At 35.0% G+C, this 72,089-nt stretch overlaps 1 protein-coding gene across 1 annotated transcript; it reads left to right on the top strand.

The window, feature by feature from the left end:
• The first annotated feature begins 48,973 nt into the window (after positions 1–48,973).
• On the top strand, positions 48,974–53,469 carry LOC107901598 (signal recognition particle receptor subunit alpha homolog). Its single transcript, XM_016827663.2, has 10 exons — positions 48,974–49,225; positions 49,696–50,684; positions 51,276–51,360; positions 51,453–51,548; positions 51,654–51,806; positions 51,903–52,010; positions 52,173–52,292; positions 52,440–52,565; positions 52,658–52,741; positions 53,216–53,469. The coding sequence occupies exons 2-10, from the start codon at positions 49,717–49,719 to the stop codon at positions 53,339–53,341; spliced, it is 1,866 nt and encodes a 621-aa protein (XP_016683152.2). The 5' UTR covers positions 48,974–49,225; positions 49,696–49,716; the 3' UTR covers positions 53,342–53,469.
• The last annotated feature ends 18,620 nt before the right edge of the window (positions 53,470–72,089 follow it).

The raw sequence follows: 72,089 nt of genomic DNA, 5'->3' as shown, positions 1-72,089 counted from the left end.
TTTACAATCTTTAACACTTCAAATACATACCCATAACTACAAAATGCTTCCAGGTACAGAAGTGTTAACTTTGGTTTATAGACTCCATTTCAAAGCCATGTATTCTGTAGTTAATACCAAGGCTTTACTCCAAAGCCCAAAAGGAGAAACCCTCTTAATAGAGACAGACACCACAAGATCTCATACTACAATCCCCAGAACAATACAATGGCATGAGATAAACCTTCCTGATAAGTGGAAACTTGAAGGTGCTACAGACCCTGTGGCACCAACCCCCATAAGAAACACTTCATTAAGTGAAATTTCTCAGCACCAAGATGGCACAGTTGAATTAAAATTCAATAGGCCACAAAGAATGCCTCCAAGACACACCTTCGAAATAGGAAGTACCAGCACAGCTTTTAGGAGGTTAAATATAGAAGAAGAGTCAAATCCAGAAACACAAACAGTAGATTTTAGGACAGCCAGAGCCTCTGTCTCTTCTATCCCAACAACATTTAGGACCAATTTACAAGGAATAAATAATTCCTCAAATATAGCTCAACCTATCTATGCCAGACAAGAAGAGAGTCCCCAAAATTCACCTAACATGTCACCAACTTATTCATCAATGACTAATAATGCAAGACAAAGAGAAAATTCAGAAATATTTGTTTTAGAAAAATTGTTTGAAATAAATAAAGAATGGTGTAGAAAGCACTTCTATTCCAACAAAAATAAGCAAAAAAGAGAAGATTACTTTAAAAATTATAATGATAAAAAAGAAAATATTCTTCAAGAATATTATAGATTTATGAATACTCATAAAGTCCATATAAAATTCTTTGAATGGTTTGAAGAATATTATTTAGGATCTGTTAATACAATAAGATATAATACTAGATGACAAACTAATAAAGGAGAAGTTGAATCTCGACATCCCCCTTTAATGGAGGTTCAATATCTTCATAAGAATCCTGGAATAAAAGCAAACCCTTTAAGAATAAGAGCTCCCGATGCAGGAGAACAAATCTCATCAAAGGATATCAAAATAATAGTAGAACAAAACAATTATACAAATATTAATCTTCATACAATAGGAAAACAATTAGATTATATTGAAAATTTGGTAGAAAGTCAACCAATCAAGAGAGAACCAGTAAAAGAGATAACCGAAAAAAGTTCCAAAGAACCAATATTCACACCTTATGAGATTCCAAAAGCTTTCCAAAAATCCCAAAATGATTTCCTAACAGAAATCCAAAATAGACCTAATGCTTTAGAAAACCATAAGTCTGAATTAATCGCCCCTGATACCCCAATACAAACCCAATATTCAGTAAATACATTACACCAATCCTCCCAATCTGACTCGGATCAGTCAGATGAACAACAAATTAACAAGATGGCTTGGAAAGAACCAAAAAGATTATATTATCCAAAAATCACTGCACCTGATCTTAACATAGAAGAAAAACATGTTTTTCAAAATAAATACAATGCTAATACAATCTATGAATGGAATATAGATGGAATGTCCGAATATAATATTCTTAGTTTATTACAACAAATGACAATGGTTTCAAATGTTTATAAAACCCAAAATCAAAATGGATTAGTCAATGACCATGCTATAGCTAATCTTTTAGTTGCTGGATTTACTGGTCAATTAAAAGGATGGTGGGATCATGCACTGACTAAAACCCAATAGGAAGAAATTTTAAAAGCAATAAAAAAAGATGACCAAGATAGAATTATTTTAGACGAACAAGGAAGAGAAATCCAAGATGCAGTTAAAATGAAAGCATGAAAAATGAGTTTTCTTGTAGGAAATTGTGAAAGAATTGTAACTAATGTGTTGAATCATGAGTTTGATTGGTGCAAGATTTTGTTATATATTATTAGGTTATCTTTCCTGTATAATTAATTAATTAATTAATCTCTCATTATATATTTAATCAAGAATTTGAATGGGAAATTTGAATGGAATTAATTTAAAAATCAATATATTATTAGGTGCAAATTTGAGGATTTGGATGAAAGATGCAAAATTTGTTGATGGAGTAACTCAAACAAATAGAATTTCAAGATATGCTAATGGTCTCCTACATGCTCTTAAACATGTTCAGCATGTTACCAACTCATTTCACAAAAAATTGGCATATGAAAACGAGTCCAAAATCTCAAGCATAAAGTCTCTTATACATTAACATAAATTTCACTGCAGCAAAAAAATGATGAACCAGACATTAGCTAAAAAACTTATACATGCACATCAATAAAATCCTAATTGCCTTTAAACCTAGTGCTTGCCCATTGCAACTCCTGAGCCTAATCCATAATCAGAAGGCAAGGGATCAATACCACCAGTTTCACCCCAATCTTCAACACCATAAAAACCAGCAGCTTTCCCTTTATTACCTCCATCAAAGCTCTCAAACTCATTACTAAAAGAACTCAGCTTCCATAAACATTCAAATCACCAAAAGACAACATATCATTCCCCATGTTAAACTGCAAAGGAGAATCACCTCAATACTTCCTTTTAATCCATTAACTCAATGCTAAAACTAAACCATGGAATCAATTATAATGCAAAGGACTAAAAGAATTAACAATTTATTCCAGTAAATAAGACCCACGGCATTCAGAACATCATAAACTACAAAAACATCTACATACCCTGAGTTTCTTATGCGTTACAACTAGAAGAGGAGGAATAAGTGAATACAGATCACACAATGGTCTTGTAAGTGCTAAAAAAGTTGGGTGCTCAATAGCCCTGCAAAAAAGTATGATATCCTTGAAATAACTAAACAAATAATATTGCTTAACATCCATTCTCAAACATTAAGCACATCAGGATAAACTGCATTTGAAATTCAATTAGCATAACTCAAACATCCATATCATTCATTAGAAGAAGCCTAGGAGGAATTGCAATGGAATACACTATTTCCTAGTATGCTTAACATAAAAGAATCTACTGTCTCCATGAAAAAAAAAAGGATTATTTAGTGCACCACTAGTGAAGCTAAAGTCTCCACATGGGACGCTACTAATCTGCTACATACTTATTAAGTACACGATTACTATCCTATATGCAAGCCAAACAACTGAGACAACCACAAAAGACTCAAAGAAAAGTAGGCGAAAGAAGGTGAAAGACATGGGTGGTAAAGGAAGCTCCAGGCGGTCCAGAACCACCCAGGAGTCGGATACTCTGTCTGAGGCAGGGTCCCTAATCAGTTGTGATTCAGAGTTTGTAGAAGGGGAGGGTAATTGAAATGGAGAAATTCCTAACTTTCTTTTTCTCTGTATGTAAACATATTGGTTGCTAGACCATCTTTTTGCTTTAGTGGAAATCAAGAAGAGTGTCGTGAAACTAGTAGGCAAGAAGGAAACAACGAAGCAAGATAGTATAAGGAAGCAGTTGAAGGTAAAAGCTATTATAATTGAGAGAAGAGCTAAAACATGCACTGTTTATCAAGTGTATTCACAACTTATCATATAAGAAAAAATACCAAATATTCTTCTTTTTCCCTCCATTTTCTCTTCTTATCTGGCCTCTAAAATTGGAATCAAAGCTATAACAATTCCACTCAAAAAAGGGCAAACACTAGAAACACAAAATCCAAATCCTAGTAATATAAACTGTCACCAAGAATTTACTGGTATTTCATTAGTGCCTTTTTCATGCATTTTTAAATGAACCCAAAGCATCCCTTCAGAAAAAAAGATTCACTCTCTCAAGGCAGTGGATCAAAAACTCAGAAATCAAAAGGAAGAAACAAAAGAAGCCTGTTGTAGAAATACCGATATCATTGTAATTCAGCAAAAATAAGCAAGATTTATAATCATGTACTTAATAAATGAATCGGGTCAATCGCATCTACTAACTGAAGCTTTAAAGGTAGAAATGTTGAGATTTTTATAGTGAAAATAGCAAGAAAATTAAAAGGGAAAGCTTCCCTTTAGTGAAGAAGTGGGGGTCGAGTGGTGTAGGGAAGAAGAGTATGAGTTTTCATCCTTTTTCCAATTTCTGGAAAATCCAGCAAAAACCACCAATTTCAAAAAAACTTGAAGCTTTTGGGTGACTCACCGACAGATCTATGGAGCAGAGAGATGGAGAAGGAAAATGAAGCTGAGAGACAGAGATGGCGAGGCAGAGATAAGGAGGAGAGGCGAAAGCTTTGAGGAATGAAAAATGTCTGCTGCTTAGAAGAGAATGGAAAATGTCTGCTTAGAGAAGAATGGAAAATGTCTTACCAATTTTGAAGCCGTAAGACATTTTTCGGAGGAATGGGTTTGATTTTACCCTGTTTTGGAAAATGTTTTAGTAAAGGATTTCATTTTCCCCCAAACAAACACCGGAAATGGTGTAAAATGTTTTCCAGAAACCATTTTACAGCAAACAAACGCACCCTTACTTTCATAAATAATTCTTTTACAGTCCCTGTGGGTACGATAACTTGACATTTACTTGTCACTTTATTACTTATGGCGATTGTGTAAACTTGCACATTTTCGTCGTTCCAATGCTAAACCTTTAAGCCAAGCTAATCAATCCCACTTTATATCATCAACCTTCCTAGGGTTTAGTTCTGGGCCATTCTAGATGCAATATCTCCTATTAATTTATTAAACTTTATTTTTTTTGTTCTTAGTTAAGCTTTAGTTTTAGTTTTTAATTTCTTTTCAATTGTAATTCTTTCAATTTCAATCTTAGTTTAGTTTTATTTTATTTTATATTTTGAATCTTGAAACCCTTGAATGATATGTTTATTATTGAAATTGGTAAAGAAAAAATAACAGAAACAAAATATAAAATAAAATAAAACTAAACTAAGATTGAAATTGAAAGAATTATAATTGAAAAGAAATTAAAAACTAAAACTAAAGCTTAACTAAGAACAAAAAAATAAACTTTGAATGATGAACTAACCTAGCTAATTAAGTTCTTAGAGCTAACATTTATAGTGTTTGGGTTAGATGACCAAATTAGGTTAATTACAAGCTGCTGAACATGTTTATTTTGACTGTGTGAACAAAAAACACCCTTGGCTATCAGATAGGACTCATTGGACCAATGTCGTGACACCCTATAGTTTGTGTCCCAACATTAAAGGTCGTATGCTCCCCCTTCTGGCTCGAAGTTGGACGTCACGATGTGCGCTTGTTGATGTTGCAAAATCGATGCCTGTGTGCTCTCTCTATGGCTCAAAGTTGATGTCACAATGTTGGCTTATGGATTTCCCAACATCGATTGTCGTAGCTCACCTCTTGGAGTTGTGCTCAAAATTCTTCTAAGTGTTGAGGTTAGCTTCATAGTCACAACACTTCATTTGAATGTTACGACATTCGAGGTAGTCCACAGATTCATCAGCCTAAAATATAGTCTTGCACACTTAAATAATGAGTTAGTTCCTCCTTAGGTCCGGATTGGCTTTACAGGTCATAAAACAACACTAAAAGCTAATTTCGTTAAATTTAAATGCAAAGCTAACTAAGTCTAAAAACTTAATAAAAAGACATAAAGTTCCTTGAATACAAGCTCATTAAGTGTTGAAAAGAGTTTAATTTGCCACAACGAATTTTGATAGATCAAATTCCCTTACACTTAACTCTTTGCTTGCCCTCGAGCAAACAAAACAATCACATGCAAACAAAACAAAAAAGACGTCTCTTGAACATGTTTCATACAAATGGTTAGTTCGAAAACATAGAGACTAGGAAGGCTTACTAAAACATGTAATTATAACATGAAGGTAAAATAATCATAGTTTTTAAATTCAAACATGAGATTTCATAAAATTATATGGTTAACAAAAAAAAAGATAATTGAGCATATAATTTCATCCAAATAAACTACATGGTTATGGTATTTAAGTCATAAGAATTCAAGTACCTACAATTCACATACTCATCATAACTTTTATCCATAAATTAAGTTACCTAAGTCACATAGAGATTTTCGTCTTGTAACGTTCTGAGGCTTAAGGTTGACTTAGAATTGAAGAATTAGAAGCTTCAAAACAATTCAAGCATGAAAGTTGTTTGGCACATGATGTTGTTCTCGATGCACCTCCTAGTATAATTTTTAGCTCAACTTATTATATCCCTTTCTCTCACCTTCCTTTTTTTCTCCAAATGTGAAGACACGATATAATATTCATAAGTACAATTAGCTTAGCGAGTTTTGTGCAACATGAATGAAAACTTCCCTAAGTATTTTTTGTTTTTATGAATCACCTTATTTCACTCTTTTTCACTCACATTGTTTTTATCCCATTCTATGCTTGTATTTCTCTCGCTTTTCTTTTAACCCTCATAATTCTTTTATTCTCACATTATTTTTCATTTAGGCACTCTTTTTGCAAGAATCCTATACTTAATATATCATATTGTTTCTTATTTTTTTTTCACTTTAATTTTTTTCTGAAACCTTTATTATGTATCTACCTGAGCCTCAACATCTATGGATCGAAATCTAAATTCGTGCATCATAAAAATAGAACTAAGAAAAAGATAAGTAGATTTTTTTTTAGTTCAAGGTTTCATATTGAGGTTTATCAAAAAATGGATTAAGGCACAATTATGGGTACTAACATGCACATGTATAAGGTTAGCTTTTTAGGCTCTAGTTTTCACCAAACAATGCATTAGGTCATCCCTAGGCATATCAACATTCATGGATTCAATAATGTAAGTAATAAAATTATAACCACCTATAGTTAAAAAAAACCATTTATGTTTAACTATGCAATCATTTATCATTTGGTATATTCAATTTCTTTCATCTATTTTACAGTATAATAAAGTGAACTAACTAGTCTTAAATCTAAAAAACCTAAAATACTTTACTATCATGTCAAATTTACAAATTTCATACAATCACTTCCTATTAACATTCTCCTAACCAATCACTTGCATTATTGCAAGAAATCAGTTGTTGGTTAGGGATTTCTTTATTGATGGTTGAGATCCAACATTAGTTGTGTATTCTCGATAGCTTGAGTGAGCAGCACCGAATAAAGTCTATATAAGCAACCCTAATCTACAGCTTGTTTGAGCAGCTCAAAATATTACAACTTGTGTGAGCAAATCAAATTATTCTTTATTGACAGTTCAGATCCAACACATGTTGCGGATTCTCGATAGCTTGAGTGAGCAGCATCAAATAAAACTTGTATAAGTAAACTAGCTCTACAATTTGTGAAAGTAAATTAGTCTCGTGTATCCAAATTTAAAATGATATAATTTTTCAAACAGAAAACGAAGATTAAATGGTAATGGAATGATTGAATGTGAATTCCTTTGATGTCCTTTCGTATTGAACAAGGTTAAATAGTATGACGTAAAGTAATTTTGTTGTAAATGTATATGAATTTAAATATCATGATCTTGTTATGTGAGATAGTAAGCTACAAGTTTTCTTATGGAATGGTTTATGAATATATATTTAAATAAGGATGCCAAGGATATGTCATGTTGTGCCTTTGTGTTTCAATTACTTAAATTGTTATAATGACAAGGTAAGTTAAGTTAATTTATTATGAACTTGCTAAGCATTCAAAATGCTTACTTTGTTGTTTTCCATTTTTTTAGAGTGTCAATTTGTGAAACTCGTAGATCAGATCAAATTAAAGAACCACACTATTCCACCATCGTTTCGGTAGTCTTTTGACTCATTTCAATCTTGGTTTTGTGGCATGTATATAGGGCTAAAATATATGTTTTGGATAGTAATTTTGGATTGGTAATAATTATATGCAAGTATGAACTTGATGAAGGATTGCTAGATGTTCTGTGTATGATTTGGCATTGTGTTGGGACTTCATGAAAGCTACTTAAATGACATGTATGGGTATGAAATAGTAAGGTTTATTGATGTTATTGAATGATTGAAAGACATGGTTGAATAGGTTAAATAGGTATAAAATGAATTGATATACTCAAGTGCTTAATTAATGCATAATGATTTGGTTGATTTTGGAAATGGTAAAATAGATGTTTTAAGACATGTTTTGAGTTAGTTTTATGTGGGGTTTAAGTGTGCATTTATGCACCAATTGCGCTAATAGTTTGGCTTGGCATGAAAAAGGTGCCAAATGGCCTAAAGTTTACCAAAACAGAGTCCATGTCGAGACAAGAAACTCTCATCGTTTCAAAGTCGACCGTTAGTTTGTGATGTCCTAACATTGAGTGGCTGGACATCACAACATGAAAAACTATTTGGCGACATTATGACATCGGCCCTAGATTTTTAAAACTTTGCAATTTGGTTCTTATTTCATTTTGAGTCAATTTTAGAGCTTACGAAAGCTCGTACAAAGCTTGGAAAAGGTTTAAAATTGTTTTGATTGACTAAAGTAATTTAATTTAATGATATTTGACTTGAGTTGTCTACTAAAATATCTATAGTTGTTCCATTTTTTTACTATAGCATCCTGTAGCTCAATTTCAGCAATTAAGACAGACGAGGGATGTTACAGTGAAGCTACCCGGATCTTTCAGCTTAGGGGGTGCATTTATACTTATTTGTTGCCCTTTTTTTAGTTTCCTTTACCTAACCATTATTTCTTTTAAGAACTTTACATATTTCACAATTTTATCAATGAGTTTCAGTAAGGGTAGATTTACATTTAGGGACTTAAATAACTTCATGAAACTTACAAATTCAACCTCGTCCTTTTTCTTCTTGTCCTCGAGCCTTGGTGGGAATGGTATAAACTTACCACTTGAATTGGTACTCTCCTTCAGTTCAAGTTCTGTTATGTTTTCCTCTACCTTCCGAGTCTTATCATCGATTAGAAAGTCATCCATAGGATCATCTTCCACATATCCCTCTTTCAGAGCTAGAATACTCGGGTTATCTAAAATTGAACCCAAGCGGAGCATAATTTCTTCCACGTGTTCTTCCCATCTCTTCGAGGATTATTTTTAGTATTGCTAGGGATTAAATTGATAGATTTTTAAGTTAGAAATGAAAAATGATTAAATTGTAGAATAAATTGTAAATTTTGAGTAATAGGGACTAAATTGTAAAAATTCAAAATATAGGGTTTTAAGTGAAAATAATGAGTTAAATTTAGTCTAAAGTGGAATTTGCATAAAAATATAGAATTAAATGTGAAGAAATAAAGTTAGTCTCGATTTAAGGACTAAATTGAAAATTAGGCAAATATTGAGTAAAAATTAAAATATTCAATATGAAATTGAATTGTGTTGTATTGATGAATTTTAGTTGTTTTAATTCAGTAGCTCACATCGTACCAGAATCCTCAACCAAAAAGGGGAAAGATAAAGTTGACGTCGAATAGCTCGAAATTTCTAGTTTATATTTCTATAATCTGAAACTACTTATTAATTGTTGTATTTTTTATTTAATGCATATGGTAAGTGTTGAGGTGAGTACTTGACACTTTGACATTGAATTGAATTAAATTTGATTGAATGAATTGAATTGATATATATATTATGAATATATTGATTATTGATTTGAAATGAATATATCTATGTGTGAAAATATGATAATTGAATTTTGGTTGTATTTGGAAAGTGAAATTAAACCCTATTAATTGTATCGGGATGAGTCGGATATAGATGGCATGCCATAGGATTGGATGAGTTCAGGGACTTCTTCGACTTCGAGTCAATGAGACATTAGGTGTCAATTTACTACTTCGAATTATCTGATGAGGCACCGGGTGCCAAACTGGTGTGTTTGGTGGGATCCGTGTATCCGTTTGAGTCCGAGTTGTATTAATAGGGGTAAATAAATAATAAAGTTCTATAATTGATATTGTAATGGCATGGTATGAGGAATGGAAGTGATATAGTGAATTGAAAATAAAATGTGAAATATGTTGTAAATACATGGAATATATGAGTTATATACTCATGAATTGAATATGGAATGGATAATGCCATTGTTTGAATGAAATGTGAATTGAATTGTGAAAATCTATTTATATAAAAAGTATGAGAATTGGGATATTGTGAAACAAATGAATTATGATATGCTATCATGTATGAATTCAAAGAGTTGGCATATGGTAGTTGCGATGATTTTTAAGTATTATTATGTGTCCATATTTCAATTATACATTTGTAATCTATTGTCTCTAATTATTCGGATTATAGAACTACCACTGAGTTTTACTCAGCGTACGGTTTTATTTTTCGTATACAGGTTAGGTACTTAACTTTTGATTGTCGATTCAACATCCAACAACGATCCCGATCTCAAATGCGGTGATGTTTATCCCTTTGTGTCGGCATGTACCTAAGGTGTCTAAATAAAATTTATTTTGTGGATTAAATGTAAATGAGGTTATAAACTTAATATTGGTTTGGTATATACATATAAACATGTGTTTGTTTTTGAAGTTTTATTATGGCATGTTAAATTGACGTTTAAATATTCATAAACTAGGTAAAATGGATTAAATTAGGTATGTTTATAATTGGAATTTGAATGATGTTTTGATAATATAAATTGATGTTATAAATGTGGTACCAATGAGGGTACATTGGTTAGGCACCTATGATGATTATTTTAATATGTTTTGAATGTGTTTGATTGTGTTTTGAACCAGTTAAAAGAATGATTTTTGGATTGCTTAATGTCCAAGCATGCAGGGAATGGTAAACTTGTTATTTAGGGTACACTCTGGCCATATGGTCGTGTGAACCCTGTAGCTTTGAAAATTTTTAATATTTTCAAAAAATTCTCTGAGTTTTCGAATTAGTCCCGACTTGCTTCTAATGCGTATTTTGGGCCTCGAGGGCTCGAATAATGGATAGTATATATGAGTTTAATTAGTTCTGACCTGAATATTATATGATACGAAATGTTTGAAATTTATGTTTGTTTGATCTGTAAACTCTGGTAATGCTCCATAACTCGATTTTGGCGAGGGATACAGGTTGGGGGTGTTACATTTAGTGGTATCAAAGCTTTACAGGTTTAGCTAATTCTCGGAGTAAATCGAGCTCGGTATTGAGTCTAGAGGTACATGCTATAATTTAGTCGAATTGAGTTAGGATCTGGATGCTGATATATATATTTCTTTTTGTTTTATAGTTGAAAATGTCGGATGATTATAATGACGATGTTGATCAAGATATGTATACCGGAGATGATGTCTCTAATGAATTAGATGAAACCGAATCGGTAACACCAAGTGTTAATCCAGTTAGTACTCAACAACCAAATATTGATGAGGTAATAATGGAGAAAGAGACTATTCACAATTACTTAGAGCTATTACTGATGCTCTCCAGCGAGTGGCGAGAACCACATCCACTACTGCATCTACACCTACTTTTCGTCGAGCTCTGATTAAAGAATTGCATAAATATGGTGCAACAGAATTTTTAGGATTGAAAGAAGTTGGTCCTTCTGCAGCCGAAATTTGGATTGAATCTACTAAACGTGTCTTGCAACAACTTGAGTGCAACTAGCGTGAAAGTTTAATATGTGTTGTTTCTCTACTACAAGGAGAAGCATATACCTGGTGGTAGTTAGTGACATGTCATGTAACCGCAGATCAGGTAAATTGGGAATTCTTTCAAAAGCAATTTCAAAAGAAATATGTGGGTGAATTGTATATTGAAGACATAAAACAAGAGTTTGTGATGCTGAAACAAGGTGAAATGTCTGTGGTTGATTATGAACGAGAGTTCTCATGACTTAGTAGGTATGCTCTTGAATTTGTGCTGACTGAAATTGACAGTTGCAAGCGATTTCTGCATGGGTTACGCGATGAGTTACGAGTACAGTTAGTATCACATAAAATAACTAAGTTTGCAGATTTGGTGGAACAGGCAAGAATGGTAGAACGAGTTTTGGGTTTTGATAAAAAGACTGAGAATACTCATACTGTTGGAAATCTCTTGGAGCTACAAGTTCAAATCCACAACCAAAGAGATAAAAAGAATTTCGTGGTAGCTGGAGATCAAATTTTAAGTCAAATAGAATTGATAGAAATCGTGATAGACAGCCGACTATGTCTACGGGTAGTGTGCGAAGTCCATCCTTTGATACTGATATTCCGAATTGTGAGCATTGTGGGAAAAAGCACCATGGTGAATGTTGGAAGTTAACTCGAGGCTGTTTTCACTGTGGATCTATAGAATATTTTGTTAGAGATTGCCTGAAGAATGAGAATGCTACACCTGTTACTCCTCAGAGATCTATGCTTGCTTCTAGAGGTCGCAGTCAAGTCGAAGTGGTTTATTTTTGAGAGGCAATTCTAGAAAGGGAAATGATGTTGTTACTGAACAGTCAGAGGCTAGAACTCCAGCTCAAGCTTATGTTGTGCAGACTCGTGAGGATGGTGATGTTGATGATGTTGTAACAGGTATATTTTTATTACATTCAAAACCTGTTTATGCTTTGATAGATCCGAGATCTTCGCATTCATGTGTTAATACTAAATTGGTTGAGTCGGGAACATTAAAATCTAATACGTCTAGAGTATCGATAGTGGTGTCTAGTCCATTCGAACAATATGTGTTAATGGATCAAGTGTGTAGGAGATGTTCGTTAATGATACAGAATATAACCTTCCCTACTGATTTGTTGATAATGTCATTTGGTGATTTTGATGTGATTTTGGGTATGGACTGGCTTACGGAGCATAGGGTGATTCTGGATTGTTGTAAAAAGAAGTTTGTTGTTCAGAGTGAAAGCGGTGATAAGATTGAGGTGAATGGTATTCGAACAAGTGGTTCAACTCATATCATTTCAGCAATTCGAGCTAATAAACTTCTTAATCAAGGTTGTGAAGCTTTTCTAGCTTATGTTATCAATTCAAATTCTGTTGATAGTCAGTGCAGTAAAATTTAAAGTGTTTGTGATTATCTATTTTTGAAACAGGAATTAAAGTATTCGATCTTTTAGCTCATTATCGTCGTGGAGGAAAAATCGAACTACTTGGGGGGCTGGGGTATGTAAAATAGTACTCATTATGGAATTGATCAACAATATTGCCAAAGCTCATGGGGGCGTATCCGTATTTGGCAGAGTAGGTAAACGGACTCGTGAAGGAAATGATCTTTACATGGAAATGAAAGAATCTTGAGTAATTAATGAACAAAATCTTGCGGAATCAAAAGTGGCCTTAGTCTACGGTCAGATTAATGAACCGCCAGGAGCTCATATGAGAGTTGGATTGACTTCCCTAACTATGACGGAATATTTTCGAGATGTTAATAAACAACACGTACTTCTATTTATAGACAATATCTTCCGTTTTGTCAAATTCCTGATGTGTTTTCTAAGGAATTACTGAGATTACCACCAGATCGGGAGGTTGAGTTTGCAATTGAAGTGTTTCCTGGTACGGTTCCAGTGTCAATGCCCCCTATCGTATGTCACCTACGAAATTGAAAGAATTAAAAGTACAATTACAAGACTTATTGGATGGTGGTTTTATACGCCTTAGTGTATCACCTTGGGGAGCTTCAGTGCTTTTTGTCAAAAAGAAAGATGGTTCGATGTGGCTTTGTATTGATTATCGGCAATTAAATAAATTGACGATTAAGAATCGATACCTCTACCCTGTATTGATGACTTATTTGATCAGCTAAAAGGAGCTTCTGCCTTTTCAAAGATTGATTTGAGATCGGGTTACTATTAGTTAAAAGTGAAAGAAAGTGATGTATCAAAGACGACATTTCGTACACGGTATGGTCATTATGAATTTTTAGTGATGGCTTTTGGATTTACAAATGCTCCGGCAGCATTTATGGGTCTCATGAATCGTATCTTTCAACCATATTTGGATCAATTTGTGGTAGTTTTTATTGATGATATTTTAGTCTATTTGAAATCTGAATACAAGTATATAACAACACCTCAGAATTGTTTTGCAAGTATTAGAGAGAAACAATTATACAGGAAGCTTAGTAAGTATGAATTCTGGTTATTAGAGGTTGTATTTTTGGGTCGAGCTTTTGAAAGATTTTGATTGTGTTATTGATTACCACCCTGTTAAAGCTAATGTTGTAACTGATGTGTTGAGTAGCAAAGTAGCAATTGAATTACGAGCAACGTTTACTCAGCTCAGTATCATGACGATGGAATCCTATTAGCTGAACTTAAAATCAAACCAGTGATGTTTGATCAGATCAAGTCAGTGAAGTTAGAAGATGACAAATTGGCGAAGAAAAGAGAAATGGTTCAGAATGGTATATTAAAAATTTTCAACATTGATGATTATGGTTGTTTGAGGTTTCATAACCGGATTTGCATTCCGGATGTTTCTGAATTGAAAGAGTTGATACTTCGCGAAGCTAATGACAATCCTTTTTTTTTCATCCTGAAGGAACGAAAATGTATCGCAATCTGTGAGAATCTTATTGGTGGCTAGGAATGAAAAGAGATGTGGTCTAGTATGTGACTAAATGTTTAACTTGTCAGCGAGTTAAGGCAGAACATCAAGTTCCCACCGAATTATTTCAGCCTATTTCTATTCATGAATGGAAATGGGATTATATCACGCTGGATTTTGTAACGGGGTTACCTTTATCGAAAAGTAAGAAAAATACTATTTGGGTGATTGTTGATCAGCTTACGAATCAACTCATTTCATTGCATCCAGGATTGATTGGTTACTTCAAAAGCTTGCTGAAGTTTATATTCAAGAAATTGCGAGATTGCATGGTGTTCCTATGTCGATAACCTCTGATCGGGATCCGCGGTTTACTTCAAGACTTTGGAAACAATTTCACGAATCTCTTGGTATGCGACTTAATTTTAGCATAGCTTTTCATCCGTAGACTGACTGACAATCTGAGTGTTTTATTCAAATTTTGGAACACATGCTTGGTACTTGTGTTATTGATTTTGAATCAAGTTGATAGCATTACTTACCTTTGGCTGAATTTATATACAATAATAGTTTTCAATCGAGTATTCCAATGGCTCCGTATAAAACCTTATACGGTCATAGGTGTCGATCACCTGTTTGTTGGATGGAATTGAGTGAAAGAAGAATAATCGGGCCGAAATTAATTCAAGAAATGGAAGACATTGTTAAGAAAATTCGAGATAGATTAAAAATAGCTTTTGACATACAGAAATCATATGCAGATTTGAAATGTCGAGATATTGAATATTTAGTTGGTGATAAAGTATTTCTTAAAGTTTCGCCTTTGAAGAAAATTTTGAGATTTGGCCGAAAAGGGAAACTGAGTTCTCATTTTATTGGACCGTATAAGATAATGGAAAGAGTGGGACCAGTTGCATATCGTTTAGCTTTTCCTGTGGAATTGCAGAAAATACATGATGTTTTTCACATTTCAATGCTTGAAAGATATCGATCGAACCCATCTCATGTTATTTCAACAGAGGATATTTAAAATCAACCTGATTTTTCATACAGAGAAGAACAAGTTGAAATTTTGGCACAATAAGTGAAAGAATTGCGTAAGACGTGAGTTCCATTAGTGAAAGTGTTGTAGCGTAGTCATAGTGTTGAGGAAGCGACTTAAGAACTGGAAGAAACTATGAGATCTCAGTACCCCCACCACTTTTCAGGTAAATTTCGGGGACAAAATTTATTAAGGGGGAAGAATTGTAACGACCCAATAGTCAATGGTGTCGAAAAGTACATTTTTGGGACTCCATTTTTGTAAACCAGACTCGTAAATAATAAATATTTACGAAGTTGGTTGTGTAGTTAATTAGGTTTTGGTTAAGTGAATTTGCTTGAATTAAGAGTAATTAGGTAAAAGGACTAAATTGCATAAAGTGTGAAAGTTGAATTATAGGTTAAAGAAAAATTAAAGGGACTAAAGAAGCAATTATGCCATTATCTTAAAATGAGGCGGCATAAGGTTAAAATATGTGTAAGTGTATTCTATATATTATAATATAAAATCTTAATGTTTAAGTATATATATTGTATTATAATAATAAAATAAGTAATAAAAAGAAATAGAAAAAGGAAACAAAATAAAATGAAACAGAAAAGAACGAAAGAAAGAAAAAAGACAGGGAGAAAGGAGAAAGACGGAGGGCCTTAGGGGTTTCAAAGTTCCTAGTATAATTGGTTAGTCAATTTTCTCCCATTTTCTTGTAATTTTTATGTTTTTGAAATCCCGATGTTAAATACTACCCGACCCATGTCGAAATTTTAGAAATTATTGAGTTTTTAAGTGTTTTCTATGTTGAATAATTTTAGTATTAGGGATTAAATTGATAGATTTTTAAGTTAGAAATGAAAAAGGATTGAATTGTAGAATAAAGTGTAAATTTTGATTAATAGGAACTAAATTGTGAAAATTTAAAATTTAGGGATTTAAGTAAAAATAGGGAATTAAATTTAGTCTAAAGTGGAATTTGCATGAAAATATAGAATAAAATGTAAAGAAATAAAGTTAGTCTCGGTTTAGGGACTAAATTGAAAATTAGGCAAATATTGAGTAAAAATTAAAATATTCAATATGGAATTGAATTGTGTTGTATTGATGAATTTTAATTGTTTTAATCTTGTAACTAACGTCGTACCGGAATCCTTGACCAAAAAGGGGAAAGATAAAGTTGACGTTGAATAGCTCGGAATTTCTGGTTTGTATTTCTATAATTTGGAACTAGTCATTAATTGTTGTATTTTTTTATTTAAAGCATATGGTAAGTATTGAGGTGAGTATTTGGTACTTCAAATTATCCGATGAGGCACTGGGTGCCAAACTGGTGTGTTTGGTTGGATCCATGTATCCATCCGAGTCCAAGTCGTCTTAATAGGGGTAAATAAAAAATAAAGTTTTATAATTGATATTGAAATGACATGGTATGAGGAATGGAAGTGATATAGTGAATTGAAAATATAATGTGAAATATGTTGTAAATATATGGAATAAATGAGTGATATACTCATTAATTGAATATGGAATGGATAATGTCATTGTTTGAATGAAATGTGAATTAAATTGTGAAAAGTTATTTATATAGCAAGTATGAGAATTGGGATATTATGAAACAAATGAATTATGATATGCTATCATGTATGAATTCAAAGAGTTGGCATATGGTAGTTGTGATGATTTTTAAATATTAATATGTGTTTAAATTTGAATTATAGATATGTAATCTATTGTCTCTAATTATTCAGATTATAGAAATACCATTGAGTTTTACTCAGCGTACGATTTTGTTTTCTGTGCGCAGGTTAGGTACTTAACTTTTGATTGTCGATACAGCATCCAACAACGATCCCGATCTCAAATGTGGTGATGTTTATCCTTTTTTGTCAGCATGTACCTAGGGTGCCTAAATAATAGTTATTTTGTGGATTAAATGTAAATAAGATTATAAATTTAATATTTGTTAAAGCCCGTTTTCAGTGAAATCAGAACAGTGGTTTTAGGACCACAAATCTGAGTCCAAAAAGAAAATTATTTTAATATTATTTCATGGTCTGCATTATAATAGAAATGTCGTATAAAAATTTCGTAAAGAAATTTTTTCCTGTTACATGTTTAATTTGATAAAATGACCAAATTGCATAATATGTAAAAGTTTAATTCTAGTAGCTAAAGGGATCAAATAGCTAAGGATTCAAAATTGGAGGTCATTATATAGCAAATAGACCATTAAGAGGATTTAGTAGACAAGTATAATGATTCAAATTGGAAAATTAAATAAAGAAAAGGACTAAATTGGAAAGATGAAATAACAAAAGATGATAAAATATTAAATAATAAAAATATCATCATTTTCATCATCTTTCCCAAATTAAAAAGATGGAAACCCTAGCCATGAAAGCCTAAGTTCAAGCAAGCTTATTTGGCTTAAATGGGTAAGTATCTTTGTCTCATTTGTAATTATTTTTATGTTTTCAAGATTGTAATAACTTAATTTAGCTATCTCGAGGATTAATTTGTAAAGTTATCAAAGTGTTAGGGTTTTTCCATGGATAAGTATGTATGAATTATGAAGTTTTATGGTAGAAAATGAAAGGTTGTTGACAGATAAACAACTTTTGTAAAGGGAATTTTGATGAAATTATGATTTAGGGACTAAATTGAAAATATGTAAATTTCATGGAAAAATTCTAAATTTAGTGAAATACTTGGGCTTCTATTGTTATATGTAAAAATCAACTAGGCTTGGAATAAGGATTAAATTGCATGAATTTCATTTTTCGAGCCTAGGGACGAAATTGTAATTAATTAAAAGTATAAGTGTAAAATGGTAATTTTTCCAACGATATGATTTGGATTGAATTGAATATAAATTAATGTTAAATTCATTCGTGTAGATCCGAATAGATCAAATATGAAGTTAGATCGTGGAAAAGAGAAAGTAACGAATTAGTAGCTTTCGAGTACACGAACATTTGTCAAGGTAAGTTCGTGCAACTAAATTGTATGATTATATGTTTCAATTGAATTGTATATATGTGATTGTATTATTGCCATGAATATGAAATTAATCACATATCCGACGATGATCGACAAGTATTAAGTCTCGTTTGAATAAATGTAATTCGATGGATACAGGGTTCCCGAATTGGTTGTGGTCCTGCATGTGTTGCAGACACACCACAACTTGAAAAAGTGTCCCGTTATTAGCTCTCATGAGCATCTCGATATTTGGCTCTTATGAGCTTCCCGTCATATGGTTCTTGCGAGCTTCCAATTAATAACTCTTCGGAGCATCCCGATTGGTTGTGATCCTGCATGTGTTGTGGAAACATCGCAACTCTTATGAGCGTCCGGTTATATGGTCTTCGGAGCTTCCCGATTAAAGGCTCTTTCATAAGCTTCCCGATTAATTGGCTCTTCGGAGCTTCTCGATATTGGCTCGCTTAAACATTCCCGATATTGGTTCACTTGAACCTTCTCGATATTATCTCGTATGAGCTTCCCGTTACATGGCTCACATGAGCTTCTTGTTATATGGCTCGAAAGAGCTACCCGTTTATATACTTATATGAGCATTCCTAAATATGAATTGACGGATTATAGTTTTGTACACTTAGCGTGTACTACCTGTGTATCAATCGATATTTTCAATGATTCAATGGGAAAAATCCTGACAATGAGAAATTATGAGTTCGAAATGAATCATTACCCGTATATGCATGAAATACATGGAATTGATATAAGAATACAAGAAGTGAAAAATTATAAACATGGACATTTGATACTTGATGAGCTCATACATGTTTCCTGAAATTTATGTGAATTACATGACTAACATGTTTGATAAGGATATGTGTTTAGGCTATTGGCCAAATTGTTTTGGATGTATTTTGTATGCTTAGCTAAGATATCAATGAATGGTAAGTGAATTTCCTATTATACGAACTTACTAAGCATTAAATGCTTACTTTGTTTTATTTTCTTTTGTTTTATAGTAATTCGAAAGGTCGTTAAGGTTGGAAGCTGGCCAGGGCTACATCACAGTTTCCATCGGTCTTCTCAGTATATATAAAGTAAACTCATATTGGTTATAATTGCATGCATAGGTTAATTATCCAATGTTGGCATGTAAATGTTTTGGTTGTAATTAGCCATTGTGATGGCTTGTGATAGACATGTTTTGATGTGTATATAAGAGTCTATATATGTTTGATATGTGTTTGAAATGATGAATGATGGAAATCATATAGGTATATTAGTGATTGGTTTGAAATGGCATATTTAGTACAAAGATATTTATATATATTAGGTTAATTTGATAAAAATGGACACTTGGCTATATGTATTGAAATGTATTGCATGATACTTGATGTTGGCTTGATTTAAATGCCTTGTATTGGTTGGTGAAAGTGTTAAAGTGTGGGTGTTGGAGGAAGACAAATTGGGTGAGAAAAGTGGCCTTGGAAATGGCCTATTTTCGTCCACACGGGTAGAGACACGGGCATGTGTCTCAGCCATGTGTGAGAGGAGGCCTAGCACATGGATGTGTGGTTTGGCCGTATGTCCCCTGATCTATAAAATTTTAAAACAAAATGCTCAGAAATTTTCACACGGCCTAGCACACCGACGTGTGGCTTGGTCGTGTGACCCCTGCACCTTATTTAATGCAAGTCAGTATTCTCACACTGCCTAACACACAAGTGTGTGGCTTGGCCGTGTGACCCAAGTCAAAGAGTTACACAGGTATGGACACGGGCTGGACACGATCGTGTGTCCCTATTTCGAATGCCTATACGGTGTAAGATACGGGCGTGTCTCTTGACCGTGTGAGCCACACGGCCTGGCCACACGGGCGTGTGTCCTTGCACCTTGGAAAAATCTTGATATTTTGTGAAAAATTTTATGAGTTTCCGGTTTAGTCCTGACTTGATTCTAATGCGTATTTTAGGCCTCGAGGGCTCATATAAGGGACGATATGATTGATTATTATTGGTTTATGATATGAAATGAGTAATGATACAAATGTTTCTGTATTTAATTTGTAAATTCCAGTAACGCTATTTTACCCTGTTTCGACGACAGGTAAGGGTTAGGGGTGTTTCATTTATAGGTATCTGAGCTATGATTTAGTCGATTCTCGAATTAATGTAGCGTACACGAGTCTAGCTATACATGCCATTATATAACCCATGATAGTGTGATATCTTCTGACCATTTTAAAACATGTTTTTCATATAGTAATGTCATCCAACCGAGCTGAATCCGAAGAAGCTGAAAGCAATGCTTAAGCTTCAGTTCAAAGAGCAGCCTCAAGCAGTAGAAGGCCCATATCTGAGGGCCAAGGAGGAGAGGCTAAAGAAGCCTTCTTCCAAATGATGAATGAGTGGTTTACAGGATTTGTAAGAACAAATTCGGCTGTGCAAATACCTCCACCCCTCTTGTTTCTCAACTGGTTCCCGAAATATCTCAATGTACAGAACTTGTTAGAATCTATAAGCCTTCTATAGATAAAATTCATAAATACAGGGTAGAGGAATTTAGATCTATAGCTGATGATGATTCAGAAAAAGTTGAATTTTGGTTAGAAAATACCATTGGAGTTCTCGATGAATTGTCTTGTTCACTAGATGAATGCTTGGAATGTGTTGTATCTCTGTTAAAAGACTCAGACTACCAGTGGTGGAACACCTTAATTTCTGTTGTACCGAAGGAAAGGGTCACATGGGAATTTTTCCTAACTAGATTCAAAATGAAATATATCAGTCAGAGATTCTTTGATTAGAAAAGGAAAGAATTTCTAAAGCTTAAACAGGGGAATATAACCGTATCTGAGTATGAAATAGAATTTGTTCAACTGGGTAAATATACTAGAGAATGTATCCCAACTAAAACCGCAATATGTAGCAGTTTAAAGAGGGTTTAAATGAAGACATAAAATTCTTAGTCGGGATTCTTGAATTAAAAGAATTTGTTGTACCAGTCAGTGGAGCTCATAAAGCTGAAGAGTCGAGTAAGGAAAAGAAACAAGCTAAGATGAAAGCTAAGACTTCAAGTAAAAGATTTACTGGAAAGTTATATCAGTCGGCCTCAGAGAAATATCATGATCATTCTACCACCTCTGCGGGGTATTCTGGGAGAGACAGAGGTATTCAACACTCCAATCCAAGATCTCAGGCTACATCTGTAGCAAGTGCAGGTAGTGTTGGAAACCCCAAACCCAGATGTAAGCATTGTAATAAACTGTATTTTGGAGGGTACCGCATGAAAAGTGGAGCTTATTTTAGATGTGGTTCCTTTGCCCACTATATCAGAGATTGCCCGGAAAAGCTTGAAAAAGATATTGTTCAAACTTCAAGGCCGGGCAACCCCGCTACAAGAGGTAGACCACCTCGTAATCTTGGCAATGTGAGCGATAGCTGAGGTATGACAAAAGATACAATTATAATATCTAAAGCTAGAGCAACAGCCAGAACATATGTGCATGTGAGGATGCTTCTGCACCTGATGTTATCACTGGTACTTTTTCTCTTCTTGATATGAATATAATTGCTTTAATTGATCCCGGTTCAACTTATTCATACATTTGCATGAATTTAGTGTCTAATAAAAATTTACCTGTTGAATCCACTGAATTCGTGGTTAAAGTATCGAACACCCTGGCTAGTATGTGATTGTGGATAAAATTTGCAAGAATTGTCCGTTAATGATCCGAGGTTATTGTTTCCTAGCTGACTTGATGTTATTGCCATTTGATGAATTTGATGTGATTTTGGGTATGGACTGGTTAACTCAACATGATGTCCTGGTGAACTGTAAACAAAAGCATATTGTATTGAAATGTCAAAATGGGGAAATGTTCTATACTGAATCAGATAAAATAGATAGGTTGTCTAATGTGATATTAGCTATGTCAACACAGGAATATGTCAAAAAAGGGTATGGTGTTTATCTTGCTTATGTGTTGGAAACTAAAGTATCTGAATCGAAGATTAAATCAGTGCCAATAGTTTGTGAATATCCTGATGTATTTTCGGAGAAGTTACCCGGATTACTGCCAGTCAAAAAAGTGGAATTTTCTATAGATCTTATTTCAAGGACAACACCGATATCTATAACACTATATAGAATGACCCATACAGAACTAAAAAAGTTAAAAGCACTGTTACAAGAACTAACTAATAGGGGTTTTACTCGACCTAGTTATTCACCATTTGGTGCACCAGTTCTGTTTGTTAAAAAGAAGGACGGATCATTGAGATTATGTATTGATTACTGGCAACTCAACAAAGTTAACAATCAAGAATAAGTTTTCATTGTCCCATATTAATGACTTGTTTGATCAGTTAAAAGGTGCCATAGTGTTTTCAAAGATTGATTTCCGTTTTGGTGACTATCAGTTACGAGTGAACGACTCAGATGTACCGAAAACATACTTCAGAACCAAGTACGGGCATTATGAATTTCTTCTGATGTCATTTGGTTTAACTAATGCACCTACAGTATTTATGGATTTGATGAATAGAATTTTTAGACCATATCTGGATAGATTTGTGGTGGTATTTATTGACAACATTCTGGTATATTCTCGAGATGAAATCTAGCATGCTAATCATTTAAGAATTGTTCTACAAACTCTGCGTGAAAAACAACTCTATGCTAAATTTAGCAAATGTCAATTTTGGCTTCGGAAAGTTGGATTTCTTGGACATATAGTATCCGCTGAAGGCATTAGAGTGGATCCGAATAAAATATTAGCTATTGTTAATTGGAAACCACCGAAAAATGTGTCTGAAGTCAGAATTTTTTGGGATTATCCGATTATTATCGAAGATTTATACATGGGTTTTCGATGATAGTTTCACCGATGACACAGCTATTTCAGAAAGATATGAAATTTGAATGGACTGATAAATGTCAGCAAAGTTTTGACCGGTTGAAAGCTCTATTGACCGAAGCACCAGTTCTAGTCCAACCTGAATAGGGTAAGGAATTTTTTATTTACAATGACGTGTCATTGAATGGCTTAGGCTGTATTTTGATGCAAGAACGTAAAGTAATAGCTTATGCTTCTAGACAACTAAAACCACATGAAAAGAATTACCGGATACATGATTTAGAACAAGTAGCTATTGTTTTTGCAATGAAAATTTGGCAACACTATTTGTTTGGTGAAAATGCCATATATTCACTGATCATAAAAGTTTAAAGTATCTGGTGTCATAGAAAATTTTGAATCTTAGACAACGCAGGTGGCTTGAATTGTTGAAAGATTATGATCTGGTTATCGATTATCATCCAAGAAAAGCAAATGTGGTTACAGTTGCTTTAATTAGAAAGTCTCTGTTTGCCTTGTAAGTAATAAATACCCAATTATTATTGTCTGATGATGGCTCAATTTTAGCTAAGTTAAAAGCTAGACTGGCATTTCTACAACAGATTTTCGAAGCCTAGAAAAATGATAATGAGTTGCAAGCTAAACGGGTACAATATGAGTCGACTTCCGATTCAGAATTTCAGATTGGACCTGATGATTGTCTGTTATTCTGAGACAGAGTCTGTGTACCGAATAATTCAGAACTTGTACAGAGAATTTTGTATGAAGCCTATAATGGAACTATGCCTGTGCATCCGGGGAGTAGTAAAATGTACAACGATTTGATAAAGATGTTGGTGGCCAGGAATGAAACGTGATATTTCTGAATTAGTATCTAGATGTTTGATATGCCAGCAAGCTAAAGCTGAACATTAAGTACCTTCAGGATTATTATAGCCAATCACGATACCGGAATGGAAATGGGAAAGAGTTACTATGGATTTTGTATCAGGGTTACCGTTATCTCCAAAACAGAAAGATGTTATTTGGGTAATCATCGATCATTTGACGAAGTCTGCACATTTTATTCCGATAGTATGGATTTCTCTCAGGACAGATTAGCAGAATTATATCTTTTTGAGATTATCAGGCTACATAGAATGCCAGCCTCCATTATTTCAAACAGAGATCTACAGTTCACATCCCGATTCTGGAACAAGTTACAAAAGGCTCTGGGTATGCAATTACATTTTAGTATTGTATTTCACCCTCAGACGGATGGTCTGATACGCCCTCACCTCGAGATCGAATTGAGTCGTAAAGATCGCCCGATCGTGAATTAGGAGTAAATTGAGGCTTTACAAAATAGGCTAGAAGAAAGAGGTTTATTTAGGCTTAAAAGGGTTTTGTTGGTTTAGGAAATGAATTAGAAAACAATGGAAGCAATTTGGCTAAGGATTCGAAAGCCGAACTAACACAATAGGAATGTGTTAACCCGTAACTTAGGAGAATGCTTAGGTTGGTAAGGATGGATGGAAGGTTTGTTAAATGGAAAGAAACTTCGACCCACTATCAATGGTGATAGGAACCTTAGTATGAATCGAACGCCACACTTTTGGGATTAAAGTGATAAGTTCGGGAAGAAACAAAAACAAGTTTGACGCCACAAAGATGTTTGATAAGTCTCACAAGTTTTTGGAGAATAACGAGAGTTGAAAACAACCTCACAATTTAGCAAAGCTATCAAATTGTTCATTAACCTCAAAATGTGAATTACATGACCTATTTATAGCTTGACTAAGGCAGCCAAATAGCCTATCTAATCAGATCCTTATGCCTTAAGTTTCTTGAGGAAACTTCCTAGAAATTTCCTAGTTACATTCATGTGATGAAATTCTGAAAATTAACCTTCTAGAAAAAGATGATTCGGCTGGCCCCTTTAATGGAGAAAATTCACATTCGATTAATGTTTTAAAAGAGCTTAATTGCTGCTATGGAGAAGAGAAATGGACAGCTTCAAAAATTATGCTTCTTTGGCCGAATATGAATAGCCTCTACATGAATTGGCTGCTGGAATTTATGAGGCACTCTTTGGCCATTGCTCTCCACGAAATTGGCCCTTGGAGAAGCTCAAAAACAGCAGCTAGAAGTCCATTGAGCTGCACGAAAAGTCAGCTGGAAACACAAGGCAGCTGCACTTTAAATGCCGTCCATGCATGTGCCCAAATACATGCTCCTTCTTTATGAGCTTTCTTTGCCATTAAGCTAGCTGAAAAAACATCAAATAAATGTGATTAGGACAAGTTTAATACTCATGAAATCAACAGCTGGACATATTAAAATTCTGCACATTAATTCGGCTAAGACAAATTAATTAGCAGCCACTAATAAATTTGTCTTAGTCAAGACACATTAAAACTTTGTAATTAAACTAAACACATTTAATTTATGACTTAATATGGACATATTAAAGGCATGTACTAATATAAAACATATTTAATAAGCTGAATTAAAAATGTCCAGATTAAGACACATTTATTTAATTAAATGATTTGAGCTGATTCTAAACTAACACAACTAATTAAATTTATTAAAAATAAATTTAATCAGCTCCTTGAACTAATTAAGTGCCGAATTGAGCTAAATTGAGCTGACACAAGCTAAAATCAGCTTGTAGGAAATTGCGAATCAAGCTAGTTGAGCTGGGCGTTTTATGGGCAATCAACCCATCACTCCACAATCGAGCAATATAGCTTGCTACAGCATCTTGGAACTTCTTGGCACGTGCTCGAGTAATTGGCCCCAAAGGCAACTCTATGGATTCGGCACCTATCTTCATGGGCGAGCTCATATCATCCTCCCTCTCTTCGAAACGATTCGTCCTCGAATCGTCACCTACATCAAAAGGAGAAAGGTCAGCAACATTAAAACTTGCACTCACTGCATACTCACCCGGTAGGTCAATCTTGTAGACGTTGTCATTGATCCGTTCCAATACTTGAAAAGGGCCATCACCCCTTGATTGAAGCTTGGATTTTCTTTGATCGGGAAACCGTTGTTTGCGCATGTGGATCCAAACCCAGTCACCGGGTTCGAACACGACTCGTTTACGCCCTTTATTTGCCCCTCGAACATATTGTTCGGTTCTCCTCTCAATATTATCCTTAACATTTTTGTGCAATTGTTTAACAAATTCGGCCTTCTTTTTGCCATCTACATGTACTAATTCATTAGAAGGCATAGGAATCAAATCAAGAGGAGTAATGGGATTAAAACCGTATACTACCTCAAAAGGAGAAAATTTCGTAGCAGAATGAACGGTTCGATTGTATGCGAACTCCACATGAGGTAAGCAATCTTCCCACATCTTCAAATTCTTTTTCAAAATAGCTCGAAGCAAAGTTGATAGCACACGGTTGACTACTTCGGTTTGGCCATCCGTTTGAGGGTGGCATGTCGTCGAAAATAGAAGTTTGGTGCCCAATTTCCCCCACAACGTCCTCCAAAAATGACTTAGAAACTTTGTGTCGCGATCAGAGACAATGGTTCGAGGGATCCCATGCAACCTAACAACTTCCTTGAAAAACAGACTAGCAACGTTAGTAGCATCATCAGTTTTATTACAAGGTATAAAATGGGCCATTTTTGAAAAACGGTCTACAACAACAAATATTGAATCTCTCCCTCTTTTGGTTCTTGGAAGGCCCAGAACGAAGTCCATTGAAATGTCTACCCATGGAGCATCAAGAATAGGCAACGGGGTGTATAATCCATGCGGTTTGATTCGTGACTTTGCCTTCTTACAAGTGATGCAACGATCACATTTCCTTATTACGTCACATTTCATTTTGGGCCAATAGAAATGTTCATGCAATATTGCTAAAGTTTTAGCAATTCCGAAGTGGCCCATAAGTCCTCCGCTATGATCTTCTTCTACAAGGACGTTTCTCACAGAACTTTGAGGCACACAAAGCTTGCCTTCACGAAATAAATAACCCTCATGCTGAAAATACTTTTCACAAGCACCATGCGAACAAGACTCATAAATTTCACCAAAGTCAGCATCAGATTTATAAAGATCTTTGATAAATTCGAAACCAAGCAATTTAGAATCCATTAAATTGACAAGTGCGTACCTTCGTGATAGGGCGTCGGCTACAACATTTTCCTTACCCTTTTTATACTTGATCACGTACGGAAACGACTCCAAATACTCCACCCACTTGGCATGACGTTTATTGAGCTTGGTTTGTCCCTTCAAATGCTTTAGAGCCTCGTGGTCCGAATGAATTACGAATTCCTTCGGCCATAAATAGTGTTGCCATGTTTCGAGAGCTCGGACCAATGCATATAGTTCCTTATCATACGTTGGATAATTCAACGTAGCTCCGTTAAGCTTTTCACTAAAGTATGCAATAGGCCGTCCATCTTGCATCAAAGCAGCACCAATGTCGATACCTGAAGCATCACACTCTATCTCGAATGTTTTGTTAAAATCAGGTAAAGACAACAATGGTGCATTAGTTAGACATTCTTTAAGCTTATTAAAAGAATTTTCTTGTTCATCAGTCCACACAAAAGGAGAATTTTTCTTAATTATACCTGTCAAGGGGGCAGCTACAGAACTAAAATTAGGCACAAACCTTCGATAGAAGCTTGCCAACCCGTGAAAACTCCTCACTTGGCTAATGTTCGTTGGACGCGGCCATTCGTTGATCGCCTTGACCTTTTCTTGGTCAACTTCTAATCCACGAGCACTTACCACAAAGCCTAGAAAAACAACTTCATTAGTGCAAAAAGAACATTTCTTTAAATTGGCATAAAGTACCTCTTTTCGTAAGACTTCAAGCACGGCACGTAGATGTTGAATATGATCTTCCAAGCTCTTGCTATAGACTAAAATATCATCAAAATACACAACACAGAATTTTCCAATGAACGAACGTAAAACATAATTCATGAGACGCATGAAAGTACTCGGAGCGTTGGTAAGTCCGAATGGCATTACCAACCATTCATACAAACCATATTTAGTTTTGAACGCAGTTTTCCATTCGTCTCCCTCCCGCATTCTAATTTGATGATACCCACTTTTTAAATTGATCTTCGAAAATAATTGGGCTCCACTAAGTTCATCAAGCATGTCGTCGAGGCGGGGAATAGGATGGCGATATTTTATTGTGATTTTGTTGATAGCGCGGCAGTCAACGCACATTCGCCAGGATCCATCCTTTTTAGGAACCAACAATACCGGAACCGCGCACGGACTTAAGCTTTCACGGATGTAGCCCTTCTCCATTAATTCGGCTACTTGCTTTTCTAATTCCTTCGTTTTCTCAGGATTACTTCTATATGCTGGCCTATTTGGAATTGCAGCACCGGGCACAAAATCGATTTGGTGCTCGATTCCTCGAATGGGAGGTAGGCCATTTGGCACTTCTTCAGGAAAAACATCTCCGAATTCCTGCAACAAAGAAACGATAGGAGTAGGCAAAGTATTGTCAAGTTCGTTAGTTTCCAATAAACACTCTTTATACATAAGTACAAAGATAGGTTGCCTTGCCAACATCAATTTTCGAATCTCTCTTTTTCTAGCAAAAACACTTATTTTTTTATTTTCACACTCTTGCTCTTTTTCTTTTGTCACTCTTGTTTTTATCTCACTCTCCTCATTCTTTTCTTTCTTTTTCTTTTCACTCTTTTTGTTTTTCTCTTTTTCTTTTTCTCGATCAATAGATTGCTTCATCTTGAGTTGGTCTTCATGCACTTGCTTCGGTGTGAGAGGAGCTAATGTAACATTCCTTCCAAGGTGCTTAAATGAATATCAGTTTGTATAGCCGTCGTAGACTACTCGCCGGTCAAATTGCTAAGGATGCCCCAATAGCAAATGTCCCGCGTGCATTGGTACGACATCACAAACCACCTCATCTTGGTACTTGCCTATGGAAAACGCCACCCTTGCTTGCTTCGTCACCTTGAGTTCGCCTCCGTCATTTAGCCATTGTAACTTGTAAGGAGTTGGATGCTTTGTGGTGGCTAAACCAAGTTTTTCAACCAGCAAAGAACTTGCGACATTGGTGCAACTACCTCCGTCAATAATTAAACTACACACATTACCTTGAACATGGCAACGAGTGTGAAAGATGTTGTCTCGTTGTTGTTCTTCCTCGGCTACTTGGATATTCAAGCTCCTTTTGACAACAAGTAATTATCCTTCAACGGGCAGCTCGAGCTCTTCACCTTCCTCCATGGGAATTTCAGGCTCCTCCTCTTGTTCATCTTCGGACTCAATCTCGCCATTTGAACGAACCACCATCACTCGTCGATTAGGACATTGACTCGCAATGTGGCTTCTTCCTTGACACTTGAAACACTTGATATAGCGAGAACGATTCGAGACAGCCTCGTTTTTATTTTTGCTAGCATCGGCACTTACTTGATTGGGTTTGGCAGCAACGAAAGGCTCCTTAGGCCGATTGGGAGCTTTGCTAGTCCCTTGAGTCCACTTGTTGGTAGAAGCCGTTGGATATGTCCGCATGGGTCCTTTCCGTTTCAATTGTTTTTCAACTTTTATTGCCATATGCACCATGTCTATAACTTCTACATAGTGTTGAAGCTCGACGATATTGGCAATATCCCGATTTAGGCCGGCAAAAAATCTCGCCATTGTTGCTTCATGATCCTCCTCCACGTCGGCTCTTATCATAGCGATTTCCATGTCTTTATAGTAGTCCTCGACAGTTCGGTTGCCTTGTGTGAGATTTTGCAATCGTTGGTACAACTCCCGATGGTAATAGGTGGGAACAAAACGCTTGCGCATAACGGCCTTCATTTCGGCCCACGTAGAGATAGGCCTCTCCCCATTCCTCCTTCGGCTAGTCACCAATTGATCCCACCACACGATCGCATAATCCAAGAATTCAATGGTAGCGAGCTTTACCTTTTTATTTTCTGAATAGTTATGGCACTCAAAGACGAGTTCCATTTTCTTTTCCCACTCCAAGTAAGATTCGGGATCATTCTTCCCTTGAAACGGCGGAATAGACATCTTAATATTTTTGAGATTGTCATCCGAACGGTCTCGATTTCTTGGGACTCGATTTCGTTAGAACCGTTGAGGGTTTCCTTGTTCAGATAAGTGATCACCTTCAGATTCTTCTTCATCATGGTTTTCAATTGGTTGCTCTCATCCTCGCCTTGCATCTTCCGGAGTCACTTCGCGTTGCCTTCGAGTTTTGACTCGATATAGGCGGTCTTCGATTGGTTCAAGCTTGCGATCAAACATTCGCTCCATTTCTTGCATAATGGCTTGCAAAGTGAGATCCGGCACTCCCCTTCCAACGTTTCTTATTGGACGAAATCCACCTCCCTCGTTTGGATTCCTTTCCGGGCTCCGTGACATTTTTTTTTTAAAAAAAAGTTCTTTAAAGAATCACAACAAGAACTCACCAATCACTCACAAGAATAAACACTCACTTTGGCTTTTCTACTCTTTAATAGTCTCACTAATCTCTCTTGCCTTTTACCACTCAATTTTCACTTCCCAAAATTCTCCGCAAACTAAGTTTGACAAATCAAAATCGTTTGGGGTCGGCTTACAAAATAGATGTGGCTTGGTAGGGTAATATTTTAGGATCGGGTAGGCTAACAATCAAAGAAAATAGAAGGAAAATAGTGTGGCTGTATAGATGTGGTCCTTCGGGCAGCAAGCAATGCTTTTACAAGCTCAAAATGAATTTTAATCACTTCTCTTTTTTTTTTTAATTCCGAATTTTTTTTTAATACTGAATACACAAAGAAAAAGAAAAAAAATAAATTGAATACAAACTTGTTTTTTTTTCGAAATTTTTTTTACAATCTCGTAATACCGAAGACGACGATTCTTACTCCAATTCAGCTAGCTCTGATACCAACTTGATACGCCCTCACCTCGAGATCGAATTGAGTCGTAAAGATCGCCCGATCGTGAATTAGGAGTAAATTGAGGCTTTACAAAATAGGCTAGAAGAAAGAGGTTTATTTAGGCTCAAAAGGGTTTTGTTGGTTTAGGAAATGAATTAGAAAACAATGGAAGCAATTTGGCTAAGGATTCGAAAGCCGAACTAACACAATAGGAATGTGTTAACCCGTAACTTAGGAGAATGCTTAGGTTGGTAAGGATGGATGGAAGGTTTGTTAAATGGAAAGAAACTTCGACCCACTATCAATGGTGATAGGAACCTTAGTATGAATCGAACGCCACACTTTTGGGATTAAAGTGATAAGTTCGGGAAGAAACAAAAACAAGTTTGACGCCACAAAGATGTTTGATAAGTCTCACAAGTTTTTGGAGAATAACGAGAGTTGAAAACAACCTCACAATTTAGCAAAGCTATCAAATTGTTCATTAACCTCAAAATGTGAATTACATGACCTATTTATAGCTTGACTAAGGCAGCCAAATAGCCTATCTAATCAGATCCTTATGCCTTAAGTTTCTTGAGGAAACTTCCTAGAAATTTCCTAGTTACATTCATGTGATGAAATTCTGAAAATTAACCTTCTAGAAAAAGATGATTCGGCTGGCCCCTTTAATGGAGAAAATTCACATTCGATTAATGTTTTAAAAGAGCTTAATTGCTGCTATGGAGAAGAGAAATGGACAGCTTCAAAAATTATGCTTCTTTGGCCGAATATGAATAGCCTCTACATGAATTGGCTGCTGGAATTTATGAGGCACTCTTTGGCCATTGCTCTCCACGAAATTGGCCCTTGGAGAAGCTCAAAAACAGCAGCTAGAAGTCCATTGAGCTGCACGAAAAGTCAGCTGGAAACACAAGGCAGCTGCACTTTAAATGCCGTCCATGCATGTGCCCAAATACATGCTCCTTCTTTATGAGCTTTCTTTGCCATTAAGCTAGCTGAAAAAACATCAAATAAATGTGATTAGGACAAGTTTAATACTCATGAAATCAACAGCTGGACATATTAAAATTCTGCACATTAATTCGGCTAAGACAAATTAATTAGCAGCCACTAATAAATTTGTCTTAGTCAAGACACATTAAAACTTTGTAATTAAACTAAACACATTTAATTTATGACTTAATATGGACATATTAAAGGCATGTACTAATATAAAACATATTTAATAAGCTGAATTAAAAATGTCCAGATTAAGACACATTTATTTAATTAAATGATTTGAGCTGATTCTAAACTAACACAACTAATTAAATTTATTAAAAATAAATTTAATCAGCTCCTTGAACTAATTAAGTGCCGAATTGAGCTAAATTGAGCTGACACAAGCTAAAATCAGCTTGTAGGAAATTGCGAATCAAGCTAGTTGAGCTGGGCGTTTTATGGGCAATCAACCCATCACTCCACAATCGAGCAATATAGCTTGCTACAGCATCTTGGAACTTCTTGCCACGTGCTCGAGTAATTGGCCCCAAAGGCAACTCCATGGATTCGGCACCTATCTTCATGGGCGAGCTCATATCATGGTCAATCTGAACGTTTGATTTAGATTCTTGAAGACATGCTTCAGTTCTGTGTATTAGAGTTCAAATGCAATTGGGAAAAATATATGCCATTAGTCGAATTCACATATAATAGCAGTTATCAGTCAAGGATAAAGATGGCACTGTACGAAGCTCTGTACGGTCGTAAATGTAGAACTCCATTGTATTGGATTGAGCTCGGTGAGAAAAAGATACATTGAGTTGATTTGATTCGTGAAATCAAATAAAAAGTGAAAGTAATCCGAGATAGTTTAAAAGCAGCTTCTGATCGTCAAAAATCCTATGTAGATCTTAAGTGAAAAGAAATAGAATTTCAAGTTGGCAAAAAAGTATTCTTGAAAGTTCCACCTTGGAAGAAAGTTTTTCGGTTTGGCTGTAAAGGAAAATTGAGTCCACGATTTATCAGGCCATAAGAAATTTATCGTGCCGATTAGCTCTGCAACTAGAACTTGATAGAATTCACAATGTTTTTCATGTGTCTATGTTGCGACGGTATCGGTCGGATCCTTCACATATTATCTCTCCAACGAAGGTCGAGATTCAGCCTAATATGACATACAGTGAGGAATCGATTAAAATCCAGGCACTTGAAACGAAAGAATTAAGAAACAAAAAGGTAGCTTTAGTAAAAGTTCTCTGGCAACGACAAGGTATAGAACAAGCTACCTGAAAACTTGAGGAAACAATAAGAAAGCAGTATCCGAACCTTTTTACTGGTAAGATTTTCAAGGACGAAAATTTTTTAAAGGGGGAGAGTTGTAACAGCCCATTTTTAGTGACATTAGAACAATGGTTTCGGGACAACAAATCTGAGTCCGGAAGAAAATTATTTTAATATTATTTCATGGTCTACATTATGTTAGAAATTTCATATGAAAATTTTGTTAAGAAATTTTTATCGATTACATGTTTAATTTGATAAAAGGACCAAATTGCATAACATGCAAAAGTTGAATTCTCGTAGCTAAAGGGGTCAAATAACTATGGATTCAAAATTGGAGGTCCTTATATAGCAAATAGACCATTAAGAGGAGTTAGTAGTTAAGTATGATGATTCATTATTGGAAAATTAAATAAAGAAAAGGACTAAATTGGAAAGATGAAATAATAAAAGATGATATTTTCATCATCTTTCTCAAATTAAAAAGATGGAAACCCTAACCATGAAATCCTTAGTTCAAGCAAGCTTATTTGATTTAATTGTGTAAGTATTTTTGTCCCGTTTTTAATTATTTTTATGTTTTCGAGGTCGTACTAACTTAATCTAGCTATCTCAGGGATTAATTTGTAAAGTTATAACAGTGTTAGGGTTTTTCCCTGAATGAGTACGTATGAATTATTAAGTTTTATTGTAGAAAATGAAAGGTTGTTGATAGATAAACAACTTTTGTAAAGGGAATTTTGATGTAATTATGATTTAGGGACTAAATTGAAAAGATGTAAAATTCATGGAAAAATTCTAAATTTCGTGAAATACATGGGCTGCTATTGTTATATGTAAAAATCGGCTAGGCTTGGAATAAGGATTAAATTGCATGAATTCCATTTTCCGAACCTAAGGATGAAATCATAATTAATTAAAAGTATAGGGGCAAAATGGTAATTTTTCTAAAGATGTGAATTGGATTGAATTGAATATAAATTTATGTTCAATTCATTCGTATAGATCTGAATAGATCAAATACGGAGTTAGATTGTGGAAAAGAGAAAGTAACGGATTAGTAGCTTTCGAGTACACGAACATTTGTCGAGGTAAGTTCATGTAACTAAATTGTATGTTTATATGTTTGAATTGAGTTGAATTGAATCGTATGTGATTGTATTATTGCCATGAATATGAAATTAATCACATATCTGACGATGATTGACAAGTATTAAGTCCTATTTGAATAAATTTAATTCGATGGATACAGGGTTCCCGAATTGGTTGTGGTCCTGCATGTGTTGCGGACACACCACAACTCGAAAGAGTGTCCTGTTATTAGCTCTCATGAGCATCTCGATATTTGGCTCGTATGAGCTTCCCGTTATATGGTTCTTGCGAGCTTCTCGTTAATAGCTCTTCGGAGCATCCTGATTGGTTGTGATATTGCATGTGGTGTGGACACACCACAGCTCTTATAAGCATCCCGTTATATGACTTTTCGGAGCTTCCCAATTAAAAGATCTTTCATGAGCTTCCCAATTAATTGGCTCTCCGGAGCTTCCTGATATTGGCTCGTTTGAATATTCTCGATATTGGTTCGTTTGAACCTTCCCGATATTGGCTCATATGAGCTTCCCGTTAATGGCTCTCTAGAGCTTCCCGTTACATGGCTCACATGAGCTTCCTGTTCTATGGCTCGAAAGAGCTACCCATTTATATGCTCACATGAGCATTCCTGAATATGAATTGACAGATTATATTTTTGTACACTTAGCGTGTACTACCCGTGTATCCATCGATATTTTCAATGATTCAATGGGCAAAATCCTGACAATGAGAAATTATGAGTTCGAAATGAATCATTACCTGTATATGCATGAAATGCATGGAATTGATATATGAATACAAGAAGTGGAAAATTATGAACATGGAAATCTGATACTTGATGAGCTCATACATGTTTCTTGAAATTCATGTGAATTACATGACTAACATGTTTGATGAGAGTATGTGTTTAGGCTATTGGTCAAATTGTTTTGGATGTATTGTTTACGCTTACCTAAGATATAAATGAATGGTAAGTGAATTTCCTGTTGTACGAACTTACTAAGCATTAAATGCTTACTTTGTTTTATTTTCCTCTATTTTTTAGTAATTCGGAAGCTCGTTAAAGGTTGGAAGCTGGTCAGGGCTACATCACACAATCTGTAACGCCCCTAAATTTCTAATTTTGTAATTGTGAAAATATGACACAATATCTGTCAGCTTTAGTGATTCTGTGTTCTAGGAGTGTTTGGGAGGTCCCAAGTTCAAGCTTTCACTTGGGAAAATTTTGATATTTTGAATGAATTAGGCCTTAATGTTGTTCAGTAGGCTTTTATTTGATTGTTGGGTAAATTACATCAGGATGGGCCTGCTGGTCTGGTCGTTATATGGTGTGTTATTATGGTGGAGGTCTTGTGTTCAAATCCTTATCCAGGCAAGGGTTTTTTTTTTTTTTGCTCAGATTTCAGGATAGAGTTGTGTAACAGGGGGATTCTGAGTAGTGGATGTGTAGTAGAAATTAAGGGAGAAGATTAAGGGATTTTGGGGGTTATCGGGATTTTATTTTATTTTTTTCCCCACAACCCAATTTTGACTCTCTTTTCCAAAAACATTCTGCTGTATATTCTTCTCCCTTTCCTCTTGCAAAAATTCTCTGAGTTTTTTCATCTTTCTCTTCCTTTTCTTCTTCATGATTTTTCCCTAATCCATTCATTTTCCTTCATTTTCGTACGCAGTTAGTGCTCGCTTAGTTTCAGTAAGTGTTTCTTTTTGTTTGTCTTGAATCTCTTAACAACTGAAGTGGTAATATTTTTTCTATGTGATTTGGGCGTAGGGGGAGGCTCAGACTGGTGAATTCAATATTCTCGTCTTAACAATAGTTAAAGGGAGGGTTATTGTTGGTGGTAAGTTCGGTTTCAGTTTGTTCTTGGTTTTCAATTCACTTGTAAATCCATTAAATTGATGTTGAGTATCCTGATTACAGGCTTTGGAGTACTCGGGGACTGTTTTAGCATCAAACAAAACCAGGTGTGTACCCAAAACGCAAAAAAAAAAAAGATTCCGCGAAAGGTCGAAATTGCTTGCTGTTTGGATAGCAGCAGTAGGCTAACTTTGAAAAATCGCCATAAATTGTGAAAATCGAATTAGAGGATGAAAAAAATATGGAATTAAATATTATTGAGTCTAGTTTCTCATAGAAGAAATGGGGTAAGTAATGGAACTGTAAATCGTGTGATATAATAAACTTTGTGAGACAAGGTCAGAATGAATTCGGGTTCCTCTGTTCTGACTTTGGAAAATTATCAAAAATTGGAGAAAAATAATTAGGGGTTAAAATTTAAAATTTTAAATTATTAGTGAGTCTATTTTCAATAGAACCAAATGGAAACATCATCCAAATTTTGTACTAAGAGATAATTAATTTTTAGCAAAGAAGGGTCGAAGCTGTCAGACAGCAGAACAGGGGTTAGTTTGAAGATTTTACTGTACTTATTCACTAAACCAAAAATTTATAAAATTTTATGGTAGAAAACTATTTGAGTCTAGTTTCAAATACATCAAGTGGATCTTAATTCGGAATTCTGTATCTTAAGATATAAATAATTTAGTAATAGTGACTTAAGTAGACAACTTTGAAGGAACATATACGTAAATAGTGAAAACATATATGAATAATTAACTAGCACGGGTTACATTAAAAATGGAACACGTGGCCAAGGCCAATTTGGGCCGAGTGGGCCATATGGGCATGTGAGCCCATTTTTTTAAAAAGTTCTGTAAAGTTGCATAGGTCACCCAAGTCGACTGTGGACCTACTGTAGGGTCGGTAAGCTTTACTTAGACCCCTATATGTGTGATCTATCTGTTTGATTTCTATACCGAGCATGACTTATGATATCTAAATGTATGTACTATTAATTGCATAATGGCATGACATATTTTGTATGTTGCATTACATCAGGGTGGGTTGATGATATTTGGAGGAAGTGTCTGAAAGGCTATTAATTAAACCTGTTATCTGGCCGCTCAGCTGCAACCTTCTAATTATGTGCCGCATTTCGGTACAGCATGGTGTGTAGGGATGGGTGGGTTGATTTAATCCCCACATGGTGTGTAGGGTTGGACGGAGATGGTGTGTAGAGGCTGGTGGGTAGGACTCTGATTTACTGTATCTGCATTTTGTATCTGATATGGGCCAAGGCCCTAATGTATTTTTGATACTGTATTTGAATGGGCTAAGGCCCAAACTGATTCTGTGATAGGCACAGGCCTCAGACTCTATCTAACTGAATTCTGTTGATTATCTGTATGCATGTTTTCTGTAGGGATTACACACTGAGTTTGCTAAAACTTACCCTTTCTCTGTCGAATCTGTACAAGTAATCCCCAGACTTGACGGGTCGGTGTAGCGGAGGACTCGACGATGGCCACACGTAAATTTTAGACTACTTTTTGTTAATGCCTAGAATTTATTACTTATTTGGGGTTTTTGATGTATCTTCTGGACTATGGACTGGTTGGCTTTAAATTTGGGACTTTATACTATTTTTTATGGATTTTTTTTAAAACCATAACGCCACAAAACACTATTTTTTTCAAAAAAAGACTAAGGTTTTTCGTAAATAGAAATGATTTTCCCTAAATTAATTGGTTACAAAAGATTCCACTAAGAGACAAGTTCTAAAGCAAATCAATTGGTTTTTTTTCTAATTAAATAAAAGCTAACTTACTATAACAGTTTTTAAACTCGACAATCTTGTCTTCAATCCATGTGACATCGTTAGATTCGACCATAACGTCTAGGCCGAGTTTGGGGTGTTACACTATCCATCGGTCTTCTCAGTATATATATAGTAAACTCATTTTGGTTATAATCGCATGTATAGGTTAATTAGCCAATGTTGGCATATAAATGTTTTGGTTGTAATTAGTCATTGGGATGGCTTGTGATAGACATGTTTTGATGTGTATATAAGAGTCTATATATGTTTAATGTGTGTTTGAAATGATGAATGATGGAAATCATATAGGTATATTGGTGATTGGTTTGAAATGAGATATTTAGTACAAAGATGTTTATATATATATTAGGTTAATTTGATAAAACTAGACACTTGGTTATATGTATTGAAATGTCATGCATGATACTTGATGTTGGCTTGATTTAAATGTCTTGTATTGGTTGGTGAAAGTGTTAAAGTGTAAGTGTAGGTGGAAGACAAATTGGGTGAGAAAAGTGGCCTTGGAAATGGCCTATTTTCGTCCACACGGGCAGAGAAACGAGCGTTTGTCTCAATCGTGTGTGACACACGGCCTAGCACATGGGCGTGTGGTTTGGCCGTGTGTCCCCTACATCTTTAAAATTTTAAAATAGAATGCTCAAAAATTTTCACACGAGCGTGTGGCTTGGCTGTGTGACCCCTGCACCTTATTTAATGCAAGTCAGGATTCTCACACTGCCTAACACACGGGAGTGTGGCTTGGTCGTGTGACCCAATTCAGAGAGTTACACGGGTATGGACACGGGCTGGACCCGACCGTGTGTCCTTATTTTGAATGCCCACACGGTGTAAGACATGGGCGTGTCTCTTGACCATGTGAGCCACACAGCCTAGCCACACGGGCGTGTGTCCCCTGCATCTTGGAAAAATCTTAATATTTCGCAAAAAAAATTTTGAGTTTCGATTTAGTCCCGACTTGATTCTAATGCGTATTTTGGGCCCCGATGGCTCATATAAGGGACAATATGATTGATTATTACTTGTTTATGATATGAAATGTGTAATGTTATGAAATTGTTTGTATTTGATCTGTAAAGCCCAGTAACGCTCTGTAACCCTGTTCCGGCGACGGATAAGGGTTAGGGGTGTTACAATATTGGTTTGGTATATACATATAAACATGTGTTTGTTTTTGAAGTTTTATTATGGCATGTTAAATTGATGTTTAAATATTCATAAACTAGGTAAAATGGATTAAATTAGGTATGTTTATAATTTGAATTTGAATGATGTTTTGATAATATAAATTGATGATATAAATGTGGTACCAATGAGGGTACATTGGTTAGGCACCTAGGATGATTATTTTAATATGTTTTGAATGTGTATAATTGTGTTTTGAACTGGTTAAACGAATGATTTTTGAATTTCTTAATGTCCAAGCTTGCAAGGAATGGTAAACTTGTTATTTAAGGTGCATTCTGGCCATGTGAACCTTATAGCTTTGAAAATTTTTAATATTTTTAAAAAATTCTCTGAGTTTCTAAATTAGCCCCGACTTGTTTCTAATGCGTTTTTTGGGCCACGAGGGCTCGAATAAGGGACAATATATAAGAGTTTAATTAGTTCTAACCTGAATATTATATGATACGAAATGTTTGAAATTTATGTCTATTTGATCTGTAAATTCTGGTAATGCTCCATAACCCGATTCCGATGAGGGATACAAGTTGGAGGTGTTACATTTGTTGATTCTGATTTATATTCCCACCTCCTTGGGTACCTCCCCATTTCAGATTTAGATGGTCCTTCCTTCGTGACTAAATGAGTTTACAATTAATAGGCTAAAAGTTGAAACTTACTTATAAATAATTTGAAACCATAAATGAATTGCATAAAGAATCAAATCAACAAAAATGGATGGAAATGATAAAGTTAGAGAAAGCGGTCATATTCAGAAATGAATGTGTTTTCTCAATAAGCATAGACATGACTTGAGAATTAATTTAAGTTTTTCAAATTATTCAATTAAATAATTAAAATTCAAAAATTAAATTAAATTAATTAGTCATTTTTAATCAGTTGATTGTGGAAATTAAATATATTTTCTCATAGATTCTTTTACGGTAAAGTTGTATGGCTTTAACGGAATTAGAATTAGCTTGAGAAAATTATTTAATTGGAAAATTAATTTATCAAATTAAATTAATTTATAAATAATATTTATTTTGGGAAATAGAAAACATGTATTAGGTTGGATTAAATTATAAAGTGTTGGGTTAAAAGTTCAATAAGCACATATAATTGGATCCAATATAAGAGAGACCCAAACTCCCCTTCCCTCATATTACATATAAGGGGCAACATCCCTAATGTATTTAACTAGGGAGTGCCACCCCCTCTTCTAGTTAAACTAGAAGTCTAGTTTTTCTATTAAATAAGTATTATTTGTGTTCTTCTAGTTCAACCCTGATTCTCCTATCTCTCCCTATAAATAGATGACACTAGTAGAACTATTTGCAACAATTCATACAAGTTTTAAATATTGTTATCCTGCCAAAAAATAGTGAGATTTTACTTTCTAAGTATTCTATTTTTTGGGAATAATAATTTTGTCGATTTCTATTGAGAGACAATTGCGTTCCTACTAAAAGTAAAAAATTGTTTCTAGTTTGATATTTGGTCCGTTCTCTATTGAGAACTACCTAAATGTGTTAAGCTTTCAACTGAATGACCTTAAACAATTCTCTCTCAATATATCTATTAGGATTTGTCTCACATAAACCATAAGTACTTTTTCAAGGAAAAAGCTTATTGCTGTAAATATCACAAACCAGCTAGATTTTCAAAATTTTAATTTTCTGTTGTGATAGACAATCGTTTTTAAACTGGATTTTTCCAAAAAAAACCACAATATCATGGGTTGGATTTTTCTTCAACAATTGGCGAACATGAAACATAGGGTAGATTAATATTTCCATCTCCGATCCATTCTTGGACAATTGCCTTAACTCAATCCAATGGAACAAGAGATGGTGGAGAAATGGAGAACCAACATCATTATTTTGCCCTCTTCTCACATTATCTCTTTTGGAACGCAAATTAGGTTGTGGTTGGCCTCTTTTTTCTCTACCTCCTCCCTGAATTGCATTCACTGTAGGAGTATTTCTCTAAATGCACCATGTACTCATCAAACATTCCCTGGATTCATACCTTCACTAACCCCTTTTTATCATGGGAATCTTGGTTATCCAACACTCTTTCCCTGAAGCGCTAATATACTCTATAAGATCTTCTCTTGATTTTTGGTTCTCTCTTCCCAGATCAACCAAATTAACCTTCTCATGTGTGGAAATAACTTCTCACCAAACATCTTACACATTTAGCTTCTCGACTCAACAAGACAATGAGTAAAGTTGACTTACCAGGTGTATACCTTCTTTGTCAAAGAGTTAGAAAATTCTTTCAGCTTCAAGTCATTATCCAACCCAGCTACTCCAAGTGTTTCCACAAACTTCATCACATGTTAACGGGCATCATCGGTCTTCCCTTTAAGTTGCTTGAACTTTGGATTAGTATAGTCATTGGGATATGGCTTTGCAATTACCTTAATCGGGTATGAGAGCTTGAGATCAAACTCAGAAAACCTTAAGCTCTTATTCTCTTCCTCAAGTAACCTCTAAAGCTCCTCCTTAGTGGCATAACCCTAAGAAGTAGTTTTAAAAGAAATCACAATAGAGGTGTCTGCAATACCAGAAGAACCACGATGAGTAGTGAAAGTTTGGTAATAGTGACAGAGAGATTAGCAACGTTGGTGTTGGTGTTTCCAAATGACAAAGGATTAATGGGTATGTTGTTTCCGTTTTTGGTGTTCACATTTGGAAGAATTTTTCCATCGAAAGTATTCATATATCTATTCACAGGTTGAATTTGTGAAGCAAAAGAGACATATGCAAGTTTGGAAATGGTTTCCATCATCTGTCTATTATTCTCCTTCAAGCTTTGAATCCTCTTTTGAGAGGCTTGAATCATGTTCATCAATTCTTGGATGGAAGCAAGAACAACTGCGCCTTGGCTTCTTGTAGGAGGTTTATGTTTTTTCGTAAAAGATGAATGGAAAGGTTTCACCTATTATAATCACTTCGCCCCTAATGGAATCGCCAAAATGTAGAGGGTTCTTTTTATGGAAAAATAAAGCATTTCAAACAAGTGAATGGGATATACTGGAAGAAGGTGGAGAGGAAGATTTAAGCAAATCTAGTAACACGAAATGCAGTGGTAGGCGGTGGTCGGTAAGGTGAAAAATAGGAAATTTGAATGATGATTAGGCTTAACAAAGAAGTTGAGAGAATTTTACAGAGAATCCTTAAGAGTACAAAAATGCCAACAGTGCCAAAAAGTCATTTCACCAGTTATGAAAGGTGTTGGAAAAAATGGGCTTGGAAAATGCAGCGAAAAATAAATTTAGGGAAAAACCAGAGTTTTAATTATTTTTCCAAAACAAGATTTTGGTTGTGATATCTAAAGTAATAAACACTTAATCAAAATTGTACATTTTCGATTCATTTAGGATGAGCGTTCAACCGAGCAGTCTTCTCTGCTATCCTCACGTCTACAGAATGTGAGCTCACTTCGAATCAGAAAAATTTTCAAATAAATTACCAGTGGGATAATTTTGTAATTTCTCTAAACTTTTGGGTCAAGTTGTAAATCAGAAAAATATCTCTAGAAATTTTCTAGAATAATCTCTTCACAGAATTTTCTCTCTACAACTTTCTCTTGAGTTCAAGTATGTGTAAATAATGACCCAATGCTCTCTTTATATAGGGAGAGTTTAGAGGGTTCAACTATGATTAAACTTAATCACTTTAATATTAAATTAATATAATATTTATTAAGATAAATATTAGATTAAATTTAATATTAAAACTTATTAAAATAATAGAATGTTTATCTTGTAGATAAACATTAAATTTAATTTAATATTAAGATAGTCACTTTAATATTAAATTAATAAAATACTATTAAGATAAGTATTTAATTTAATTTAATTTAATATTAAACTATTAAAATAATATTATTTTTGGAATAATTAATCTAAAACTAAATTCTCTGGTAAAGTCCTAATAGGAGTGTAACTCTTCCACCGCTCAACCACCGATGACCAACCACCCCTGACCACTGGGACACTGCTGTTGCAGCCACCGACACCATCATGACCGGTGGTGCAAATGCAACACCCTTACGGCACCTCGAGCCAGTTCGGCTACTACCGGTTCGGTTCGGGTTAATGACAACCTGACCAATCCGGTCTAGCCACTGATTGGACCGTCGGCCCAATTTCACATACCGAGCCCGGTTCGATCAATTTTTGGGTCTTGGTCTCGGTTTTGGGCCCCTGGGCCTAATTTACGATTTTAGATCCAATTTTCAAGTTCAATTACCCATTAGGTTAATTGTCTGACTTGAAAATTAACTTCTAAAAATGTCATATTAATTTGGTTAATTTAATTTTACTTGATCAAAATTAATTTTTCTAAAAATCACTTAGATTTTCCAAATTAATTTTTCAAGAAAATTCTTTAATCAAATTCTCTAATTGAACAATTCTCACGACCACCTAATTTAATTCAACATAGAATAAATCGACTCAATTAAATTGTTTCCAAAGGCGCAGAATTTACTTTTGATTCAAATGTAGTCCGATCGAGATTTTGTTGAGCTAGCGGAGGGACCAATCAGACATATACAATTAGGCTCTAGTGATTGCAATTATGTTCAGAACCATCATTCCGATAATTCACAATTACTTAATCATGGAGTCAGTCCACAAAAAGTACTATGATTGAAAACTCCTCGTTGTATACTCTTTAATAAAGCAATTCATCCAACTGCTTTGTCCAATGACTTCGTCATGTGTTTGTTACCCTCATATGATATCATTGATTCCTTTGAGTTAAATCTATTCACTCAATACAATCTGATTTTATCTCATTGTCACCATTTTGTCTTCTTAATGATTACTATGATCACTGTCAACAAATGACTGTGATAAATTATTCGTTCGAGAATAAGCAACCCGTGGTCACGTTCCATATTTATCAATCCAAACAATGCCAATGAAAGGATATCATTAACTCTTTAATTGAGCTATGAATTCCACTGTTCCTAGTAAAGCCATGTCATACACAAGTCACGTACCCAGCATACTGACTATAGGCTCGATCACCTTTAGAGCATAAGCCTCCACTTATATCGAAGCACATGAGTTGTATACACATGGTTAACTCAGGATTTAGTTAAATCGCACCATGAACGTCACAAGTGAATTAATTCACAAACGGATTCAGAAGTAATTCATCTTGGGTCCAGTCTCATGTATCATTCTACCAATGAATACATCTATGTCTCTACTCGTAGAGCCAACTGCTCTGGTAGCCAAGACTAGCCATATCCCCAATTGAAATTGTAGACGACATAATAATCTTTCTCAGTATTTGAATCAAATGCTCACTTTGATTCTTTTACAAGATTACCGACTCATTTGGATTATCTACTGAAATAAGCTGTCTTTCTCGTAATGTAAATGTTCTTTACAATGCCACTTATCTTCAATTTGAACTTTAGACAATCAATAAGCTAATATTTGCTTGTCATAATTTCACTATGCATACAAAATATAAAAGACAGAAAATACAAAAGACATAATAGTGAAATGTGAAATTAACTTTATTTATTTATTCATCATTCAAATAAATAGAAAATAGTTACATGTTTACTACAATATGGGCACATTTCTCAACAAAAGGCTCATATTTGTCATGTTCCAAGAATAAAAGTTACAAAGCTAGTAATTAATATGAATAATGTAATTAATTTTCAATTATAATTACATTAATGATTAACAATGGATAGTGAAAGGTTTTGTTGATGATGGTGAATAGTAAAGAAGAAGTCACTATGTTCTTGAAAGGAGGGAAAAAACACTCAACATTATAGGAAAAGGTTAAAAGGAGAACTCTTAACTGCCTCAATATTTTATCCATCAAGCCAAGCTCTCTAGGACATCCCAAAAGTGAAGATAACCCAAGAATCCTTCCATATTTCGAGGTTACTTCCATTTCTTCTACTTTGGCAAAGCAGTACCATGTGAAATTTTTTTCTCAAAACATCTCTTGAAATACAAGACGATGGTTGTTCTTGGATAAGAGTTGTCCCTTGAATAATGATTATTTTGACTTGTTCTAAAAGTGAGTTGTTCTTGGCATAGTTGTTCTCAATGTAGAGGTTGTTCTAAATAAGAGTTGTTCTATAGTGATGCTTTTCTTGGTAAAGCTTGTTCTAAATAATGGCTCTTCTAGAAAAGCACAATTGTTCTAAATACAAATTGTTCCAAACAATGGTTGTTCTAAATATAGTTATTCCTGAAACGTCATTATTCTAAACAAGGGTTATTCCAGATTTTAACTATTCTCAATAGGAGTTGTTCACAAATAACAACTACACTGGATGACAATTATTCTAATCGAAGCCCTATTTTGAACATAGCGATTCTAGAAATAACTATTCTTGAACAATAGTTGTTCTGAACAACAACTACTCTAAACAAGAGTTGTTGCTTCGAAAGAGGTACGCTTAGTAGCACAATTTATTGAAATATAATATTTTTTATCTCAATGGAAGGATAAAAATGTTAGTAGCCAAAACTGAGTATCTACAATCATAATTCTCAAAATTCAATATTTATATCAGTTTGTTATTCCTTTTTAAATATAAATATTATTGGAATATTACAAAATTTAATTTATGCATACAATTAAACTTGTGCATCACACAAGATAAAAAAAATAGTTCCTATGTAAATAAGATGGATTGCTTTACAAGTCAATTTCGTGTTCAAGTCTTTTTGGGTTTATGTCAATTTTAGGTTCGAATCATTTTAGATTTTGATCAGTTGATTTTGAGTTTTGGGTTTTTAGATTAAGTTATTTTGGTTTTAAGTTATTTCAACTTTTTGTTCAAGTTATCTTGATTTCATATCATTTTGTGTCTAGGTTAGTTTTCGGTTTGAATTAGTTTACCAACTAAAATCAATGTTTTTTTTTAATTTCAGGGTAAAAAATAATTTTTAAAGGTTGTTTAAGAAAAATGAGTGAAAACAATTTATTTAGCATAAGAAAAAAAAATTCAAAAACGCTCAAATCGGATACCAAATGATAGGGGCAATAGATCGAGATCGTATTCAAGTTGTTCGACTCGAAAAAATATTCGAATCTAACCTGAAAGAATAAATAAATAAATAAATAACACTAAAAGAAGAAATTCAAGAAAAAATAAAGATTCAAAACATAGATAAATAAAGAAAACGTAAATTAAAAGGTGGAAGATGAATTGAATAAACCGATGGATATGGATAGAAGATAGTTGTCCAACTAAACCCTTTGAGATATAAACCCTAACAAATTCAATTAATGGCTCTAGTCAACCCTCCTAGAAATAATCCTTCAAGTTGAAGGATGAAGAATGAATTCTTATGACTCCTAAAAGAAAATCAAGAAGAAAAATCACTTCTCAAAATTACAAGAAAGCAATCTTGCATGAAAGAAATTAACTCCAAGAGTTGAAAACTTTATTAATAAATGAATTAGTACATTTAATGAATAATGAAGATGTCTTTATATATGCTAGTTAATTACGTCCATATAAAACTCTTAAGTTTAATGAAACTCTGATTAATCTAAAAAATAAATAGTTTTAGTAAAACTAAACTTTCTTGTTGACTAAGAAACATAGAACTCCTCACAACTTTAAATACTTAAAAATATCTTAAAATTCGTAATAAATAAATAAGAAAATAATAAAACTTAATATAGATATATATATACACAAAATATTGAGGTCATATATAATTAAAATTAGGCCTTAAACTTGAACCCAATATGATTTAAACTTGAATTCAAGTTTGAAATCATAATTTCCCATAATAATCTCGTCCAAATATTTTACTCGCGTAATCTTCAATAAAATGGTCATAACTTGAGCTCCCGGACTTGAAATTGATTATTAAAAGTGAATTTTGAAGCTAGGAGGTAACTCTTCAAACTCTATGTAGACATCTCAGCTCAAAAATGCTTGGATTCTATCTAAAAATTTGTTACAAATCGACTAATCTTCCAAACTTGAAAATTGACAGCTTAGTTGAATTGATTTTAATAAATTTCACCCCATACACAGGAGCGAAGCTAGAAAACTTTTTTAGGGGGCCGAAATGAAATTTTAATTTTTAATAGTTTATATTTTATAATTTTTAAAAGATCAAATTAATTTTTTATAAATTTAAATGATGTCAAAATATAATTTTACCTTTACTAATTTAAAATTTTAAAATTTTCTAAATGATTAAAATAATTATTTTCTATTTTAAGGCCGGCCCTGACTGAATTTTGCGAGAACCCAAAATAATAAAAAATTGAAAACTAATCCAAACCCAAAACCGAATCCAAAATCACTCAAAAAGCTTTGGACTTGAATTTACCAGACTCAGATTTATCCGATTTGAAATTTGACCCACCCAATTGCTACCTCTAATAAACGTGATGCAGCATAAAACATGGTTACGGTGTAAAACGCAGTGTTCCGTTACTTCAGAAACTTGCCGACACGTGGCGTACATTGTAACTCCAGAAACGCGGTTTTAATAGATTTTCTTTTTTGTTTCTTAACTCCCCCAAAATGTCTGAAAACCTCAAGTAAAAACATTGCCGTGACGTGGCAGTTATTTTATTTCGATCTAATTCTGTATTCAGTCCCTTTTGAAACTTAATTCATTTATTTTTAATTTCAGAAATTTAATCTATTTACTTATATGATTTAAAAATTAGAATTTAATTATCGATTGAGTCTTAGTTCGGTTAATATAGGTATTATTGCAAGTGCAGGAAAACTTGGGTTCAAATACATACTAAAGTGTATTTATTTATAGGAATTATGGGTAATTTTAAGTATTGTATAAAAAATTAAATTTCAATTGGTAATGCTATTAACTGACTTGATAAACTTAAAATTTAACTCTTAAATTTTTAAAGTTGAATTTAATAAGTATTTAACCTGAATTATAAAAGTTGCTTCATCAAATTAAATGTTGAACATAAATATATTGTTTGTTTAATGTAAATGTTAAATTTTGAATGTTTTATTTTATATTTTTACAATTTATTTGAATTTAAATATAAAAATATTTTATATAAATTAAAATTTTAAATATAAACATATCATAAATTAAAAAATAAATATTTTTTAAAATGTCCAAATTAATAATAAAAATAATTATTTTAAATTATTATGGATTGATTTATAATTTAAAGATGAATAGATAATGTAAAAGACAAAAATAAAAGTATAAATTGAATAAATGTATTTTTTTATTAAGTGCACCCCTCATTTTATTTTTCAATAGTTTTTTTTAAAGTATCCATAATTATTAAACTATCACAAATAAATAGTTTGGGTAATTACAATCCATACTAAAGCTAACAAATTGATAGAATTAGAACTCATTCATAATAACCGCACATGAAGAGACTCGAACACTTCCACATAAAATTGTGCATGACCCTTTATATTTGTTATCAAACATGTCTAAAAACTTAAATAACATAAATTATTTCAGTAAATTATCAAACAAAACATTATATTAAATCTAAATATCTGTTATCAACAACACTTTAATTTCCAAATCAGAACTTTAAATACTAAAATATAACAAATTTAAATTTAACAAATAATTTATTAATGATATTATAAATTAAAGTTTAATTTTTAAATTAGGGAGTAAATTCATAAAAAAAAGAAAGAAAGTAGAGTCATATTTAAAACGCTTTTTTTTTACAGTGGCGTGCGCCCAATTTTGTCTCGTTGAAGAAATCTGGTCAAACCCAGATTCACTTTTTATTACCCTTCCAAAAACTTCATTTTTTTTTTAATCTTATTTAATTAAACGACCTATGTATACACCCACACCATAAACATTTTCTCAAATTTTTTCTTTTTAATTTTTTCTCTTTCAAATTAACCTCTTGTATTCTTTTATCTTTCTTTTTCTTTTTGTAGGATTTTGAAGATTCCAAAGAAACAGGTATTTTTCCTTTTTATTAACTTTTTCAGTGTTTATATGAATCTGCTTTATGTCGATTTTGTTTAATTTTTTTCATTTCTATGCTTGCGTTGAGGTTTATCTTTGATTGTGATTCGGTGATCTAAGAATCGGCTTGAATTCGAACCTAGTTTCGTAGATTTTTAGGTTGAATTTCTATTGCGGATCATGATTTTCTTTCTTTTTTTAATAATTATTATTTTTCCTTCAAGAAAAGATCAAATCGATCATTTTAAAAACTCGTTTTTAAAGTCTTTTGCTTGTTTCAATGAGTAATTTTCAAAATCCATGCTTTCTTAGTTCAATTATTGAAACATGTCTATTGATGTTCTGAACTAATATAGGATATGTTTTTCTAAAGGATGGAGAAAAAACGTTAAGTTTTTTGTTTGAAAAATCATTTAAATTTGTTGGGCATTTGAAATTTTGAGCTTTCTTTGATTTTATTGCAGGAGATTTATTGAGATTAAAGTATGTTAGAGCAGTTGCTGATATTTACCAGAGGAGGGTTAATCCTCTGGACTTGTAAAGAGCTTGGAAATGCTCTTAAAGGGTCACCAATTGACACCTTGATCCGGTCCTGTCTTTTGGAGGAACGGTCTGGTGCAGCATCATATAGCTATGATGCCCCAGGAGCTTCTTATACCCTCAAGTGGACATTCCATAATGAGCTTGGTCTTGTATTCGTTGCTGTGTATCAACGTATTCTCCATCTATTGTATGTGGATGAGCTTCTTGCGATGATGAGACGTGAGTTTTCGGAGATTTATGATCCAAAAAGGACGGTCTATAATGACTTCGATGAAACTTTTAGGCAGCTTAGGAGGGAGGCAGAAGCTAGGGCTGAGGAGTTAAAGAAATCAAAACAGACGGATAAGCCTGTCAATAATAAAAAGAAGCAAGGGCAGGTGCAGAAAGCTGGTTCTGATAAAGGAAGTAAGAAGAGTGAGGGTAGCTTGGCTACTGATGGTGGGGATGGTGATAAAGCGAAAGGTCATAAATTGGAGAATGGACACTCCAATGGTAATCATGTTGAGATGGAAGAACCTAGGGCAGGTGTTGTTAATGGTAAAGAAAATACTAGCTCCAATATTAGTGCTTTTGATGTAAGTAAGCTTCAGAAAAGAACTAAAGGTGGAAAGAAAACTGATACTGTTGTTAACAAGGGTTCCAAGCCGGACCCTAAGAAAAAGGCTACAAAGAAGAATAGAGTTTGGGATGATGCACCTCCGGAGACAAAACTGGACTTTACTGATCCAGTGGATGGAAACGGAAGTGGAAATGACAATATAGAAGTTGTTGCAGCAAATCAAGGCGAAAGTATGATGGACGTAGAAGAGATTATCAGCAGTGATAGTGAAGGTGAAGTAGATGACAACGTGCAGAAGGATAGCAAGCCTGAAGCTAAGAAAAAGGGTTGGTTTTCCTTTATGTTCCAGAGGTAATTTATTGATGTAGTTCCATCATTTTGGTCCTTACTTTTATTGTTGGATACATCTATTCTTTGAAATTGGAGGGCCCTACCTCCCTCCTCCCTTTTTTTTTAAAATCCATAGCTTATATTGTGTTCACTGTTCAGATGTTTGTCACAAAGTATGTTCTCATTACTTTTTATTTATTGTTCATAAAGCCACTTTCAACAGGAGCTGCAGATGTGGTTTAATGAGTTGATCACTTCAATGTTGTTATTATGTGGCTCAGTAGTAAACTGTGCAGAAGGTGGCATAAGTAGTCAATTTTTGAGATTTCTTCTCTTAGGCTTTACCAGTTAAAGAATGAAATAGTTAGACATCATTTTTTTATTCATTGTTACTTATTCTAGCCAAAAGGAGTTTTGAGTCTTTTTCGTTTCTCATCTTATCTTAAGATGACTCTTATTGTGCTAGCTTTAATTTGGATAAAGTACTATATGCTCCTAGGCCATGTTTCATGTGGGCTTTATACAACTTGCATGAGAAGCTTTAATCATCACCATTGTTGAATTTACCATGCAATTGCATCATTTATTCATTATCTATTTTGTTGGGCTCAGTTTTGCTGGAAAGGCTAATTTGGAGAAGGAAGACCTGGAACCAGCTTTGAAGGCTCTCAAAGATGGGCTTATGACCAAGAATGTGGTATGTCTTCTGCTAATTTGACATACTTGATTTCTGATGTATTAGTGCGTCTGAACATTCTGAGGATCTTCCATTTTATGTGGCATTTACAGGCTGAAGAGATAGCTGAGAAGCTTTGTGAATCAGTAGCTGCAAGTCTTGAAGGGAAAAAGCTGGCCTCATTCACAAGGGTCTCTTCGACAGTTCAGGTCTGCAAATTTTCCAACATAACTTTTCTTTGTTCTTTTTCTTTTAGCTTTCCTGCCTTTTAATTTTCTATAAATTTACTTGTGTATTGTAATCCGTGACTGCAGGCTGCCATGGAAGATGCCCTTGTTCGTATTTTAACTCCCAGGCGCTCCATTGACATACTGAGGGATGTACATGCTGCCAAGGAACAGAGGAAGCCATATGTTGTTGTCTTTGTTGGCGTTAATGGAGTTGGGAAATCAACTAATCTCGCCAAGGTTAAGCTGATTTAACTGCTCTATATACAGTTTTGTACTTAGGGACACGCTTTCTGGTACAATTGGCCAACCTTCAAAGTCAATGTTGTTTTGTAGGTTGCTTACTGGCTTCTGCAGCACAATGTTAGTGTTATGATGGCTGCTTGTGATACATTCCGTTCTGGTGCTGTTGAGCAGTTGAGAACACATGCACGTAGACTCCAGGTATCCACGTAGACTCCAGGTATCACATCAATCTTAAATGTTATATTTTTGACACATTTGGGCCATTATCTTCAAAGGCGGATTGTTTCATGTACCAACATGTATTATTGGCATAGCTACAGTTTGTTTTTATCTGACTTGCTACTTGTTGCACCTTGTCAGATTCCTATTTTTGAGAAAGGGTATGAGAAAGATCCTGCAATTGTAGCAAAGGAAGCAATTCAGGAGGCCACTCGTAATGGTTCTGATGTTGTTCTCGTCGATACAGCTGGTCGGATGCAGGTATCTTCTAAATCAGTTTATTTATTTTTGTACACTTTATACTTTAGCGTATTGCTTGGTGTGTGTTCTCTTCATAATTTTCATTTCTTTCTGAAGCCTGAAAATTTTATTGTACCTCTATAAAGATACTTATATTATGCTTATCAGGATAATGAACCACTAATGAGAGCCCTCTCAAAGCTTATATACCTCAACAATCCAGATCTAGTCTTATTTGTGGGAGAGGCACTAGTTGGAAATGATGCTGTTGACCAGTTATCAAAATTCAATCAGGTTTTACTTCCACATTTAAGCATTTGTATTTTCTAGTATTATACCTATTTGTTGTACCTATATATAAAGCTTTGCCCTGTTTTTTCTTGCAGAAATTGGTTGACCTCTCTACTTCTCCTACTCCTAGATTGATAGATGGGATTCTGCTCACCAAATTTGACACTATTGATGATAAGGTAAAATTTGATAAGGCTTTCCTATTGGAATGCACTGACAGTGTTTTATTTTTTGTGACGACTCATCTTCTGGTTCCGTGATGGTGTACCACCAATGCATCAAAATATAGATGTAGATTTTTTAGAGTTAATTGCAGCAAACGGCACTAAACTGTTGCTTGAATTTTAAATTTTTATGTCTAAACAAATAGAGTCTTCAAAGAATTTATTGTATTAATTAGGTCTTTCCGTCAGTGTTGAATGTCAGTTTAATCCGACTGAACGTGAAATATATGTACTTACTATATGGATTAAAAAAATAATATCATTAAAAATTAGGCTGACGGATTGAACTATATGTCTATAGAGTGGGTTGATTCATGTGTTAATAGTTGGATGTAAAATAATTTGACAACGTTGATCTTTTGAGTTGGTAGGAGTTATCAGACTGCCATTAATGTGTTAGTTTTGTGATGCAACTGAAAATTGGTGTAGGTTGGAGCAGCGTTGTCAATGGTGTACATATCGGGAGCACCGGTGATGTTTGTCGGGTGTGGCCAGTCATATACAGACCTGAAGAAGCTTAACGTCAAATCAATAGTCAAGACACTGCTGAAATGAGTGAATGCAACTCATAAATGCATTTTCAATGCTCCACTCTTTTATGACTGTTTTCTTTGATTGCGACTTTGTGAGTGTTATTTCAATGGAGGTGCTTCAATCCCTTATTAAATTACACAGTTTTAAAATATTTGACTATTTTCTTTTCTTTAAAAAATTAAGTTATTGGAATTTCACAAAATTGGAAAATAATTAGAAAAGAAGTATAAGATATTAAAAATTAGGGACAAGAATAAATAATGAAAAGATTAAAATGTTAAATAAGTCTTCTAATAATATTTAAAAAATTAATGTTTTATTGATAAGTGCATTCAATTGAACAGTTTGAATTATGATTAGAAATTAATTGAGTTTTTTGAAATTATTTTTCCTTCAGTTGACGTAACGGTTGACATGATTACTTGTTTAATTTTATTCTTTTTTAAAAATTATTGTTGAAAAATCATTCAATATTATAAATTATTATACAATTTTAGAAATTGTTAGAGATAAAAATGATATGGAACGAATATGCTCTTGGTGGGAAATGACCTCAATCTTTTCATTATTTCGGTTGAACAAGTATAAAGGGTTAGTGGTTTCAATTACCAAAACACTGCCGTTCTGGTCCGTGTCTTTTAATTGAAACAGTACATTTTGATGAAAGTTGTTTTGACAGCTACCAATCTGTTTTGATTTGTTATTCTCCAATTTTAGCACCAATCAAGCTAAAGGGAAAACGGTTATAGAATGATAGCCACGACTTTTCTCTTTGTTCTCACCTTCTTCCTCTAAACTTTCTTCTTCTTCTTCTTTTTTCTTGTAATTTTTCTTCTCAAAATTTTCATTCTTAACAAATGTATCAGAGCCTAGCGATCTTCATGGCCAACGAGGGTGTGACAACGAGCTTATAGAAGGACATCAACCAATTGCAACAGGAGTTTTCTCAGCTAGATGCCAAACTTGATGTTTGTTTTCAGGAGATGCAAATGACTTTGAAAGGAGAGCTGCAATCTCTCTTGGACCAGTACATCGGACAACCATCACCTGTTGTTACTCCTAGTCTTCCCAAAGATAAGAGTAAGGGTATTTTAGGGGAGCAACCATCTGGTTTCCCCCCTCGAGAAGCATTTATGGTTCTACCTTATCAGAAATGGAACCTAGAGAAGCATCCTCTTGGTGTAGTGGCCTAGAAGTTTTAACCAGAGGTTTTAAAATGGAGTGTCCTTGTTTCACTGGAGTTGACGTCAGGGGTTGGTGGTCTAAGCTGGAGCAGTTTTTTGAAGCTGAATTAGTTCTTGACCATGCCAAAGTTCGAAAGGTGATGCTATATATTGAACGAAAAGCTTTGGATTGGCACCAATTTTTTCTTAACGTCAATGAGACCTTCAACAACAGACATGGGAGATCTATGCAAGTGGTCTCCAGGATCGTTTTGGATCTGACACATATTTGGATCCCATTATGGAGTTGGTTTCTCTTAAATAACAGGGTACAGTAGATTAGTACCACGATCTATTTGTAAGTCTTCTGAACCAGTTTCATTTACCAGAAAGCTATGCATTGAGTATTTTCATTAGTAATTTGAAGTGAGAGATAAGTCAATATTTGTGGTTATTTAAGCCCCACACACTAGTGGAGGGTTTTAAAATAGCTAGGTAAGTGGAGGGTCTCATGGCCAGTCCTTATAGGAAGGCCCCTCTGATCAATAGTTGGGGTATTCTAAACCTTATCTACACATTTTTAAAGATTATGCTTCTGTCCATTCTCCAATAGAGGTCAAAAAGAATTTGCCAGCAACTGTAACTCCTAAACTTCCTACTACCAAGTCATTATCTCAGACTAAAATGAAAGATAAAAAAGGGAAGGGATTGTGCTTTTAGTGTGCCTCTAAGTACACTCAAGGGCATAAATGCGTTAAGTATCAACTGTATCAGTTCATAATAGAAAATTCTATTAAGTCTGAAGTGGATACTAAGCTCCAACCTCTTGTGGTGCTCCAAGATTGCCCGATTAGCCAGATTTGGAGGATTCAGAATTTGAGGCAACCTCACCAATTCTGTTTATACATGCTTTTAAGGAAATCCAAAAGGCATAATACCATGCGTTTGGCAACTACTATCAACCAGCAGGAGGTTATAATATTAGTTGATTCAGGAAGTACTCACAACTTTGTGAATTACAAGTTGACCAAGAGATTAGGTTTGCTTGTTACGCCATCTAACCAGCTGAAGGTGATGATTGTTGATTGAGGGAGTTTGGCTACTTAAGGAATTTACAAGTCTATTTTGTGGGAATCTCAAGAACACAAATTTGAAACTGACTTTATGGTCTATCTGTCAAAGGGCGTTTAGTGCTTGGAATTCAGTGGCTTTTGTCCTTAGGTTCGATTGTTTGGAACTTCGTTGCTCTCACTATGCTATTCAAGTATAAAGGCAACTCTTGTTCTTTACAATGGATCATTCCCGTAGGTCTTCAATTGTTGACATGTCCCCAAAAGTCCAAGTGTTTTACCTTGTTGAATAAAGGTCCTAGTCCAATGCTTTTGGCTTTAAATAGTCATACAATGCTCCATATGACTTCACAAGATCTTCCATTGGATTTACAACAATTATTGGTCGGCTTTGAAGATGTTTTTCAGATATCAAAAGAACTCCCTCCCCTTAAGTTGCATGACCATCGAGTTTTACTAATGGATGAGACTAAGGTGGTCAAGATTTGACCCTATAGATATCCCCCTCTTTAGAAGACAGAAATTAAAAAGCTTATTGGGGAAACATTGGAAGTTGGCATTATCAGAGACAGTACCAGTCCCTTTTCTTTTCTTGTGGTGATGGTTAAGAAAAAAGATGGCAATTGGCGGTTGTGTATAGATTACATGTAGCTCAATCTGATAACCATTAAGAATCAGTTTCCAATTCCTATCATCGAGGAATTGTTAGATGAACTCGGGGCAGCTACACATTTTTTCAAATTAAATTTGTAATCGGGTTACCACTAGATTCGGGTATGGGATTAAGACATCCACAAAACAACTTTTAAGACTCGTGAGAGGCACTATGATTTTTTGGTGATGCCTTTTTGGCTCACCAATTGTAACACCCATAAACTATATTCGTCACCGGAATAGGGTTACACAGTATTACCGTACACAATAGAACATTTATAGCGAATAGGAATTAATTTTCAAATTGATTTAATAAATACATATGAAATTTGAAATGTAATAAATCATGCATTTACGGGCCTTAAATCGAGCCTACGTGGCCTTAAAAATAGCTTTCGAGTAATCAGGGACCAAATCGGAACAAATCAAAACATTTTATAAAAAACTAAAAAAATTTCACCTATAAAGGTCTCGCGGTCGTATGTCCAAGTCGTGTGGCAAAGCCCAGACCGTATGGCTCAAAACATGGCCATGTGGCTATCCTACACGTCCGTGTGCCCAATCGTGTACTCACCTTACACTCACTGACTTGGCTCACATGCTCGTGTCTCAGTCCATGTGCTAGCCCATATGAATGATGTATAACATGCCCAAGGCACACGCCCGTGTGGGTTGCCCGTATGCTACACACGGTCGTGTGACAACCCGTATCCCAGGCCGTGTGTACCCAAACATGACCAAAATTATGTTATTTCCTCACCCAATTGTATAGGTACCTAAACCAATTCATAATACATGTTCACAAGTCTATAAACACACCTTTAAACAACCAAAATATGTCATTTTCAATAACCTAAAATCATACCAAGTATCATATACCACAACTTTACAATACCATATTCCCAAATGATATAATTATCATATTAGTCCCTTTAATTATCTTTTTATAACTATTCGATAACTCTTAGTAATAGAGATCAACTTTCTCAACTTTTATGATTTAATCCTTTCACTTAATTAACTAATTAAATGTTAAAATTTTATAACTAAATTTAAACACCACGCTAAAGACCTCATAAATATTAATTAATATTTATGAACTGATACGTCGGAGTTGTGGTCCTGAAACTACTATTTACGATACCACTTAAAATGGGTTGTTACACCAATACTTCCTCCAGCTTTCAAACCTTGATGAATGCAGTGTTCAAGAGGCTCCTTTGAAAGTCAGTACTTGTGTTCTTTGATGACATCCTCTCGTCTACTCTAGCAGCTGGGATGAGCACTTGTCACATTTACAAGAAGTTTTGCAAGTGTTAAGGAGCAATAAATTTTTTGCCAAAATGAGCAAGTGTTGTTTTGGTTCTTCTAATGTGGAATACCTTGGTCATATTATTCAACAAGGGCCAGTTTCCATGGATGCATCAAAGTTGATAGGGTTTTAGATTGGCCTCAACCACAATCCGTCAAGGATTTAAGGGGTTTTCTCAAGTTGTCTAGGTATTACAAAAGATTTATTAGGAATTATAGAGGTATAGCCAAGCCTTTGACTATTTTGTTAAAAAAAATGTTGTGTGGAAGTGGAACACAGACACACAGGTAGCTTTTAAGCAACTAAAACAAGCAGTTTGTTCAGTTCCTATGTTGACTCTTCCCAACTTTTAGGAACAGTTATGTGTGGATGTAGATGCTAGTGGCCAGGGAGTTGGGGCTGTTCTTCAGCAAAAAGGGAGGCCAATAGCATATTTCATCAAAGGGTTAGGTGTGAGATATCAAGCACTATCAATTTATGAAAATGAGATATTAGTTGTCCTATTGGCAGTTAAGAAGTGGCGTTCTTATCTTGTGGGAAGGCCCTTTCTGATAATGATTGATCACCAAAGTCTTAGATTTTTATCTGATTAACAAGCCATAGCCCCATATCAACAAAAATGGGTGGCAAAAATGTTAGGCTATGACTATTCTATCACCTATAGGAAAGGCATTTTGAATATTGTGGTAGATGCTTTATTTAAGGAGGTCCCACGAATAGGAGGGTCAGTTACTCCAAATTATGGTTAGCATTGTGTGGTCTGGTCTTTGGGATAGGGTGAGGGAATCCATTAGGTTGGTTGCTAAGTTGTAGGATTTGATCAAGGAGCTTCAGCAACTAGCCTCTTGATACGAACTCGTCTCGTGATGTTTTGAGTTGTATGTGTTGCCCAATCGTGAATTGAGTAAGGATGGATTCGTTTCGGTTTTAAAATGAAACGAAATAGAGATAATGGCTTCAAACAAAGGTAATAAACAAAATAAAGAGGAAACAATAACAAATTAATTGGCTAAGACCGAAAATGAACCAACAATAACGAATTGTTGACCCGAATCTCAAAATGGTCTTTAGGTGTTTTCGGTTAAAGGAAACAGGAAAGGAACCTTGACCCACTATCAACTATGATAGGAACCAAAGGTATATTGAACGCCACACCAAAGGTGATAAGTTCAGCAACAAAGAAAAGATGGACGCCACAAGCTATGCTTGATAAGTCAAATCAATTCCGAAAGAACAAAGAGAATTGGATAGCTCACAATTCAAATATTTCATCTATATTCAGCAAAAAGTTGTTCCCTCTATGGCTGATTACATCTATTTATAATGCTAGAACAAGGTAACCGAATGGTCAAAAACATCCACTTAATGTGCCATAAAAAACTGATGTCTTTTCTTATTCTTTGAACCAAATAACTCCTTCCATAAAATCACTTTAATTCAGCTGATTTGAATGTCTTTAATGGCTTAGAAAATGACTCTTGAGTTGTCCTTGGCTAGTTGAATAGACACCATCTCTTACCAGCTCCTTAATGACATTCAAAGGCTTGATTAATTTCTCTTAAAAGCTCCAAAAACGGCTGGAAGTGGAAGAGTTGCTGCTGAATTTTAAAGGGCATAAAATGCTCTTTAAAAACTCCTTTTAATGATCTTTAAGCTCCTTTTTTTAACAGCCCCTTTAATTGTAACTCAAAAGAACTTGAACAGCCACTTATTAAATGTGTAACAGCCTTGAATTGTAACCACTATAAGCTAAAAAGTCACCTGCAATAAACACATTAAAATGAGTTTATTAAACACATTAAAACACTTATTAATCATAACACATATTAAACTTACTTAAATAAATGAACTAAAACATATATGCAATAATTATTCCAGCAACTAGTTTAATTAAAGAAGTATAATTTAAAGAACTTAATTTATGCATCAATAAATAATCCTAGGAACTAGATCAATTAAGAAGCATCTTATTTAATAAAGTTCAATAACAAACTCATGTATTAAAACTTTAAGATAAGTTAAATTAATTGATCAGCAACTTATTTATTAAACTAAAACAAGTTAATTAAAAGAAACAAATTCAGCTTGCAATAAATTGCAAGTAACGCCTTTTGAACGGTTTGAAGCACGACTATCAAATCCGGCCACTCCCTCTTCCCAAGCTCGTTTCACATAGCTTGCTATTGCATTTCGAAATCTCTTAGCTCGTGATCGAGTTATTGGTCCTCGTGGCAGCTCAATGGATTCGGTAGTAATTTCCCGGGCTAAGGTTGCATCATTCCCCCCCTCTTCGAGGAGATTTGCTCTCAAATCGTCACCTACATCGAAAAGAGATAAATCAGCAACATTAAAAGTAGCACTAACCCCATACTCACCAGGTAAATCTAACTTATAAGCGTTATCATTAATTCTCTCCAAGACTTGAAGAGGTCCATCTCCTCGTGGTAATAGTTTGGATCGCCTTTGAACGGGAAATCTCTCCTTGCGCATGTGAATCCAAACCCAATCACCAGGTTCAAATATTACTCGTTTACGGCCCTTGTTAACTTGATGTGCATATTGCTCCGTTCTTCGTTCAATATTATCCCTAACTCGCTGATGTAATTGTTTCACAAAATCTGCCTTTTTCTTTCCATCTACATGCACCAATTTATCAAAAGGTAAAGGCAATAAATCCAATGGAGTTAAGGGATTAAATCCATACACTACCTCAAATGGTGAAAACTTGGTAGCTGAATGTACCGATCGATTGTATGCAAATTCAATGTGAGGTAGACACTCCTCCCAAGTTTTTAAATTCTTACGTATAATGGCCCGCAGTAGTGTTGACAGAACTCTATTAACAACCTCTGTTTGGCCATCAGTTTGGGGATGACTTGTTGTGGAAAATAATAGCTTAGTTCCAATCTTTCCCCATAAAGTCCTCCAAAAGTGGCTGAGAAATTTAGTGTCTCGATCCGAAACAATGGTTCTTGGAATTCCATGCAATCGTACAATCTCCCTAAAAATAGATTGGCAACATTTAAAGCATCGTCAGTTTTGTTACATGCAATGAAATGAGCCATTTTTGAAAACCGATCAACTACAACAAACACAGAATCTTTGCCATTCTTTGTTCTAGGAAGACCCAAAACAAAGTCCATAGAAATATCCATCCATGGCATTTCTGGAATCGGTAATGGAGTATAGAGTCCATATAGTTGGACCCTTGATTTCGCCTTCTTGCAAACAATACAGCGATTGCACACTTTAGCCACATCTCGTTTCATCTTTGGCCAATAAAAGTGTTCTTGAAGAACGGCCAAAGTTTTGGCAATACCAAAATGTCCCATTAAACCCCCACTATGTGCTTCATGAACCAGCAAATTTCTAGTTGATCCTTGGGGTATGCACAACTTATTTTCTCGAAATAGGAATCCATCTTGCTGATAGTACCTGTCATACGCACCTTGCACACATAACTTGTAAACTTCTCCAAAATCAGAATCATCAGCATATAATTCCTTTAAATAAGCAAAACCAAATAACTTAACATCCAAATAATTTAAAAGAGCATACCTTCGCGATAAAGCATCTGCAACGATATTTTCCTTACCTTGCTTATACTTAATCACATATGGAAAGGATTCTAACAATTCTACCTATTTTGCATGTCGCTTGTTAAGCTTAGTTTGCCCTCTCAAATGCTTCAAAGCGTCATGGTCCGTGTGTATAACGAACTCCTTAGGCCAAAGGTAATGCTGCCACGTTTCTAATGCACGTATCAATGCGTACATTTCTTTGTCATATGTGGGATAATTGAGCGTAGCTCCATTAAGTTTCTCGCTAAAATAAGCCACCGGTCGCCCATCTTGCGTTAAAACCGCACCTATTCCTATTCCAGAAGCATCACATTCTACCTCGAAAATTTTGTTAAAATTCGGCAAACATAAAAGTGGAGCATTAGTCAAGCAATCTTTGATTTTAACAAAAGCAGATTCTTGTTCATCAGACCAAATAAAAGGTGAATTTTTTTGATAATACCGGTTAATGGGGCAGCAAGAGTGCTAAAATTCGGTACAAACCTCCTATAGAAGCTTGCAAGGCTATGAAATCTTCTAACTTGGCTGATGTTATTCGGTCGTGGCCATTCTTGTATTGCTTTAATCTTCTCTTGGTCCACCTCTAATCCATTCGCACTTACAACAAAACCTAGAAAAACAACTTTGTTAGTACAAAAGTTACATTTCTTAAGGTTTGCATACAATACTTCCTTTCGTAAAACCTTCAAAATAGCATGCAAATGTTCAAGATGTTCAGTTAATGATTTGCTGTAAATTAAAATATCATCAAAATAAACTACGCAAAAACGACCAATGAATGACCTCAAAACGTGGTTCATCAACCTCATGAAAGTACTCGGTGCATTGGTGAGGCCAAAAGGCATCACTAACCACTCATACAAACCGTATTTAGTCTTAAACGCAGTCTTCCACTCGTCCCCCTCCTGCATACGAATTTGATGATACCCGCTTTTCAAATCAATCTTAGAGAACAATTTTGCTCCACTAAGCTCGTCTAACATATCATCAAGTCTAGGAATGGGATGTCGGTATTTGACGGTAATTTTGTTGATAGCTCAGCAATCTACGCACATCCTCCATGAACCATCTTTTTTAGGCACCAACAGAACAGGAACCGCACATGGACTTAAACTCTCCCGTATATAGCCTTTTTCCATTAATTCCGCCACTTGTCGTTGCAACTCTTTAGTTTCCTTTGGGTTGCTTCGATAAGCTGGTCGATTTGGAATTGTAGCTCCGGGAATAAAGTCTATTTGGTGTTCAATACCTCGAAAAGGAGGCAATCCACTTGGCACATCTTCCGGGAAAACGTCTTTGAATTCCTGAAGCAAAGAAACAATAGACAAAGGGAAAGAATTATCAAGTTCGTTAGCATCAAATAAGCATTCCTTGTACATAAGTACAAGTACGGGTTGATGCAACAACAATGATTTTCTTATCTCTTTTTCTCTGGCAAATACACTCATTTTACCACTCTCAATTTCTTTTTGACTTTCTTGTTCCTCTCGTACTTTTACCTCCACTCCCTCAATTTTTTCTTTCTTTTTTTCATTTTTCTTGTCTCTCTCTTTTTCAATCTTTTCCTTCAACTTCAATTGATCTTGGTACACTTGCTTTGGAGTCAATGGCGCTAAAGTTACATTCTTGCCTCGATGCTTGAATGTATAGCGATTTGTATAACCATCATAGATCACGCGCCTATCAAACTGCCATGGACGTCCCAAAAGTAGATGTCCCGCATGCATAGGAACTACATCGCACACCACTTCATCTTGGAACTTTCCAATAGAAAATGCCACCACAGCTTGTTTTGTTACTTTCAGCTCACCTCCATCATTTAGCCATTGCAACTTGTATGGAGTTGGATGTTTAGTTGTAGCCAAACCTAGCTTTTCCACCAACATAATACTAGCTACATTAGTACAGCTACCACCATCAATGATCATACTACATACCTTGCCTTGAATGTGGCATCGAGTGTGAAAAATATTCTCCCTTTGTTGATCAGTTTCAAAACTTTGAATACTGAGGCTACGCTTCACCACAAGAATTTCTCCTTCAACGGGTAACTCTAAATCTTCATCATCGGATGTCATTTCAGGTTCATTTTCATCCTCTTCCTCCGACTCAACTTCTCTATCAGCTTTTATCACCATAATTCGTCGATTGGGACATTGACTAGCTATGTGCCCTCGGCCTTGACACTTGAAACATCTTATGTCTCTCGTGCGATTTGGTCTCTCGTGCGATTTGGCGCTTGCTCATTTTTATTTCGACTTGTCTCTCCAATGGGTTGATTTGATTTAACTGCTACAGTTGGCTCTTTTGTTCTAACAGGGGGTTTGTTGACTCCTTGATTCCATTTGTTGGTTGAAGAATTGGCATAGGGTCTACTAACTCCTTTTCGCTTAAGTTGCTTTTCAACCTTTATCGCCATGTGAACCATGTCCATCACTTCAACATAGTGTTGTAGTTCAACTATGTTGGCAATGTCACGGTTTAAACCCACAAGGAACCTAGCCATGGTTGCCTCTCGATCCTCCTCGATATCAGCTCGAATCATCACTATCTCCATCTCCTTATAATAATCTTCAACACTTCTATTTCCTTGAGTAAGGTTTTGAAGTCGTTGATAAAGATCTCGATGGTAGTATGATGGAATAAATCTTTTCCGCATGACTGATTTCATTTCTCCCCAAGTAGAGATGGGTCTTTCACCATTTCGTCGTCGACTAGTTACAAGCTGGTCCCACCACACTATGGCATAATCAGAAAACTCAATTGCCGCGAGTTTCACCTTTTTACTCTCCGAATAGTTGTGGCAATCAAAAACAAGCTCAATCTTCTTTTCCCACTCCAAATAAGCTTCAGGGTCATTCTTACCTTGGAATGGTGGAATTGTCATCTTGATATTCTTAAGATTGTCATCTGGTCGTTCACGATCTCTAGGACCTCGTTGTCGTTGACGGCCTCGACGTCGTACACTTTGGGCAGATGAGTGATCACTTTCTTGTCCACTTGCTTCATAAGGATCTTGAATTGGATGTTCTTGCTCTTGTCTTGCATCTTCCGGAGTCATCTCACGTTGTTCTCGTCTCTCGACTCGATATAATCGATCTTCAATTGGTTCAAGTTTTCTATCAAATAATCGCTCCATCTCTCGCATAATTGCTTGAAGGGTAAGATCTGGCACTCCTCTAACATTTCTTACGGGACGGAACCCTCCTTCCACATTTTGATTTTTTTCCGGACTTCGTGACATATTTTTTTTTAAAATGAACTCACAACAAAGAATCTCACTATCCACTCACAAAGAAATCTCACTTCCTTGGCTTTTATACTCTCGAATAAACTCACCACTCTCTTGCCTCTTTCCTCTCACTCCTCCTCTCTAAGTTCTTAGGAATTATTTAAACTTAAAAAGCAGTTGTTGTGGGTCGGCTTACAACCTTGATGTTTGGGCTTGGTAAGAATATTGTAGGACAAAGGAAAGTAGGCTTGAATCAAGAAATGAAAGGTTGGATGTGGCGAAATAGTAGAAGGTAGTAATAACTATAATTTAGGCAGCAAACAACAACAAAATTTCAAAACTAGCTTCTTCTTTTTTTTCACGAAAATTTCTTTTTTCACGAATTTTTTTTTCACGAATTTTTTTTTCAACTTGATATCCAATCTCTTAAGTTTGAATGGAAACCAAATTTTTTTTTTTGAAATTTTTTTTTGAAATTTTTTTTTGAATTTTTTTTTGAAGAAACTACTATACCGTATTGCCGACAATGTCGATTCTTACTCCAAATTCGCTAGCTCTGATACCAATTTGATACGAACTCGTCTCGTGATGTTTTGAGTCGTATGTGTTGCCCAATCGTGAATTGAGTAAGGATGGATTCGTTTCGGTTTTAAAATGAAACAAAATAGAGATAATGGCTTCAAACAAAGGTAATAAACAAAATAAAGAGGAAACAATAACAAATTAATTGGCTAAGACCGAAAATGAACCAACAATAACGAATTGTTGACCCGAATCTCAAAATGGTCTTTAGGTGTTTTCGGTTAAAGGAAACAGGAAAGGAACCTTGACCCACTATCAACTATGATAGGAACCAAAGGTATATTGAACGCCACACCAAAGGTGATAAGTTCAGCAACAAAGAAAAGATGGACGCCACAAGCTATGCTTGATAAGTCAAATCAATTCCGAAAGAACAAAGAGAATTGGATAGCTCACAATTCAAATATTTCATCTATATTCAGCAAAAAGTTGTTCCCTCTATGGCTGATTACATCTATTTATAATGCTAGAACAAGGTAACCGAATGGTCAAAAACATCCACTTAATGTGCCATAAAAAACTGATGTCTTTTCTTATTCTTTGAACCAAATAACTCCTTCCATAAAATCACTTTAATTCAGCTGATTTGAATGTCTTTAATGGCTTAGAAAATGACTCTTGAGTTGTCCTTGGCTAGTTGAATAGACACCATCTCTTACCAGCTCCTTAATGACATTCAAAGGCTTGATTAATTTCTCTTAAAAGCTCCAAAAACGGCTGGAAGTGGAAGAGTTGCTGCTGAATTTTAAAGGGCATAAAATGCTCTTTAAAAACTCCTTTTAATGATCTTTAAGCTCCTTTTTTTAACAGCCCCTTTAATTGTAACTCAAAAGAACTTGAACAGCCACTTATTAAATGTGTAACAGCCTTGAATTGTAACCACTATAAGCTAAAAAGTCACCTGCAATAAACACATTAAAATGAGTTTATTAAACACATTAAAACACTTATTAATCATAACACATATTAAACTTACTTAAATAAATGAACTAAAACATATATGCAATAATTATTCCAGGAACTAGTTTAATTAAAGAAGCATAATTTAAAGAACTTAATTTATGCATCAATAAATAATCCTAGGAACTAGATCAATTAAGAAGCATCTTATTTAATAAAGTTCAATAACAAACTCATGTATTAAAACTTTAAGATAAGTTAAATTAATTGATCAGCAACTTATTTATTAAACTAAAACAAGTTAATTAAAAGAAACAAATTCAGCTTGCAATAAATTGCAAGTAACGCCTTTTGAACGGTTTGAAGCACGACTATCAAATCAGGCCACTCCCTCTTCCCAAGCTCGTTCCACATAGCTTGCTATTGCATTTCGAAATCTCTTAGCTCGTGATCGAGTTATTGGTCCTCGTGGCAGCTCAATGGATTCGGTAGTAATTTCCCAGGCTAAGGTTGCATCATTCCCCCCCTCTTCGAGGAGATTTGCTCTCAAATCGTCACCTACATCGAAAAGAGATAAATCAGCAACATTAAAAGTAGCACTAACCCCATACTCACCAGGTAAATCTAACTTATAAGCGTTATCATTAATTCTCTCCAAGACTTGAAAAGGTCCATCTCCTCGTGGTAATAGTTTGGATCGCCTTTGAACGGGAAATCTCTCCTTGCGCATGTGAATCCAAACCCAATCACCAGGTTCAAATATTACTCGTTTACGGCCCTTGTTAACTTGATGTGCATATTGCTCCGTTCTTCGTTCAATATTATCCCTAACTCGCTGATGTAATTGTTTCACAAAATCTGCCTTTTTCTTTCCATCTACATGCACCAATTTATCAAAAGGTAAAGGCAATAAATCCAATGGAGTTAAGGGATTAAATCCATACACTACCTCAAATGGTGAAAACTTGGTAGCTGAATGTACCGATCGATTGTATGCAAATTCAATGTGAGGTAGACACTCCTCCCAAGTTTTTAAATTCTTACGTATAATGGCCCGCAGTAGTGTTGACAGAACTCTATTAACAACCTCTGTTTGGCCATCAGTTTGGGGATGACTTGTTGTGGAAAATAATAGCTTAGTTCCAATCTTTCCCCATAAAGTCCTCCAAAAGTGGCTGAGAAATTTAGTGTCTCGATCCGAAACAATGGTTCTTGGAATTCCATGCAATCGTACAATCTCCCTAAAAAATAGATTGGCAACATTTAAAGCATCGTTAGTTTTGTTACATGCAATGAAATGAGCCATTTTTGAAAACCGATCAACTACAACAAACACAGAATCTTTGCCATTCTTTGTTCTAGGAAGACCCAAAACAAAGTCCATAGAAATATCCATCCATGGCATTTCTGGAATCGGTAATGGAGTATAGAGTCCATATAGTTGGACCCTTGATTTCGCCTTCTTGCAAACAATACAGCGATTGCACACTTTAGCCACATCTCGTTTCATCTTTGGCCAATAAAAGTGTTCCTGAAGAACGGCCAAAGTTTTGGCAATACCAAAATGTCCCATTAAACCCCCACTATGTGCTTCATGAACCAGCAAATTTCTAGTTGATCCTTGGGGTATGCACAACTTATTTTCTCGAAATAGGAATCCATCTTGCTGATAGTACCTGTCATACGCACCTTGCACACATAACTTGTAAACTTCTCCAAAATCAGAATCATCAGCATATAATTCCTTTAAATAAGCAAAACCAAATAACTTAACATCCAAATAATTTAAAAGAGCATACCTTCGCGATAAAGCATCTGCAACGATATTTTCCTTACTTTGCTTATACTTAATCACATATGGAAAGGATTCTAAGAATTCTACCTATTTTGCATGTCGCTTGTTAAGCTTAGTTTGCCCTCTCAAATGCTTCAAAGCGTCATGGTCCGTGTGTATAACGAACTCCTTAGGCCAAAGGTAATGCTGCCACGTTTCTAATGCACGTATCAATGCGTACATTTCTTTGTCATATGTGGGATAATTGAGCGTAGCTCCATTAAGTTTCTCGCTAAAATAAGCCACCGGTCGCCCATCTTGCGTTAAAACCGCACCTATTCCTATTCCAGAAGCATCACATTCTACCTCGAAAATTTTGTTAAAATTCGGCAAACATAAAAGTGGAGCATTAGTCAAGCAATCTTTGATTTTAACAAAAGCAGATTCTTGTTCATCAGACCAAATAAAAGGTGAATTTTTTTTGATAATACCGGTTAATGGGGCAGCAAGAGTGCTAAAATTCGGTACAAACCTCCTATAGAAGCTTGCAAGGCTATGAAAGCTTCTAACTTGGCTGATGTTATTCGGTCGTGGCCATTCTTGTATTGCTTTAATCTTCTCTTGGTCCACCTCTAATCCATTCGCACTTACAACAAAACCTAGAAAAACAACTTTGTCAGTACAAAAGTTACATTTCTTAAGGTTTGCATACAATACTTCCTTTCGTAAAACCTTCAAAATAGCATGCAAATGTTCAAGATGTTCAGTTAATGATTTGCTGTAAATTAAAATATCATCAAAATAAACTACGCAAAAACGACCAATGAATGACCTCAAAACGTGGTTCATCAACCTCATGAAAGTACTCGGTGCATTGGTGAGGCCAAAAGGCATCACTAACCACTCATACAAACCGTATTTAGTCTTAAACGCAGTCTTCCACTCGTCCCCCTCCTGCATACGAATTTGATGATACCCGCTTTTCAAATCAATCTTAGAGAACAATTTTGCTCCACTAAGCTCGTCTAACATATCATCAAGTCTAGGAATGGGATGTCGGTATTTGACGGTAATTTTGTTGATAGCTCAGCAATCTACGCACATCCTCCATGAACCATCTTTTTTAGGCACCAACAGAACGGGAACCGCACATGGACTTAAACTCTCCCGTATATAGCCTTTTTCCATTAATTCCGCCACTTGTCGTTGCAACTCTTTAGTTTCCTCTGGGTTGCTTCGATAAGCTGGTCGATTTGGAATTGTAGCTCCGGGAATAAAGTCTATTTGGTGTTCAATACCTCGAAAAGGAGGCAATCCACTTGGCACATCTTCCGGGAAAACGTCTTTGAATTCCTGAAGCAAAGAAACAATAGACAAAGGTAAAGAATTATCAAGTTCGTTAGCATCAAATAAGCATTCCTTGTACATAAGTACAAGTACAGGTTGATGCAACAACAATGATTTTCTTATCTCTTTTTCTCTCGCAAATACACTCATTTTACCACTCTCAATTTCTTTTTGACTTTCTTGTTCCTCTCGTACTTTTACCTCCACTCCTTCAATTTTTTCTTTCTTTTTTTCATTTTTCTTGTCTTTCTCTTTTTCAATCTTTTCCTTCAACTTCAATTGATCTTGGTACACTTGCTTTGGAGTCAATGGCGCTAAAGTTACATTCTTGCCTCGATGCTTGAATGTATAGCGATTTGTATAACCATCATAGATCACGCGCCTATCAAACTGCCATGGGCATCCCAAAAGTAGATGTCCCGCATGCATAGGAACTACATCGCACACCACTTCATCTTGGAACTTTCCAATAGAAAATGCCACCACAGCTTGTTTTGTTACTTTCAGCTCACCTCCATCATTTAGCCATTGCAACTTGTATGGAGTTGGATGTTTAGTTGTAGCCAAACCTAGCTTTTCCACCAACATAATACTAGCTACATTAGTACAGCTACCACCATCAATGATCATACTACATACCTTGCCTTGAATGTGGCATCGAGTGTGAAAAATATTCTCCCTTTGTTGATCAGTTTCAACACTTTGAATACTGAGGCTACGCTTCACCACAAGAATTTCTCCTTCAACGGGTAACTCTAAATCTTCATCATCGGATGGCATTTCAGGTTCATTTTCATCCTCTTCCTCCGACTCAACTTCTCCATCAGCTCTTATCACCATAATTCGTCGATTGGGACATTGACTAGCTATGTGCCCTCGGCCTTGACACTTGAAACATCTTATGTCTCTCGTGCGATTTGGCGCTTGCTCATTTTTATTTCGACTTGTCTCTCCAATGGGTTGATTTGATTTAACTGCTACAGTCGGCTCTTTTGTTCTAACAGGGGGTTTGTTGACTCCTTGATTCCATTTGTTGGTTGAAGAATTGGCATAGGGTCTACTAACTCCTTTTCGCTTAAGTTGCTTTTCAACCTTTATCGCCATGTGAACCATGTCCATCACTTCAACATAGTGTTGTAGTTCAACTATGTTGGCAATGTCACGGTTTAAACCCACAAGGAACCTAGCCATGGTTGCCTCTCGATCCTCCTCGATATCAGCTCGAATCATCGCTATCTCCATCTCCTTATAATAATCTTCAACACTTCTATTTCCTTGAGTAAGGTTTTGAAGTCGTTGATAAAGATCTCGATGGTAGTATGATGGAATAAATCTTTTCCGCATGACTGATTTCATTTCTCCCCAAGTAGAGATGGGTCTTTCACCATTTCGTCGTCGAATAGTTACAAGCTGGTCCCACCACACTATGGCATAATCAGAAAACTCAATTGCCGCGAGTTTCACCTTTTTACTCTCCGAATAGTTGTGGCAATCAAAAACAAGCTCAATCTTCTTTTCCCACTCCAAATAAGCTTCAGGGTCATTCTTACCTTGGAATGGTGGAATTGTCATCTTGATATTCTTAAGATTGTCATCTGGTCGTTCACGATCTCTAGGACCTCGTTGTCGTTGACGGCCTCGACGTCGTATACTTTGGGCAGATGAGTGATCACTTTCTTGTCCACTTGCTTCATAAGGATCTTGAATTGGACGTTCTTGCTCTTGTCTTGCATCTTCCGGAGTCATCTCACGTTGTTCTCGTCTCTCGACTCGATATAATCGATCTTCAATTGGTTCAAGTTTTCTATCAAATAATCGCTCCATCTCTCGCATAATTGCTTGAAGGGTAAGATCTGGCACTCCTCCAACATTTCTTATGGGACGGAACCCTCCTTCCACATTTTGATTTCTTTCCGGACTTCGTGACATATTTTTTTTTAAAATGAACTCACAACAAAGAATCTCACTATCCACTCACAAAGAAATCTCACTTCCTTGGCTTTTATACTCTCGAATAAACTCACCACTCTCTTGCCTCTTTCCACTCACTCCTCCTCTCTAAGTTCTTAGGAATTATTTAAACTTAAAAAACAGTTGTTGTGGGTCGGCTTACAACCTTGATGTTTGGGCTTGGTAAGAATATTGTAGGACAAAGGAAAGTAGGCTTGAATCAAGAAATGAAAGGTTGGATGTGGCGAAATAGTAGAAGGTAGTAATAACTATAATTTAGGCAGCAAACAACAACAAAATTTCAAAACTAGCTTCTTCTTTTTTTTCACGAAAATTTTTTTTTTCACGAATTTTTTTTTCACGAATTTTTTTTTCAACTTGATATCCAATCTCTTAAGTTTGAATGGAAACCAAATTTTTTTTTTTTGAAATTTTTTTTTGAAATTTTTTTTGAATTTTTTTTTGAAGAAACTACTATACCGTATTGCCGACAATGTCGATTCTTACTCCAAATTCGCTAGCTCTGATACCAATTTGATACGAACTCGTCTCGTGATGTTTTGAGTCGTATGTGTTGCCCAATCGTGAATTGAGTAAGGATGGATTCGTTTCGGTTTTAAAATGAAACAAAATAGAGATAATGGCTTCAAACAAAGGTAATAAACAAAATAAAGAGGAAACAATAACAAATTAATTGGCTAAGACCGAAAATGAACCAACAATAACGAATTGTTGACCCGAATCTCAAAATGGTCTTTAGGTGTTTTCGGTTAAAGGAAACAGGAAAGGAACCTTGACCCACTATCAACTATGATAGGAACCAAAGGTATATTGAACGCCACACCAAAGGTGATAAGTTCAGCAACAAAGAAAAGATGGACGCCACAAGCTATGCTTGATAAGTCAAATCAATTCCGAAAGAACAAAGAGAATTGGATAGCTCACAATTCAAATATTTCATCTATATTCAGCAAAAAGTTGTTCCCTCTATGGCTGATTACATCTATTTATAATGCTAGAACAAGGTAACCGAATGGTCAAAAACATCCACTTAATGTGCCATAAAAAACTGATGCCTTTTCTTATTCTTTGAACCAAATAACTCCTTCCATAAAATCACTTTAATTCAGCTGATTTGAATGTCTTTAATGGCTTAGAAAATGACTCTTGAGTTGTCCTTGGCTAGTTGAATAGACACCATCTC

Source organism: Gossypium hirsutum, chromosome D06 (genome assembly GCF_007990345.1).
Source record: "Gossypium hirsutum isolate 1008001.06 chromosome D06, Gossypium_hirsutum_v2.1, whole genome shotgun sequence".
NCBI classification, from domain to species: domain Eukaryota; kingdom Viridiplantae; phylum Streptophyta; class Magnoliopsida; order Malvales; family Malvaceae; genus Gossypium; species Gossypium hirsutum.
Note: the sequence above shows the minus strand (reverse complement) of the source record. Positions and strands in the feature narration are given on the sequence as shown.

What these genes read in the sequence shown, in the direction of transcription:
- LOC107901598 (XM_016827663.2), top strand. Translation starts at nt 49,717, where the DNA reads ATGTTAGAGCAGTTGCTGATATTTACCAGAGGAGGGTTAATCCTCTGG. An exon ending in CACATGCACGTAGACTCCAG is followed by an intron (nt 52,011 to 52,172) that starts GTATCCACGTAG and finishes GCACCTTGTCAG; the next exon opens with ATTCCTATTTTTGAGAAAGG. An exon ending in TTGACACTATTGATGATAAG is followed by an intron (nt 52,742 to 53,215) that starts GTAAAATTTGAT and finishes AAATTGGTGTAG; the next exon opens with GTTGGAGCAGCGTTGTCAAT.